At 46.6% G+C, this 72089-nt stretch overlaps 1 protein-coding gene across 1 annotated transcript; it reads left to right on the top strand.

Annotated features, from left to right (window-relative positions):
- The first annotated feature begins 19882 nt into the window (after window positions 1-19882).
- On the top strand, window positions 19883-29935 carry LOC138567803 (high mobility group nucleosome-binding domain-containing protein 5-like). Its single transcript, XM_069646290.1, has 2 exons — window positions 19883-21084; window positions 29785-29935. Exons 1-2 carry the CDS (start codon window positions 19883-19885, stop codon window positions 29933-29935), a joined length of 1353 nt encoding a protein of 450 aa, XP_069502391.1.
- The last annotated feature ends 42154 nt before the right edge of the window (window positions 29936-72089 follow it).

Here is a 72089-nt window from a genome sequence, read left to right as displayed (position 1 = left end):
TACTTCACAGTCTCAACACTTCCCGGCTCCTCCCGGACTTATCTTGGTTCCAGTTACCTTTCCCCGAGGAACCTCTTCACTGGTTTTGCCAGGGGGCGCAGGTTCACTTCTTCTATCACTTTACTTCCAAGATGTACTCCACTCTGCAGCCAACTCTTATGCTTGAAGGTCTCGGCATAGTTGTTGGGCCGCTTGGTCCACCCACGAAAGGGTACACCACCATCTTAGTCTTTCTCCTTCTCACTGCTGTCACCTACGCGGCTTCACGTTAGACTTACGGTTTCAGTGCAATTGTTGGACCTAATGATCCACCCATTACAGGTCATGGCACCACTGTTGCTTCTCTCCACTTTCAGTATGCTGGCCTCACACCGACCTGCAACAAACATTTCAGGCATCCCGCTGCTATGATATGATATGATAAGATATGATATGGCATTTGTAATGCGCCTATACACAAGTGTTTCACCTCTGCTACCACTTTATAGTCCCACAGAGCCCACATTCAGCTTCGCAGGCTCGCTGGAGGTCCTCTTGCTTGCCAGGTTCTCCTCCTCTTTGCAAACCGCGGTCGCTCGGATCCAGCCGGATGGGCCACACTGCAACAAAGATCACTTGCTTCCACTCTCATCATCGGGTGGCAAGAATAATGTCCTTCTTTGCTGTTTAGCTTAAGGAGCGGGGACAGCCCCAGCGTAACATTGGTCCAATTGCTTACAGCTGGTGGAGTGTTCTTCCCGCTTGACTGTTGCATTTTCTGACTTTTCTTCATCTATGTATTTATCTTAATAGATTTGTCAGGAATGTTACAATAACGTATTGTTTCAGACTTCACCATACATCCAGTGAACTGGGGTATTGGTATCGCCCAGAGGTTTGGGAGATAAAGGGGGCGTATCTCAGACTCACGTCCTTATCCCCAGGAAGGGAGTCCTCCCCATGAGATCCTCCCGCATGTTACCACACCCAGGGTGACTACTGGTTAGAGGTCACACCTCCCTGGCCTCATGTAAAGGGGCTCCCCTCTGGGGAGAAGTGACGCCATCCGAAGGATCGTCACACATCCTAAAAGATCAAGGGGAATGCCCTTACCCTCCCTCCTTGAAACAGTAAATACCTCACTCACACAAGACATCTTTCAAAGGACCCTAAAACAGGACTCATCCTCCTTCCTACAAAAGAAACCTTGAACCCTGACAATCTTGTAAGCTACTGTCCGATTTTTAGCCTCCTATTAATTGGGGAAAACCCTTCAGTAGCCAGTTGCCAACCAACTCCATGATTTGATTAACTAACACAGCCTCTTGTGATTAACAATCTAGTTTCGGCACTGAAACTGCCATCATTCAGGTCATACATGATGGTCTTAAAATCAGTCTCTTCTCTCTGCTGGGACAGACCTGACATTTCTTGTTAAGTTGCAATTCAACCATAAGTGATGTGATCACATTTATTTTGGGGTGTTCTTAGGCCATTTATTTTCCCTCGTTTTCCACTGCATTATTGCCCTGGCTGCACCATCTCTTTCATCTACACAGGAAGCTTGTTATCCAAGACCCTGTTAGTGGCTCTACATTCTGAGATCCCCTTTTGGAAGTTTATGTCATGCAAGAGCCCAAGGTACAAGTGGCTTCATTCAAACATCGTCTGAAGCTCCAGAAGAGGCGTAGCTCACTGACACAATCTGGAGAACTTGGAAAGTTTGCAAAAACTGAACGATCCCCTTGTGAGTTGCACAGTGGGGCCTTGAGGGTCCCCGAGACCCATCTGCATTTCCCCTCCACACCTATTCCTGTGGGGGCAGGTATTGGGTACCCATGTTGGTACCACGATATGGGAATATTCTTCTGCGGTGGGCGCTTCTGTGCACAATCACATAGAGCTCCAGCTCTACCCCCAATACCAGGCTGTAAGACAAAATCTGATCGATTGAGAAAAAATCTCAGTACCCATGTTCATTTATCCCATATCCAGCCTGATGTCTACAATAAATACCCTTAACACCTGACTTATTTGGCAGGTGTTCTGTTGGTCCACCACCTTGTCTGTATTCCACTTACTACAGATGACTAACCCATTGCCCCATTATCTACCATTAACTCTTATCGTGGCACCCATGGACAGAGTATGACTGAGGTATCAAAGGTGTTGTATGTGTAAGGGGGTGAGTTCTGCATACATTATTCCATTGCTTTCTTTTGCTTTGCATGATATGATCCAATCACTGTAATGAGAGTAAGGCTTTGCTAGGAACCTATAATATCTTGAACCACAACAATAAGAATGGGTGAGGGTAATTCATGGAAGTGCTACATGATTCGGAAACATATCTTGAGATTCCAATCAATATAAAACAGGCTACCCTGTTGTCTGTCTGTGGGTCAACCACTAACGGGCAGGAAATGCGGATTATCATGGTTGTGTATGGGGCTTTGTTGTGAAGAAAGAATTCATAGGTGCTGTGTTACAAGACTTCTGCCACAAGGTGGTGATGGGGTCAGCAATGGCCATATTGAAAGGCATGGCTTTTTCTGTAGGGGCTCCCTCATCCAAAATGTCAATCAGATCATATCCTGACCGAGTTCTGGCTGGGGCACTGGTACCTAGTGCATCCACTCCCCTGTCCACTGTGGCACGATACTTTGCACATGCTTGACCATAAGCGTGGGCTTGCTGAGTCTCCACATCAGAGGAAGTGTCCAAGCCACTTGCATCTCAATGCCCCCCTGCCACGGCTATCAAATCAGCCACATCTGAGAAAAATATGTGCCTCCATTGCCTAAATTTGCGAGATCAACGTGAAATGGCTCGTGGACATCATTGTCACCGAAAATCAAAGCCATAGTGCCGAAATAAATCAGATCGCCACTGAGGCATGTTCGATCATTCGGACATTGATGCCGACTGATCCACACCAGATGGCACCAGGTGGAGTGTGCTGCTTCGAGGAGTCCCCCGTACCTGCAGCTGCTTTCTTAAACATGACGAGCATTTGCTCTTTAAAAACCTCCCACTCGGTCCTAGATGTAGGCCCTGAAGCCGACTTAACGCGTACGTCAGAGGAACCAGAATCGTACATTTGTCGATGACGCCATTTCTTTTTATAGGAAGAGGATAAAAAGGAATGACTGCGCAAATGTGATCACTTTTTGGTCTCTTTATGGTGCCTAATATCCTTTGCCAGAGTGGGCCCCTCCGTATTGAGCTTTGACGACCAGGCGGTCAAGCAGGCTGGAGACTTTGACGGGGGTGAACCTAATGCGAGTTTCGTATCCCTTTTCGCAGTGATTTCGGGTTCATCTTCATGCAAAAACCGCAGTCCTCATTGACCTGACCGATGCCGAGGGACCACACGTAGACACTGTGTGGGTCTGTAATGGACACCTTGGAATGACAGTACTTGCAGCGTTTGAAGCCTGACACCTTGGGAGTGACATAATGTTGAAACTGCTTTGATTAAGATGAAAATTCGTAGGTTGAAAATAATATTTCTCTGAGAGAAAGTGAGTTGTACCGATGAGTAGCATGCTGAGCGTGAGGAAAAAAGAAACGGAGGAACTGAGGGACAGGGGCATAGTGATGCGGTATATGTAGGGCGACCAACATTAAATCTGGAGTCAAGAGGGATCGACGGGCGAGTCGAGGCGCACTAACGCCCTATGTCGAAAAAAAATTGCGAGCAGCTGACACTGGAATGGATATCTATGTGATGAGGAATCTGCGGGAGAAAAGCAATCCGTTGAAATGTATAAAAATAGAACTGGTTAGCCATACTCGCTCCCTCTCACTCTTTCACTCTGTTCCATGATCTTACTCTCTACTTTTGTCTTTGACCTCTCTCAATTCTTACCCCCAACCCTCCCACCTTCTTTTACTACCCACACTTTCCATTCTCTCTTCCGACTCTCTGCCTTTTCCCTATCTCCTTCCACCTCTTTCCTCCCCTGTCCATTCAATTTTCTCACACTCCTCGCTCTTTCATCTCTCATACTCCCCTTCTTCACCTATGACAGTCTCCACCACTTTATATGCCCCTCTAAAACTCCTGCATATCATTTGCCCTCTCTACCACTCACTACTCCTTCACTCTACCACTCACCTTTCATTTCCACTTCAACCCCTCTACTCCTTCGACATATACACTCTTCACCTACCCCTCTTATACATCCTTCACACCACAACACTACGCTCATCTCACATACACTCACAATAACAGCTCCTTCTGGAGTCACTGGTTACCACTCACACACAGCATGTACGCAAGTCATCCACAGATTATTCAGCGTTTGGTTCAACCTTCTGTGCACCTCGCTGATCAAAAGTTTTTGGGCCATCTAGGAAGGGGCTAGAGCATGGGTGCACAACATACGGCCCCTGGGCCAGTTGCGGACCGCCATGCTCTTTTGTCCGGCCCGCGAGGCAAAAAGACTTTCCTAATGGAGGGCGGCCCACGGCCGCCCTCCATTAGGAAAGTCTTTGTTGTCTTCCGGGCCGGACAAAACACTGGCCCTCATTGGCTCAGCACACACACACACGCACCACGTCGCTCCTACGAGCCACGTAATGCGTGTGTGCTGCACCAATGGAGGGCCAGCACTACGGCTGGCGTGGTCCATAAGGCTTGATGCCGGAAGGCATTTCAGCCTTGGACCACGCCAGCCGTAGTACGAGTCCAGCGTTCCAGCTTACCTGCCGCTTACCTGCCTGCCTTCCAGTACGTCTCCGGTAAGTGGTCTGTTTGTGTTTGTGTGTCGGGTCTGTTTTGCTTTGTTTGTGTGTATGTTGCGAGGGGGGGTCGGATGTGTGTCGGATGTGTGTCAGATGTTTGGATTTTAATGTTTTTTGTGTGTATGTTGAGATGCGGGGGTGGGGGTGTCGGATGTGTGTCGGATGTTTGGATTTTAATGTATTTTGTGTGTATGTTGAGATGCGGGGGTGGGGGGGTGTTGGATGTGTGTCGGATGTTTGGATTTTAATGTTTTTTGTGTGTATGTTGGGGTGGGGGGGTGTTGGAAGTGTGTCGGATGTTTGGATCTGAATGTATTTTGTGTGTATGTTGAGATGTGGGGGTGGGGGGTGTTGGATGTGTGTCGGATGTTTGGATTTGAATGTATTTTGTGTGTATGTTGAGATGCGGGGGTGGGGGGTGTTGGATGTGTGTCGGATGTTTGGATTTGAATGTTTTTTTGTGTGTATGTTGAGATGCGGGGGTGGGGGGGTGTTGGATGTGTGTCGGATGTTTGGATTTTAATGTTTTTTGTGTGTATGTTGGGGTTGGGGGGTGTTGGATGTGTGTTGGATGTTTGGATTTGAATGTATTTTGTGTGTATGTTGAGATGCGGGGGTGGGGGGTGTTGGATGTGTGTCGGATGTTTGGATTGTAATATTTTTTGTGTGTTTGTTGAGATGCGGGGGTGGAGGGGTGTCAGATGTGTATGAATGTTTGGATTTGAATGTTTTGTGTGTGTATGTTCAGATGCAGGGGTGGGGGAATTGTCGGATGTGTATGAATGTTTTGATTTGAATGTTTTTGTGTGCTGAGTTGGGGGGTGGGGGGGTTCGGGTCTGTATGGGTGCATGTTTGTGTGTGTGCTGATTTGGGGTGGGGGGTCGGGTCTGTCTGGGTACATGTTTGTGTGTGTGCTGAGTTGGGGGGTGGAGGTTTGGGTCTGTATGTTTGCATGTTTGAGAGTGTGCTGAGTTGGGGGGTGGGGGTTCGGGTCTGGTTGGGTGCTTGTGTGTGTGTGCTGATTTGGGGGGGTGGGGGTTTGGAGTTGGGGGGCGTGGGGGGGTTCGGGTCTGTATGGGTGCATGTTTGTGTGTGTGCTGAGTTGGGGGGTGGGGGTTCGGGTCTGGTTGGGTGCTTGTGCATGCTGATTTGGGGGTGGGGCTTTGGAGTTGGGGTTCGGGTCTGTATGGGTGCATGTTTGTTTGCGTGCTGAGTTGGGGGGGGGTTCGGGTCTGTGTGTGTGCTGATTTGGGGTGGGGGGTCGGGTCTGTATGGGTGCATGTTTGTGTGTGTGCTGAGTTGGGGGGTGGGGGTTTGGGTCTGTATGTTTGCATGTTTGAGAGTGTGCTGAGTTGGGGGGTGAGGTTCGGGTCTGGTTGGGTGCTTGTGTGTGCTGATTTGGGGGGTGGAGGTTTGGAGTTGGGGGGTAGGGGGTTCGGGTCTGTATGGGGGCATGTTTGTGTGTGTGCTGAGTTGGGGTGGGGGGTTCGGGTCTGTGTGTGTGCTGATTTGGGGTGGGGGGTCGGGTCTGTCTGGGTGCATGTTTGTGTGTGTGCTGAGTTGGGGGGTGGGGGTTTGGGTCTGTATGTTTGCATGTTTGAGAGTGTGCTGAGTTGGGGGGTGGGGGTTCGGGTCTGGTTGGGTGCTTGTGTGTGTGTGCTGATTTGGGGGTGGGGGTTTGGAGTTGGGGGGTGTGGGGGGTTCGGGTCTGTATGGGTGCATGTTTGTGTGTGTGCTGAGTTGGGGGTGGGGGTTTGGGTCTGTATGTTTGCATGTTTGAGAGTGTGCTGAGTTGGGGGGTGGGGGTCCGGGTCTGGTTGGGTGCTTGTGTGTGTGTGCTGATTTGGGGGGTTGGGGGGGTGGGGGGTTCGGGTCTGTATGGGTGCATGTTTGTGTGTGTGCTGAGTTGGGGGGTGGGGGTTCGGGTCTGGTTGGGTGCTTGTGTGTGTGCTGATTTGGGGCGTGGGGGGTTCGGGTCTGTATGGGTGCATGTTTGTGTGTGCTGATTTGGGGGGTGGGGGTTCAGGTCTGGTTGGGTGCTTGTGTGTGCTGATTTGGGGGGTGGGGGGTTCGGGTCTGTATGGGGGCATGTTTGAGAGTGTGCTGAGTTGGGGGGTGGGGGTTCGGGTCTGGTTGGGTGCTTGTGTGTGCTGATTTGGGGGGTGGGGGTTTGGAGTTGGGGGGTGGGGGGTTCGGGTCTGTATGGGTGCATGTTTGTGTGTGTGCTGAGTTGGGGGGTGTGGGTTTGGGTCTGTATGTTTGCATGTTTGAGAGTGTGCTGAGTTGGGGGGTGGGGGTTCGGGTCTGGTTGGGTGCTTGTGCGTGTGTGCTGATTTGGGGGGTGGGGGTTTGGAGTTGGAGGGGTGGGGGGTTCGGGTCTGTATGGGTGCATGTTTGTGTGTGTGCTGAGTTGGGGGGGTGGGGGTTCGGGTCTGGTTTGGTGCTTGTGTGTGTGCTGATTTGGGGGGTGGGGGGTTCGGGTCTGTATGGGTGCATGTTTGTGTGTGTGCTAAGTTGGGGGGTGAGGTGGGCCAGGGTGAATAACATTAGAGACAACTGGCAGCCTTGCCTGGTGCCCTGTAGGATCACACAGGCAAGTGAAATGTGTTTGCCAGTGCGAACCCTGGCCACTGGCCTGATGTATAGCAACTGCACCCAGTGTGTAAATCCCGGGCCAAACCCAAATCGGCATCACCATGTAGCTCTGTTCCCATTTAGTGATGCTCTTTGGCATTCGCTGCAGTCCCCTAAAGATCATACTCCTAGGTCCAGAATTGTCCCTGGACATGGTATGATAGTAACAAATGTTTGCCCCCACCCCCACTTACTATCCCCTCTCCCTCTCCAGCACTATCTGAAATGTCGTCAGGCCTAGTACGATAAAAGCTTGTTTTGTTCTTCTCCGTCCTTTCTCCTCCCCTCTCCCTCACCTTGTGTAATTCTCCGGCTCTACCAGAAATAAACTATCATAGCATATCATTAGAGATGTTGGGCCAGAGTGTCAAGGGTCAGCAGTGGGTGTGGTTATGTGTACATTCCTAAAGCTTTCAAAATCGGCTGCAGCCTTTTCTAGTAAGGTCCTGGATGATGTCTGCTCCTGTAATTTTGCAACTAAACCTCGATCAAGCGTTTGAGACCCATTGAGTGTGGGTAATTGTTACCTTTCTACATCCCCATAAAGCATTGTTCAGGGGGATAGAAGCACAAGCAGAAACTATTTCTCCGGCGCAATATGGTGGAGCTCCTGCCAGTTTTGCCCTGCCCAGGAAGAAACTGAGATCAGTTTCTTTGTATGTTCACTAAAGTAATTGGTCATCCTGTGATAATTCCTTTCAAAAGCTCATAATTTGGCAACAGCTTGTGCTTTGAAATGTTATTTTTTTTTTAAAAAGTATGTCCTCAATTTCCACCTTAATCGCAAACATAGCAGGTTGATATGCTATGCAGCCCGCTATTCCTCAAAGTATCCATCAATAAGTGCATGAAAAGGTATGCGGGCAAGGCTATGTTCTTTATCTGATCTTGTTCTTTTGTCACTTCTAGGATTCTCCAAAAAGTATATAATTTGTATATACTCTAGACTTGGACCGTCGTAGTGGGAGCATAACAGTGGATTTCGTATCTTTATCCAAAGATGTCCCTGCCAATGTTTAGTGAAGTAAAAAAAAGAAAGATTGACCAGGAGCACCGTCAATTTAAGGATGAGTGGACTACGAAGTTTTTTTTCATCGAGTCCAAACCTGATGTGTACTTGTGTCTCATTTGTCTCGAACGCATAGCAGTCCCCAAGGAATATAATATCCGCCGCCATTGTGACTCAAAACATTCACAATATAAGGATTTGCAGGGGGAAGCGAGAATTAAGAAAGCTGGGGAGCTAAAAACACAGCTGGCTAAGCAACAGGGTGTTTTTGCCCAGAAAAAAAAAGAATCTGAATGTGCCACCTTTGCGAGTTATAAGGTTGCTCGGCTTATTGCAAGGTCAGCACGTCCTTTCACAGATGGGGATTTCGTAAAGACTGCCTGATGGAGACTTGCGAGGCAGTGTGTAAAGAAAAAAAAGATGTTTTTACAAATGTTCCCCTTTCACGTATGAGTATCCAGCGGCGTATTGTAGATATGGCTGACAATGGTTACAGCCAACTGAAAATGCAGTGTAAGGATGTCAAGTTCTTTTCAGCTGCCCTTGATGAGAGCACAGATGCAAGTGACACAGCCCAACTCTTAATTTTCATTCGGGGGGTCGATAATCAATGCAAAGTATTTCAGGAACTGGCTTCCCTGGTATCTTTGCATGGCAGGACTACTGGTGCTGACATTTTTAATGCCTTTCAAAAAGTCATTGATGATTTAAATTTGCCCTGGGATGCGTTGGTAGGCGTGACGACTGATGGGGCGCCAGCCATGGTTGGGGAGCAAAATGGGTTTATTGGCTGCTTGAAAAGGCACTTAGGCGAGAAGGCTGTCCATTTAAAAAATTATCACTGCATAATCCAGCAGGAGGCATTATGTGCAAAAAATTTGAAATTCACTCAAGTGATGGACTTTGTTGTGAAAACGGTTAATTTTGTCTGTGCACGCTCTTTAAATCACTGATTGTTTCAGGCGTTTCTAGAAGAGGTAAAGGCGGATTATGGTGATGTCCTATATCACACCGATGTTCGATGGCTTAGTCGTGGCAATGTGCTGAAGCGATTCTTTGCTTTACGGCACGAAATAAAAGCATTCCTTGATGAAAAGGGAATGGACACTTCTGTCATGCTAGATATTGACTGGGTAGCCGACTTTGCTTTTCTGACTGACCTGACAGGCCATTTCAATGATTTAAATTTACAGTTGCAAGGAAGCCAAAATCTCATATCGGATCTGTTTGAGGCAGTTTGTGCCTTTGAAATAAAGTTAAGGCTTCTGACAGCCCAACTGGAGAAAGGGATGCTGGCACACTACCCCGCATGTGCAGAGGTTTGCCCCCATGACATGTATGGAGGGTGGTATCGGCATGTGAAGGTCCTGAAGGAACTGCAAAATGTTTTTGAGAATCGTTTCTTACAATTCAAATCCCAGCGAGCCTCTTTTAAACTTTTTGCAGACCCTTTCTCAGCTGATGTTGACAGTGTGCAACCTGAACTGCAACCTGAACTGCAACTGGAACTGATTGAACTTCAGTGCTGTAGTGCCCTAAAAAATAAGCACAGAGAGATGCCTTTATTAGTATTCTATCAGTCTCTGGACACTGCGCAATTCCCCAATCTGTCACGGGAAGCATTAAAGATGGTTTCTATGTTTGGCAGTACTTACATTTGTGAGCAAGTTTTTTCACAAATGAAACTACATAAATCCAGCCTAAGGACAAGACTAACTGACCAACATCTCCATGCTATCCTGAGAGTAGGAACAACCTCACTGGAGCCCGAGATCCAGAAACTGACAGCTGAGAAACGCTGCAATGTTTCTCACTGATCAACTATGTCTGGTTCACTGTTTCATCCTGAATGATTTGGGGAAATGCATAGTACAACATGTAAGTTTTAAATACAAATAAAACGGTACACCTCCAAAAAGATGTTTTTTCCAACTGCCATAGTGTTTGGTTGGGGGTAAGGGGGCCCTGGGGCATAGTGTTTGCTTGGGGGTCAGGGGGCCATGGGGCATAGTGTTTGCTTGGGTGTGAGGGGGCCATAGGGCATAGTGTTTGGTTGGGGGTGAGGGGGCCATGGGGCATAGTGTTTGCTTGGGTGTGAGGGGGCCATGGGGCATAGTGTTTGGTTGGGGGTGAGGGACATGGGGCATAGTGTTTGGTTGGGGGTGAGGGGGCCATGGGGCATAATGGTTGGTTGGATGTGAGGGGGCCATGGGGCATAATGTTTGGTTGGATGTGAGGGGGCCATGGGGCATAGTGTTTGGTTGTGGGTGAGGGGGGCAAGGGGCATAATGTTTGGTTGGGGGTGAGGGGGCAAGGGCCATAGTGTTTGGTTGGGGGTGAGGGGGGCATGGGGCATAATGTTTGGTTGGATGTGAGGGGGCCATGGGGCATAGTGTTTGGTTGGGGGTGAGGGACATGGGGCATAGTGTTTGGTTGGGGGTGAGGGTGCCATGGGGCATAGTGTTTGGTTGGGGGTGAGGGGGCCATGGGGCATAATGTTTGGTTGGATGTGAGGGGGCCATGGGGCATAGTGTTTGGTTGGGGGTGAGGGACATGGGGCATAGTGTTTGGTTGGGGGTGAGGGACATGGGGCATAGTGTTTGGTTGGGGGTGAGGGTGCCATGGGGCATAATGTTTGGTTGGGGGTGAGGGGGCCATGGGGCATAATGTTTGGTTGGGGGTGAGGGGGGCAAGGGGCATAATGTTTGGTTAGGGGTGAGGGGGGCAAGGGCCATAGTGCTTGGTTGGGGGTGAGGGGGGCAAGGGGCATAGTGTTTGGTTGAGGGTGAGGGGGCCATGGGGCATAGTGTTTGGTTGGGGGTGAGGGACATGGGGCATAATGTTTGGTTGGGGGTGAGGGGGCCATGGGGCATAGTGTTTGGTTGGGGGTGAGGGACATGGGGCATAGTGTTTGGTTGGGGGTGAGGGTGCCATGGGGCATAATGCTTGGTTGGGGGCGAGGGAGCCATGGGGCATAATGTTTGGTTGGGGGTGAGGGGGCCAAGGGGCATAGTGTTTGATTGGGGGTGTGGGACATGGGGCATAGTGTTGCACTCCAAGAGTGAACCCAATAATAAAGCTAAAACAGGCACAGTTGGGAGATGTTCATCTTTGGCTTTTTGAGGAAACCTGACTCAATGAAAGCCATACTCCTCTTGGGCAACCCAAATAGCAAACTGTAGCAGTCCAAAATAACGGCATGTCCAATCTAGGGTCAATAAAATATATATAAGTTAACTAAACATGCGAGATACAATAACTAAATAGAAATAAATTATAACAATGGAAAATGTAAGTTTTAAATACAAATAAAACGGTACACCTCCAAAAAGATGTTTTTTCCAACTGCCATAGTGTTTGGTTGGGGGTAAGGGGGCCCTGGGGCATAGTGTTTGCTTGGGGGTCAGGGGGCCATGGGGCATAGTGTTTGCTTGGGTGTGAGGGGGCCATAGGGCATAGTGTTTGGTTGGGGGTGAGGGGGCCATGGGGCATAGTGTTTGCTTGGGTGTGAGGGGGCCATGGGGCATAGTGTTTGGTTGGGGGTGAGGGACATGGGGCATAGTGTTTGGTTGGGGGTGAGGGGGCCATGGGGCATAATGGTTGGTTGGATGTGAGGGGGCCATGGGGCATAATGTTTGGTTGGATGTGAGGGGGCCATGGGGCATAGTGTTTGGTTGTGGGTGAGGGGGGCAAGGGGCATAATGTTTGGTTGGGGGTGAGGGGGCAAGGGCCATAGTGTTTGGTTGGGGGTGAGGGGGGCATGGGGCATAATGTTTGGTTGGATGTGAGGGGGCCATGGGGCATAGTGTTTGGTTGGGGGTGAGGGACATGGGGCATAGTGTTTGGTTGGGGGTGAGGGTGCCATGGGGCATAGTGTTTGGTTGGGGGTGAGGGGGCCATGGGGCATAATGTTTGGTTGGATGTGAGGGGGCCATGGGGCATAGTGTTTGGTTGGGGGTGAGGGACATGGGGCATAGTGTTTGGTTGGGGGTGAGGGACATGGGGCATAGTGTTTGGTTGGGGGTGAGGGTGCCATGGGGCATAATGTTTGGTTGGGGGTGAGGGGGCCATGGGGCATAATGTTTGGTTGGGGGTGAGGGGGGCAAGGGGCATAATGTTTGGTTAGGGGTGAGGGGGGCAAGGGCCATAGTGCTTGGTTGGGGGTGAGGGGGGCAAGGGGCATAGTGTTTGGTTGAGGGTGAGGGGGCCATGGGGCATAGTGTTTGGTTGGGGGTGAGGGACATGGGGCATAATGTTTGGTTGGGGGTGAGGGGGCCATGGGGCATAGTGTTTGGTTGGGGGTGAGGGACATGGGGCATAGTGTTTGGTTGGGGTGAGGGTGCCATGGGGCATAATGCTTGGTTGGGGGCGAGGGAGCCATGGGGCATAATGTTTGGTTGGGGGTGAGGGGGCCAAGGGGCATAGTGTTTGATTGGGGGTGTGGGACATGGGGCATAGTGTTGCACTCCAAGAGTGAACCCAATAATAAAGCTAAAACAGGCACAGTTGGGAGATGTTCATCTTTGGCTTTTTGAGGAAACCTGACTCAATGAAAGCCATACTCCTCTTGGGCAACCCAAATAGCAAACTGTAGCAGTCCAAAATAACGGCATGTCCAATCTAGGGTCAATAAAATATATATAAGTTAACTAAACATGCGAGATACAATAACTAAATAGAAATAAATTATAACAATGGAAAATGTAAGTTTTAAATACAAATAAAACGGTACACCTTCAAAAAGATGTTTTTTCCAACTGCCATAGTGTTTGGTTGGGGGTAAGGGGGCCCTGGGGCATAGTGTTTGCTTGGGGGTGAGGGGGCCATGGGGCATAGTGTTTGCTTGGGTGTGAGGGGGCCATAGGGCATAGTGTTTGGTTGGGGGTGAGGGGGCCATGGGGCATAGTGTTTGCTTGGGTGTGAGGGGGCCATGGGGCATAGTGTTTGGTTGGGGGTGAGGGACATGGGGCATAGTGTTTGGTTGGGGGTGAGGGGGCCATGGGGCATAATGGTTGGTTGGATGTGAGGGGGCCATGGGGCATAATGTTTGGTTGGATGTGAGGGGGCCATGGGGCATAGTGTTTGGTTGGGGGTGAGGGACATGGGGCATAGTGTTTGGTTGTGGGTGAGGGGGGCAAGGGGCATAATGTTTGGTTGGGGGTGAGGGGGCAAGGGCCATAGTGTTTGGTTGGGGGTGAGGGGGGCATGGGGCGTAATGTTTGGTTGGATGTGAGGGGGCCATGGGGCATAGTGTTTGGTTGGGGGTGAGGGACATGGGGCATAGTGTTTGGTTGGGGGTGAGGGTGCCATGGGGCATAGTGTTTGGTTGGGGGTGAGGGGGCCATGGGGCATAATGTTTGGTTGGATGTGAGGGGGCCATGGGGCATAGTGTTTGGTTGGGGGTGAGGGACATGGGGCATAGTGTTTGGTTGGGGGTGAGGGTGCCATGGGGCATAATGTTTGGTTGGGGGTGAGGGGGCCATGGGGCATAATGTTTGGTTGGGGGTGAGGGGGGCAAGGGGCATAATGTTTGGTTAGGGGTGAGGGGGGCAAGGGCCATAGTGTTTGGTTGGGGGTGAGGGGGGCAAGGGGCATAGTGTTTGGTTGAGGGTGAGGGGGCCATGGGGCATAGTGTTTGGTTGGGGGTGAGGGACATGGGGCATAATGTTTGGTTGGGGGTGAGGGGGCCATGGGGCATAGTGTTTGGTTGGGGGTGAGGGACATGGGGCATAGTGTTTGGTTGGGGTGAGGGTGCCATGGGGCATAATGCTTGGTTGGGGGCGAGGGAGCCATGGGGCATAATGTTTGGTTGGGGGTGAGGGGGCCAAGGAGCATAGTGTTTGGTTGGGGGTGTGGGACATGGGGCATAGTGTTGCACTCCAAGAGTGAACCCAATAATAAAGCTAAAACAGGCACAGTTGGGAGATGTTCATCTTTGGCTTTTTGAGGAAACCTGACTCAATGAAAGCCATACTCCTCTTGGGCAACCCAAATAGCAAACTGTAGCAGTCCAAAATAACGGCATGTCCAATCTAGGGTCAATAAAATATATATAAGTTAACTAAACATGCGAGATACAATAACTAAATAGAAATAAATTATAACAATGGAAAATGTGTAGTACAAAATGTAAGTTTGAAATGCAAATAAAAATCGTTACCCCTCAAAAACATTCTTTTTCCATGTGTTTAGTAGAAATTTGGGGTTTAAAAAGCCTCCTGCCACGCCCCGCCTACCGCCCCACCCACATTTACTTTTCGGCCCACTATAGCCCTCATGTAAGGTACTTTCGGCCCTCTGTCAAAATCAGTTGTGCACCCCTGGGCTAGAGGATGCATATACATCGCTTAAGAGGAACCAGAGTAAATCTAAAATAGGATAACAGCTTGTTACTGTGAATTACCCCATGAAAAACAGGGTATGTGAATTACCATAGGTGTGCTGAGGCCATGAAATCATGCACCCCCACAATGAAAAGGTATGTGGGTGTATCCAGGGGGGAGATAGATGGTGCTGATACATTGGTTGGGACCTGAGTAAATATAAAAACAGGATGACCACTTGTGTTAGTGTGAATTACTGCAAGAGAATTAGGGGATGCAAATTACCATAGGTGCAATCAGGTCATGATATCTTGCATCGCCACAATCAAAAGGGGTGTCCAGGGAGGGGTTAGATGGTGACACTACATTGGTTGGGACCAGATTAAACATAAAACAGGATGACCACTTGTGTTAGTGTGATATATCCCCAGGGAGGCAGGGGATGTGAATTACCATAGTGGCTATCAGGCCATGATATATTGCACTCCCCACAATCAAAAGGTATGGGATGTCCAGGGAGGGGTTAGATGGTGACACTACATTGGTTGGGACGAGATTAAACATAAAACAGGATGAACACTTGTGTTAGTGTGAATTACTGCAAGAGAATTAGGGGATGCAAATTACCATAGGTGCAATCAGGTCATGATATCTTGCACCCCCACAATCAAAAGGTATGGGGTGTCCAGGGAGGGGTTAGATGGTGTCTCTACATTGGTTGGGACCAGATTAAACATAAAACAGATGACCACTTGTGTTAGTGTGAGTTAACCCCAGGGAGGCAGGGGATGCGAATTACCATAGTGGCTATCAGGCCATGATATATTGCACTCCCCACAATCAAAGGTTATGGGGGGACCAGGGAGGGGTTAGATGGTGGCTCTACATTGGTTGGGACCAGATTAAACATAAAATAGGATGACCACTTGTGTTTAGTGTGAGTTAACCCCAGGGAGGTAGGGGATGTGAATTACCATAGGTCCGTTCAGGCCATGGTATCTTGCACCCCCACAATCAAAAGGTATTGGGGTGTTCTGGGAGGGGCTACATGGTGCCCCTACATTGGATAGAACCAGAGTAAACACAAAACATCATGACCACTTGTGTCACTGTAAATTAACCACAGGAAGGCAGGGGATGCAAATTACCATAGGTGTGTTCAAACCATGATATCTTGCACCCCCACAATCAAAAGGCATGGAGATGTCCAGGGAGGGGCTAGATGGTGCCCTTACATTGGGTGGGACCAGAGTAAACATAAAACAGGATGACCACTTGTGTCATTGTGAGATAACCCCAGGGAGACAGGGGATGCGAATTACGCTAGGTGTGTCCAGGCCATGATATCTTGCACCCCCACAATCAAAAGATATTGGGGTCTTCCGGGAGGTGCTACATGGTACCTCTACATTGGATAGGACCAGAGTAAACACAAAACAGCATGACCACTTGTGTCACTGTAAATTAACTACAGGAAGGTAGGGGATGTGAATTACCATAGGTCCGTTCAGGCCATAATATCTTGCACCCCCATAATCAAAAGGTATGGGGGTGTTCCCGGGAGGGGTACATGGTGCTTCTACATTGGCTGGGACCAGATTAAACATAAAACAGCATGACCACTTGTGTTAGTGTGAGTTAACCCCAGGGAGGGAGGGGATGCGAATTGCCATAGGTGCAATCAGGCCATGATATCATGCACCCCCACCATGAAAAGGTATGGGGGTATCCAGGGAGGAGATAAATGGTGCTGATACATTTGTTGGGATTGGAGTAAATATAAAACAGGATGATCACTTGTGCTAGTGTGAATTACTGCAAGAGAATTAGGGGATGCAAATTACCATAGGTGCAATCAGGCCATGATATCTTGCACCTCCCACAATCAAAAGGCATGGCGAGGTCCAGGGAGGGGCTAGATGGTGCCCTCACATTGGTTGGGACCAGAGTAAACATAAAACAGGATGACTTCTTGTGTCATTGTGAGTTAACCCCAGGTAAGCAGGGAATGCGAATTACCATAGGTGCGTTCAGTCCATGATATATTGCACCCCCCACAATTAAAAGTATGGGGGTGTCCAGGGAGGGGTTAGATGGTACCTCTACATTGGTTGGGACCAGATTAAACATAAAACAGGATAACCACTTGTGTTAGTGTGAGTTAACCCCAGTGAGGCAGGGGATGCAAATTACCATAGGTGTAATCAGGCCATGATATCTTGCACCCCCACAATCAAATGGAATGGGGTGTCCCAGGAGGGGCTAGATGGAGTCTCCACATTGGTTGGGACCAGATTAAGCATAAAACAGGATGACCACTTGTGTCCTTGTGAGTTAACCCCAGGGGATGCGAGTTACCGTAGCTGTGTACAGGCCATGATATCTTGCACCCCCACAATCAAAAGGTATGGAGGTATCTAGGGAGGGGCTAGATGGTGCCCTTACATCATTTGGGGCCAGGGTATAAGTACAACATGATCACCACTTGTGTCCGTGTGAGTTAACCCTAGAAAAACAGGGTATGTGAATTGCCATAGGTATGCTCTAGCCATGAAATCATGCACCCCACAATTAAAAGGTGTGGGGGTGTCCAGGGAGGAGCTAGATGGTGCTAATACACTGGTTGGGACCCGAGTAAATATAAAACAGGATGACCACTTGTGTCAGTGTGAATTACCCCATGAGAAATAGGGTTTGCAAATTACTATAGGTGCGATCAGGCCATGCTATCTTGTGCCTCATTACGAGTGTGCCAGTCCAGTAACAACGGACCGGCACACTACGAGTCTGAGGGCTGGTGCCATCCCGCCCGCTAGGGTCAGACCTGGCGGGCGGAATGGTGCCCGCCCACAGACTTTCAGACGTTATTAACGGTGCTGATGCTTCCGTCATCCCCATTCCCATTGAGTCCTATTGGACTCAAATAGGAATGGGATTTACCATTTACCGGCGCCTGACTTCCCAGAACACTGGGGTTGTAATCCCCCAGTGTTTCCGGCAAGCCAGGTGCCACTAAATATTGCACGTCCGGCGGCAACCCGCCTGTAGCACCAGCAGGGTTACTGCCGGACTTGTAATGAGGCCCATTGTGAGATTACATTATTTGCCCAGGATCACACACTTACGCTAAAAAGCGAAGCAGGGATTTTAACCCCCTCTGCAATTTGGGCACGGCCATCTTCTTCCACGCTTTACTTGGAACAAATATTTAAGTTCTGGGTGTCAAGACCTACAATAATACTGTCCTATAGAGTTTACTTGCAAAATCCACAAATTGCACGGTAAAGCATCATGACAACATCAAAATACTTATAGCAGCAGCATGTTGGGCCACAATAATATCAGTGTACCTTTATTTTCCACATCCTGAATGGAAAACTATAAGATGCAAAAGGCAAAATATCTATGTACTCACTTTATTTTCAGCGCTTTAAGACGCACAATAAAAGAGGCTAAAAAACTCACTTTGGTTTGGAGATTTGTCACAAACCTCCTGCGTGTTGTTATACATGGTTTTAAGAACATTCAACTGAGGACATGAAAGCACACTTTAGGTTTTAGGATATCAAGCTATTAGACGTTATGGGTGTGAACACATTTTTAAAGTGTGCTTTATTGTGTTGCTCACTTTAACTGTTACAGATTTGCAAGGTGACTGGTGGTCTTTCAGTTGGAAAGTCACCATTATGAATAAGCAAGCCTCATAAACGTGTTGTTGGGTTTATTACGCAGACTGTGGGCCTCATTACGAGGTGGCTGAATGGGTTTACCGGCGCCGGTAATGGTGCTGGTAAATCCATTCCGCCCTATTACGGGGTTCCCTAGCGGGACCCGCTCAGAACGTCTGGTCAGACCAGACGTCCTTTGCAGGTCCCACTAGGGGACCAGGAAGCTAATAACGGGCACGTTATTAGCTCACTCCCCATTCCCATTGAGCCCTATGGGGGCTCAAATGGGAATGGGGATGGGTTCCTTCAATGAGGAATTACCGGGTCCTGCAAGGTTGGAATGGCCCGGTAATTCCTCATTGAAGGAACTCGGACCCGGATCCGAGTTTGGAGGCAGCCATGGCGCTAATAGCACCATGGCTACCTCCAAACTCGTAATGAGGCCATGTGTGTCTCAGAGGGGCTGTGACACTGTGAAGAAACAAAATGCTTCCCATCTTTCTGATCCTTTTGTTAGCAGCTAACATTTCATTGCATGCCTGCCCTTTTTATGATATTCTGCATCCCCACAGATGACAGGAATAGGCAGGGGCGGAGCTACAAAGACATCACTGGCCAATCACAGGAACGGAGCTGTTGGAGGCGGGCTATGCCGCTGTATTTTCTCATTTTTTTTAATTTTTACGCTGTTTGTATGGCTGTAGCCATCTGTGGGTGGGCGGGGCATCCAAGTGAGCGTGGCTCTGAAGATTGCCGAACACTGCCTCCCACTACAAGCTACCATGGGATGCAGGATACCATACAACACCGGATGCGGACAATGTACCATTTTGAAATCATTCAAGTTTTGGAATCTAAATCGTTCAATGTTTAAAATGCGGTGACTAACTGACTTTTGTTATACAAAAAATCGAAGTCGATATTAAGGTGAGGTCGTAAGAGGAATCCCACATGCCTTCAATTTTTAAAGTGAGAGAAGAACGCGAAAAGGCAAAGTAGCCAGACTCACTATCTGGACACAGGAAGCAAGGGGTTGTGTCCAAGGAACACATCTGCTCCTCTACTAGTTTGAGAATACTTTCGAAACCCCACAGCTGAAGGTCATTTTTGAAACACACAGATATTAAACGGGCATCTTTGCCTTCTTGGTCCACAATTGTTGATATTTATTTTTGCTTTCCTGGCCTTAAAAGCGTCCAAAAATTGCTTTAATTAAAATATGAACAAACTGAATAACGTAATAGACCTGACGCGTCCATGGAAATAGAAGAATGTTTTGTTGCGTTAATCCAGAGTTCTTCTATTGAACAGACAAAGTCGTATGCAAATGAGCCCATTGTGACACCGTCACATTTCCTGCAAGTATTCTCTGGTCCGACTGGAACTGCTCCTTCTAACAGAGATGGGTGGGTGGGTGGGAGGGCTGGGGGAGGGTACAATTTTTTATTTCACACATTCAAGTCTGAAAAATGTCCCCCTGTGGCACACTGAAAAAAACATGCGTTATTAATTCTACCCCATGCCACTACGTTCGTCTCTTAACAAGAAAGAAAAGGGCAAAAAGAAACCGAAAAGGAGTCCAGGACAGAGCAACGCGACAACCCAAGAGGAAACAGGCACCGGATTTAAGAGGGACAAGAGTGGACAACGAAAGCAAGAAAAGAAACACAAGGACTCAAGCAAAAATCCTACAAAGGCTCAGAAAGGGAGACAAGGCATTGCAGACAAAGACTCCCAGGAATATTCAAGAAAGCAGGCGCCGAAAGGTCGAGCGAAAGAGGCACCGATTACTTCCGCGGGAAACTCACAAGGAGAACGAGGAAAAGAGAGACGGTCTACTTCAAGAGACGAGTCACAGGTAGTGCGGAAAACAGAGACAAAAAGAGGCTGCAGAAAAGACAAGCCACGAGTCCAAGGAAAAGGGGAGCAGGATAGTTCACAGGGAGAGTCACTAGAAGAGCTGGGAAACGAGACACAGGATCGTTCAGAAGGAGCGTCAGCAGGAGTGTGGATAAAAGTGACATGGGGAGGTCGAGGTGAAAATACACAGAGAGTTTGCGATAAAGGTGCACAGAATAGTTCAGGAGGAGAATCACTAGAAGAGCAAAGAGAAGAGACACGAGGAAGTTCAGAGAGCAAGTCAGTAGAATGGCAAGGAAAAGAGTCAAGTGATAGTTCAGAAGGAGAGTCACTGGAAGAGCAAAGAAAAAAGCAGACAGGGCGAGGTAAATGTACACTAAGAAGAAGAGATAAAGACACACAGGACAGTTCAGGGGGAGAGTCACAAGGAGAACGAGGGCAAGCGACTCAGGATAGTTCAGGAGGAGAGTTACTGGAGGGTGGAATACAAAATACACAGGATAGTTCAGATGGAGAGTTACTAGAGGGGCGAAGAGAAAAGATATGGGATAGTTCAAGTGAGGAGTCCACAGACGGGCGAGAAGAAGAAGCACCAAGAGATCAAGGAAAGAATACAAAGAAAGGTAAAGAAAAACATATAAAGAAAGATCAAAGAAAAAAAAAGAGCCACGCTGGTCAAAGAAGGGAGGAATGGGGAGGGCGGGGACAAGTAACAGAAGGAGGTAGAGGAAAGGAGACACGAAGTAGTTCAGAAGAAGAGTCACAGGAAGCACCAAGAAAAAAGACACGAGGACGAGCCAAAGAGACAAACTATACTTTAAGAGAGTCACAGAGAGTTCAAGGTGAAGTGGTAAAAAGAAGGTCAGTTGAAGAGCTACAGGACGTCCCAGAAACAGATACCCATAAAATCAAAGACGGTTTTTATGTGCTTTACAAAGCAGTAGGCATATGGTCGTGCACAAGGAGAGACTCAAGAGAATCTAGTAGTAAATACTCAGGTGAGTCAAAGAGGAGATACTCAAAGGTGTCCAGGAGAAACCCCTCAGGGGAATCAAGAAGGAGACACATAAGGGGTTTCATGAGAAAACACTCAGATGGATCCAGTAGGAAACACTCGGGGGAGTCGAGAAGGAGGCCCTCAAAGGGGCCGAAGAGAAACTACCCAAGGAGGTCCTTAAGTAAGCACTCTAGGGGGTCTGGTAGCAAACGTTCAGCACCTTCCAGGCAGAAGAAGCCACACAGAACTGGAAGAAACAACTCTGATCGGTCAAAGAGAAGACACTCGGGGTTCTCTGAAAGAAGAACCTCAAGGGGGATTAGGAGGGGACATTTACAGGAATACCCTGAAAGGCACTCACGGTTGCACAGAAGGAAATACTCTCAGGAGTCAAGCAGGACACATTTAGATCTGTCAAGGAAGAGACATTCACACAGAATTGGCAGAAGTAACTCAGGTGGATCTAGGAGGGAACACTCAGAGGGATCCAGAAAGAGATACTCGGGAAAGACCAGCAGGAGATACTCAGAAGAGCCAAGACTGAGACACTCTGCACTGTCTGCAAGAAAACACTCGGGTGTGTCCAGGAGAAAACACTCAGGGGAGCCTAGAAAGGGACACTTAGGCCCATCTACAGTGAGAGAGTCAGGAGAATCTAGGAGGAGACCGTCAGGAAAACACAGGTGCAGGAAATCAAGGAGGTTCAGTAGTAGACATTGAACTGGTCCCAGCACAAGTAGCATGCAATTAGGAGATTCCAAAAGAGGATGATACTAAGGCAGATCCAGGGGGAGATTGAAATAGAAATATGGAGGATTCAAGGCTTTCATGGGAGTTTGAGAGCTACACAATATATCAGAAAGTGGGGCAACACAACCCAAATATCAGACATATCGAGGAACACGGCGGAGAGTTACATGGACTCGATTAGAAGTTCTGACACACAAAATGCAAGAAGAACCAGACAAAAGAGGTTGGACCATTACAGATGAGCAAGGTGTCCATGGCATTGAGGCATGAGGAGTTGAGGAGAGGCACACTAAGGACCAGAAATACATATGTAAAAAGTTAATCAATAAGCATGAATCAGAAGGGTTTACAAGAAATACAAAGGAACCCAAAGAAAATGGCAGGGATTTTACCGGGAATCATGTGAGGGATATTTATGGAACCAGAACGAGGTATCTGGACAGCAATAGCTACAGATGGGTATGCCCATGTGTTGTGAGCCAGAGGAGGTTTTCACTGAGAGTTTCCGTGGACCAGAAAGAGACTGTAGTAGGACTATGAAGAGACATGCATTATAGTGTTACAGGATCAAGTGACCGTACATAGCGGCCAAGATATACGTTTCATGGGAGGTCAGGTAGGAGTAAGACAAAAAGAGGAATAGTGTGAAAGACACAGGAAGATGTAGGGAAAGAGAAAGAGGTTCAGAGGCGACCAAGATGAAATGACATTATCAAGAATGGGGAGAGACTTCACCTGAAAGGAATGCTCCTCGAGGGGGCTTCATCAAGGTTACAGGTGGTGCTGCTCTTCTTGGCACCGGCATGGTGGGCTATCTGGTCTGTATGGTTGGTTGGTGAGGTACGCTCCTGAAAAGGTGGCTTCAAGCTTCCACGTTTTACCCCAGCATGGACTACCTCACAGTGGAGCAGTGGCTAACCATCTCACACACTCCAGTGCCTCTCTGTGCTCTGTCAGAAGGTTTCACAGAAGCCCCCTATGGACGTAGGGTACAGAAAGGGAAATCAGCCACTAGAGGAACGGGCAAAGACAATCAAGGAAAAGGAGTCAAAGAAAGAAGGAATCTCCATGGAAACCAGTGTCCCAGGACAGATTACAAGACATAGGGTATGCACCGCAAAGATTTTAACTGGAGCAAATCAGAGATGCCCTTCAGCATTTACGATTTGCGCCTGCTACCCTATACCCGATTCACAAGGCTTTAAACTGGAGAAAATATGAAGATTCTTGGAGCATCTCGAGATGCCCTTTGGCAAGTCTTTGAGAATTGCATTTGAACACGAGCATCTCAGAGAGATATGCTCCAGCTTTCGTCTTTGTGGAGCAGGTGTAAGGTAGCAGGTGCACATCGGAAATGCTAACAGCCATCTCTGATTTGCTCCAGTGCAAATCTTTGAGAATCAGGCCCATTGTGTTCAGATGGTACCCAAGTACCGGAAATACAGACCCAGCTGAGCTGACTGGCTCATTACCACTCTAACACGAGGAGCAGAGAGTCTGAAGAGGTCATGAAAAAAATCTGGAACACATTGGCAGAGGATCAAGAGTGGAAAAAGACATCAAAACACTGACTGCTACATCAAACTCCACCATTGTCCTATGGACCTTTAGCTTTTGAGCTTTTGAGGAATGATGCATGGGAATTGGTTGGATATTGACATTTACTGAAACAGGCTGCCATTCATTCTGGCACTCTGTTCCTCTCTGTTCCTCGAGAGCTCAGGTTGCTGTCTCCTGATGACAGTGTAATAAGAGAAAGCCTACACCCCACACCCCTTAAAAGTCTCTCCCCAAAAAATGCATGTATTTTCAGAGAGATACCTTGATCCAAACAGACAGTATGTTTGCTCTGGCATGTGCTGAACACCACCTCAAAGTAAATTGAAGGAAACACACCTGCTTCCAATGAAGTAACTTTATGCCCTTGCTGATGTGGGCTTACCAGGGTGCCTAGAGCCCCCCTAAACTAAACGTCCAGAGTTGATCACCTACTACCCAGTCCTCCTCAGAAACCTCAGAACTCTTCTAGTAGCTCTCCCCTGTTTTGCAGCCATTGCATCCTCTTCTTCACAGTACCAGAGAGACCTGGATACCGCTGTCCATCCTGCATTGGACTCTGCTCAACATCACCACAGAGAGTGACACTTGGATTTCACCTCTGTCGTTTCTTGGCAGCCTCCTGATCGCCACAGAAGGTAAAAGAAAGGCTTATTTATCTGTCTAGTATTACCCATAACATGTTGTGCTTGATCTTGGCATGGAATATGTTTGCATGTGTCCCATTCAGGTACAGATAGATATGTGGAATAACGTCTGAATTTGCAGACAGAGGCATTTAGGCTGTAATCTAAAATAGGTATGGGGTGGACTGTGCAATGAATATTGGGGAGAGTTCCAAGGCATGATATTGGTCCTATTCCATGCTTTGAGCAATGAAGGTTAGCTTTTTCCAACTCGAGGTTTAACGTTGTGCAGAAGTTTTCCAGTCACAGGTCTTTTACCAGTCCATTAGTGGACTCTCAGAGATTACCTCCTCAAAGTTAATTGTTAATTTGTTTGGTATATAGATTTGAATTTGAACCTTTTCGTGGATTTTTCCAAAGCTGCATGTTGGCCCATGAACTCACTTCCTTATTGAGTGATCCCCCCCAACTTCAACTTAGAGATTGGCAGATCCTTTAGCTAACGGGCTCAGCGCTTTGTCCTTTGAGGGGCTCGGATGTTGATGGCAACCACCCAGGTTCATACAAGGGTGGGAAGAACTGTGTGGTTTTGCCGTGGGTGTGGCTCCACCCTGGGTGATCCAGAGAATCAGTATGTGGTGGTGCTCCAGGAACTGGATCTGGATTTCTTGTCCTATTTTAAGGAATTGCCTTTGCAATCCCATCAACAGTGATCTCATGGAGTATCTGTTGCTGAGTGGGTTGGTTGGAGCAACGCCAAGCCCACATAGAGCGATGTCACCTACACCAACATAAAGGGGCTACAGGCACCAGACCATCCTGCACAAGAATGCTTGGGCAAAGCAGCGAGGCATCCAGTGCCTACGTTGCTGTGGCTGTGTCTTCGTATGCTTTGAAGAAACAGGGATAATTGCCGTCAGTGCACACAAACAGATCGAGGCATATGAGCATTACAATTTAAGAAAAGAAACATATTTGTGAATCTGTCGAACGTGGTGCCTTCCAAGCAATATCCCATAAAAAAACGAACCCTAATGTTGCACAGGCTTAGGGTCAGTTTGTTTGACTTGGCAATGGAATCAGAGAGTGGGAGAGAGAGAGCTGCATGCTTCACAAAAGCCAACCTTAAAGCCAATAGGGGGTCAAATAACCGAGCTAGAATTCTGCTGACATATGCAAGCAAGCACCATACACAAACTAGCTGTTCTTCTCATTGTTTGTGATACTCAAGCAAAACAAAAAAGGTGATGGCTGGAAGGTTGTGAATTAATCATAACCGCAGGCACTGCTCTGGATAACCCTCCAGACCATCGTTTTTCAGCCTGCCAAGCCATTACAGAAGGGGAAAAACCATATGCAAATCAGGCTTGGTTCTACCCCGAAAGGGGAAGTCTAGCCCGAACTGCTAGGTCACATCCCTTCTGCACAAGATCACAAGCCTCCGCAGACATGTTTCAGCCTTGTTGGGCGCCATCAGTGAGGAGTAGCTTGGGTCTCTAGGCCCGGCAGACTCGGGACCCACGTCTGGGCATACCCGTCCCACTCAGGGTGACTTTAGCAAAACAAAAAGGTGATGGCTGGAAAGTTTTTAATTAATCATAACCACGGGCACAGGTCTGGGCAACCCTCCAGACTATCGTTTTTCAGCCAGCCAAGCCATTACAGAAGGGGAAAAACCATATGCAAATCAGGCTTGGTCATACTCAGCACACCTTTTGGACATGGTTATGACTTTACCTGTCTTAGTTTTTTCCAGTGACCATGAGTTGAGTGGTAGCTTTTGCGCGAATGACCATGGCAGATGTGTGATACTCTAATAGGAAATGGTGCTCAGCTCTTTAGGGTGGAGGGATTGCAATCGTGGGTGTAAGCAGAGCAGGAACATGCTAGTCTGCACTTTCAAGTTATTCCAGGAGCACCTGGGCCCAAGGGAGAGATGTATGTTTTGAATGTCCCACCCAATGTAAGTCCCGTCTTCTTGTGTGTGGGGTGGTGCCTCACTGGAACAACAGCTATACCTGCAAATAATGTATGTCCACTTATTAAGCACCGAACTGGACATATATAATAACTGGTCTACAATATACATCATGGCTGCAGGTAGGCAACCATACTATAAGCTACCTTATGTTATGTTATGGGCACTTAAAAAGCACACCTGTGCCATTTACATTTATTTATTGTGCATTTGTTTACTCCCTTTAAGTCCTCCTACCCACTTAATTCTTGCTCTAATCAGAATGAGAAACAAGTAGTATTTGAAGGTGAACATTAGCAGTCTACGAAAAGGTTACTTCTGTTCTAGTATAGATACGAAAGACATTTTATCAATAGCATTCAGGTAGTAATATAGCCTGTAGTATTAATGCAGGAACGTATGTAAAAGGTACATGTAACCCAGAATTGACAGAGACTCACATTAGCTTCCTCACAGAATGCAAAAGTGCTCAAGCATGGATAGGGGAGACCAATTGGCAGGAAGGAGAAAGCTACACATACCATAGCATGGATAGTGGATGCAGATTAGAAGCTTCCAGGAAGGTGTCTTTATCCAGGCAGAGATTAGAAGTGGGATATGGTTTTCAAATAGTGCTGCCATTATACATCAAAGGAACAAATGCCTGTGGTGTGCAATATATCAATGCTCACTATTATAATGGAAGCAACAATATAGCCAGTAAAACCATGAGTGAAGCTTTTTTGAAGATCATACCCTGAGAAGGATATCACTCTGAAGGGCTGACACTTTTTAAAGGTTTAGGGACTGACAATTTTCAGAGGTTAGGCAATACAAGATTAAATGAGATGCCCGTGATCACACATTGGTTAAGGGGTGAAGCTGGGATGTGTGCCAACTCTGCAATTTCTGCATTCAAGCACTTTCTTTTCCAGTTCTTACCATGAACTAAAATAATATCATTTTATAAAACAGGCTTGCAAAGTACACACATTACATTACAAAACTAGCCAATTTTTTAAAATAAAATGTTATAGAAGGGTGTTATGCAAAATGGGAAGGATTCTAGCTTCATTCTCTCCATCATCAAGGGAAGTATATAAGTACCAGCATACCAAATCGATGTGATTTAACAGATTTAATCTGGGTTTGTCTTTTGTATTTTAAAGCTTTAAATACTTCCAAAACACTGGCTTGTGAAATTGTCATTTATAAACGTGCAGAAAAACCTTTGACTTTTACAAAAAAAAACCAAACCGTTTTTTGAGCAGACCTTAAAATATGCTTGCCCGAGGCCTACAACATCTGGTCCACTCTCTCTTCTGTCTACCACCTCTTCCACGCAAGTGGCCAACATGAGAAGAAAGATCAAGGAATGGGCTAAACAATGCCACCGGTATGCAAGAAGGCAAACCTCACAGAAGACAGCATAATGATTTAATAGATATTAGATGATTTGACCAGGATCACTGTATCGTCTGCTGGCAAAGCCAGGATACAAGAGTGAATGCTTTGGTTCCACAGTCTTGAATTTGGATACTTATTCACCTCTTGGACTAACAGCTTATGCTCATCATTGGAGGTGTTAGCCTAGGTTTTACAACACCCCATCTGAACAAACCAATTTCTAGACCCTCATCACATGTTAGTTTGTATAGCAACACCTATCTGGTTCAGGTACATTGCTAATAATAGCACCTTTTGTGCTGCAAAGCCAAGTACATATGCAGGCAGGTTTATACACTTCAGTCATAGGAAAGACTCAGCCAGCCTTGCTGGAATGTGCCATTCTAATCTTGCATATAAACACATGCCTCTGCAATGAGCGCTTAACACCCTGAGCTAACTTCTGAAATAATAATATGCATTTCAACGTTGGCTATTGCACATGATCAACATTCCCACAGGAAGAAAGGAAGGATCCGCATGAATTTTCCGTCACGGAAAAGTCAGCAACAGAAAAGTTTGCATGAAAAATGTACGAACCACAAAAGGTTTGTACATTTCCCATGCGAACATACATTAAAAACCCCTACAAACCCATACTCCTACCCCCACGCACAACACACCCACAAAACACCCCCAGCCACACCCCCAAAACATCCCCACCCACACCGCCAACATACCCCCACCCTACATACCTTTGAAGACATGATGAGTCCCTGCGGCGCCAGTTCCCTTTCACTTCCGTGATCAGGAACCGGCGCTGCAGGGTCCTTTTCTTTTTTCTTCTTTTTTTTCCGGGCAGCTGAAGGGGTTTCCCCCACAAACCCCGTTCACTATACTGCAAAGTATAGTGAGCAGGGTGTTGCGGGGGACTCCTGCGCAGCCCCCGTTTTTTTTCATTTTTTTTTCTCTGGTGTGCTGCGGGGGTGTCCCCCCGCAACACCCCGCTCACTATACTGTATAGCATAGTGAGTGGGGTATTGCGGGTGACACCCCTGCACCCCCAAGTCCGACCCCACCAAAACACCTAAACACATACCGTGAAATGTTCGAACATTTGGTAGTTAGAACTTTTCGTGGTGTGTGTTTTAGGTCTTTTGGTGGGGTCGGACTTTTAAAGTCGGTAATTTCATACCGGATGGAATGCTACAGGAGTTGGGTAGTAGTGAGCACACTGACTATGTATACCGCAGTGAATACAGACAGCATTACATGTTGAATTGATAAAGGAAGAACAACCGACAGTTAATAAGTTTAGAGCCTAAGCAGCAGTGTGCTGTTTAAGTCTGGTGGGAAATGGAATCTTACTTATTTAGATCAGGCAGCGTTGTGGGGCCCCTCGAAGTTGGGGGCCATGGGCATGTGTCCCTTTTGCCCTCACATAAAAACGGGGAGGGAACATGGCAACAAAGGCAAAAGAATAAACAGATGATGGGGAAAAAGGGACGGTCATACTAGGCCTTGTGAGCATTCAGAACGTGCACATAGGGAGAGAAGAGGGACGGGGAAGGGGGTAAGTGCTAGGAGTTCCACAGAGGGAAGTGCCAAGCAGTCGGTTGTGTGCAAGAGTAAGTGCCTGGCAAAGATTGCTAGATGCAGAGTGATCACCTGCCATTAGTAAGTGCAGGCCTGTGAAACACTAGCTAGTGGGTGCCAGAAAGGCAAGTGCTGGGATGGTGAGGAAGGCTGAAGGCGATTGGGGGGGAAGGCCGGGCCCAGAAGGACACATAAGGTCCCAGGCCACCAATCTCAGCGACTGTGGGGTATTAGCACGGGAGTGACCTTGTGGTGCTGTAGATTTCAATTTAAGAAGCATTGCAGTGTGACCGCCTGTAACCTTACATCACTCCCCCCGCCCTATCCCTAGTGGTAACCTACCTGGGATGATACAGTGTAACCAACCCTAGGGCCACATTCCAGCATTCGATAACCCGGGTGTATTTGTACTGCTTTCTCGGGTTGGCAAAATCTCGCTCTAACAAAATTCTAGTTCCCTAACCGTGGTCACCTCTGCCCTCACATTGCACCTTATGCTCCTCGGAACGCCAGGCAGGTGTGCCAGGATTACTTCTGGGGAAGCAGGCGTTTTACCCAGAGCAGGGTCCCCACCTGACTCCGTTCTAACTGAGCAGGTAGGCGCTTCAGCTAATGTAATTTGGCAGGACACCAGCTCCGGTAACATGACATCACTAACACTTAATGTAAGTAACTTTATTAACTATTTCCAGGTATAAATATACCAGTAACTTGTATAGAGAAAACACACCGATGGCCATCAACCAGGCAACTGAATTAACCATCACCTGTGGAACACTACAGCCAGAACATTTTACACCACAACACATGGCACCAGCAGCACCTATTCTCAGAGACACTTGACAACAGATTACCACTCAGACCGGCACACTCACACCAGGTATGACAGTGTCTCCCACAATTCTCTCCCTGAAAGGAATAAAACACATCACAAAACACAGACTCTCTCGCTTCTCCCCTGAAAGGGACATAACACACATGGCCACGCACAGACTCACGTCTCCCCACAGATAACCACACAAGGGAAAGACACCTATAGCCACCAAACTGTGGCAATTGGGGCATCATTCCCCAAGGTGACATCTGTCAAAACACAAACGTGTAAAGAAATACACATATTTCACCAGCACGGCAGAGACATCCCCTTTCCCCTCAGGGCCATCTATCACTCTACAGCACCACAAGCCCCAAACCACAGACTAAGCTCGCTGAGAGCCATAGTAGAAGTACAACACATATCTACCACCTATGAGTAGAACCCGGCTATACACACAAGCTACTCACATATACCCAGTAATGAGTAGAACAAAGAGGACATACCACTCTTTGCACCGACAACATGGCAGAATCAACATACCACTTAGATGCACTTCGACGGACCATCCATAGAAAAGACACACGAAAACATGGAGGGGTCTGGGGGCACAACTTCCATACTACATGGGATGGAGACTAACAATATGCAGGCCTTTCCAGCGCTTCAATGCAGACACACACATGTGCTCAAATCCCTGCATGCACCAAACACTCTAATGTACCCATATACTGACATGCATAATCGCATGTGAACAAGACCACCACACATTTATAACAAGACAACCACTCACTTGACTCCTCAGCATGTACACAAGGACATTGAAGTAATATGCCTCCAGTCTACATATGTTTTGTAACCTAAGGGATAGCCTGTGGTCGGGCAGGACGTTAAGGCTGAAATGATATTTAGTACAGGGGGGTGGTCCTGACCTCAAACATTTAAACTACAATGATTTGCTGTAGAAACAATTATAACACATCTCCATATTAAGTAAAATACATCTTCATAAGTATGCATCATAGGAGGGAAACGTACAAATCCAAATTCTGGAAAAACTGGAAAACCAGTTATTGAAACCTTTATTTTTTTTAGGTCGTATATTTCAGCATGGGTAATTCAATTTTGCTAGCTGAAAGACTTACATATAAAAGATAAGCAATAAACATAGTCACCTGCTTGCTGAGTTTTGTAAAGCAAGGACACAAATGTTTTAACACAGAAGCCACAAAATGCTGCCTGTTATACTTAAAGTCGTACAAAAATCTAAAGTGACTTTTTATAGGCATTCTGCCAACATTTCAAAAAAGAACACATTCGTAAGATAAGTATAGTGTGTTGTCTCCACAATACTATATTGTTACTCTGTTGTGTTGCCTGTGTGTTGTGTTCCAAAATATTACTTCACATTTGTCAACACTTTTGCAACCAGTACTTCGTACAATGCAATGTTTACTTCAAGAGACCTAAAAATAGGTTCTGCTAAGAGGCAACGTCAACACTGAAGGTGGTAAGGATGATGTAGGTCATGGGTCTCTAGGATGTAGGTTCAAGACACGATGACGTGGGACGTTTCGGCTGTGAAAGGATGGCAGCCTTCTTCTGGGGCCAGGAAAAGCAGGTCTCCCTATGATTAAAATACAATATATAAGATATTGTTGGATGTTCCAGAACATGGACCATGTATGCAAATGTTAAAAACGCCTGTGAGAGGCTGCAGACTGGGGAAAGCCCTCCGTCCCCAAGCACTGACCTTGCATTCAGAGGTTTTTAGGTGTATGAGCTGATAGTAGCAGTGCTCATGGTGACAGGATGGTTGCCTGCTAGCTGAGGGATGCTGGGTAAACACTGTGGAGCGACCTGAAAAAGACATATGTGGTGGATTAAGGCACATGTGGCTGGGGAGCCTATAAGTTGCTGACATGATGTAAAAGTAACAAGAAGAGGAAGGTACCTGTTAGACTGGGTACCGCTGGTCGAGGTGCTTCGTGAGTCCCTCGGTGTGAAAGGAGTCTTGGTGGCAGGAGAAAAGTTCCTGTATGTAAGGTCTGGGAGGTCAGAAGATCGAAGCTGCTGGGCGGGGGTTGGGGGGAGAGACAAAAGAACCAAAACAGGGAAATGAAGAGACCGTAACAGCCTGTCAGTGAATGGTGCAGGCTGTGAGGTGAGGCCCTGAATGGGAGGCTGGTGCCCTATGTCCCTATGTCGGGTAGAACTCACCTAAAGGCATGGATCTGTTGGCCTGCGGCGGATTCGCACAGAAGCGGCGTTCGCGTTCACAGGAGAAGGAGCTGTGCGAGCAATATGAAGTGCGCATTCTGGTCGAGTGAGCGTCTCTCCCTCGCGCATGCACAAGGGCGCAGCAGTCTGGTCTCCATGGAGACATGGACGCGAAAGGACGCCTCGTTTTGAATTCGACAGTTGGTGTTGTGGATACACCTAGGTTCAGTGGGCAGGCCGTCTGGGTGAGTTGGATGTCGGTGCTCATGTATGTGAAGGAAAGAAATAACTGTAAACCGAAGGACATAGCATGATATGCAAATTGTGGAATGAAGCTGCTGAGCAGTCGAAGGCTGGGTGCTACGTTGCACTGGGTGTAGCACCGTCTGGTCGGGTAATCAGAGTAACCAGGCTGTGGGGGGTCAGAATGTCCCTAAAAAGAAAAGATAGAAAGAATACCAGCGAGTGAGGTGCATAGTGGCTGGGAGAGAGTGCAGAGAGTGCAGCTGGTTACAGATATTCAACTTTATTAACTATTTCCAGGTATAAAGATACCAGTAACTTGTATAGAGAAAACACACCGATGGCCATCACCCAGGCAACTGAATTAACCATCACCTGTGGAACACTACAGCCAGAACATTCTACATACACCACAACACATGGCACCAGCAGCACCTATTCTCAGACACACTTGACAACAGAATACCACTCAGACCGGCACACTTACACCAGGTATGACAATGACTCCCACACTTCTCTCCCTGAAAGGAATAAAACACATCACAACACACAGACTCTCTCGCTTCTCCCCTGAAAGGGACATACCACACATGGCCACGCACTGACTCACGTCTCCCCACAGATTACCACACAAGGGAAAGACACTTATAGCCACCAAACTGTGGCAATTGGGGCATCATTCCCCAAGGTGACATCTGTCAAAACACACAAGTGTAAAGAAATACACATATTTCACCAGCACGGCAGAGACATCCTCTTTCCCCTCAGGGCCATCTATCACTGTACATCACCACAAGCCCCAAACCACAGACTAAGCTCGCTGAGAGCCATAGTAGAAGTACAACACATATCTACCACCTATGAGTAGAACCCGGCTATACACACAAGCTACTCACATATACCCAGTAATGAGTAGAACAAAGAGGACATACCACTCTTTGCACCGACAACATGGCAGAATCAACATACCACTTAGATGCACTTCGACGGACCATCCATAGAAAAGACACACGAGAACATGGAGGGGTCTGGGGGCAACAACTTCCATACTACATGGGATGGAGACTAACAATATGCAGGCCTTTCCAGCGCTTCAATGCAGACACACACATGTGCCCAAATCCCTGCATGCACCAAACACTCTAATGTACCCATATACTGACATGCATAATCGCATGTGAACAAGACCACCACACATTTATAACAAGACAACCACTCACTTGACTCCTCAGCATGTACACAAGGACATTGAAGTAATATGCCTCCAGTCTACATATGGCCCAGACTCCAAGTAGGTAAAGTAAGTTCTGCTTTATTGCTTAGGTCCTATAATCTGCAATGGCACACCACAGCAAGATCATTGATAGCAAGAACATTAGTACACCACACCCTCACCATCTCTCCTTGCAACTGCCTGGACCAACCGCACAACTCAGAACCCCAGAATCGGAACCCTCTCACAGCCACAACAACATTCCACGTATGACATCACACCAGGTCCATAGCACAGGACCAAGTCACCAACACCTAGGACCAGGTCACTACACAAATCTAGCACCATCAACATTTATACATGGAATTATAGCACCAGTCTTGATGCATGCAGTAACCACACCAGTGTGCCTATACATAACAGCGTGCGAACGAGACCACCACAGACTTGTAACAACACATCCACACATGATATATGCCTTATCAGCATGTACCCAAAGAACAGTTGCACCTGCACCTATATCCCAAAACAATGGGATGCACAATGACAACCCCCCCTCCACCCAATTCGTCTTAAACAATAACAACATGCCATACCCTGGTTAAGCTAAAGCATTCACTAAAAGCACAGTAATGTCAACCTCCACCCACAGATACAAATGCAACAACTACTACCTCACAAGACTGTGAGACACTAGCTGCATCACCATTTCTATAATCAGTTGCAGATATCCTCCCATACGCGACAAAGCAGTAACATGTAATCAAAATCTACTCAACAGTAATCTACATGAGGCCACCAAATTCCACACCTCACAAACACACCATACAGCCTTGCACCACACTGCCCATGCCTTACATGATAACCTAACATGAATGAAAACACTATGCTTTGTTTACACCTTGCAACCTTAACTCTAGCAACAAGTTCATGGGTACAAGATCCAACTCTTGAATGGCCGGCCATCCTAAGGGCATGGCAGTAAGATGGTAGAGCGGTTTCACAGACAAGGAATCTTCCAAGGGAGCTGCTAATGGGATCTTGCTCCCAAGATGACCCAAAGTCTACCTCACAGAGATTGCATAACACCCTGCTGCGGGAATCCTCCACGGTGCACGAGAAACTGTCAATGCTCTGCACGCTTTTGACCGGTGCCGCGTCATATCTCGTGTAATTTCCTTTGATCTTCTCTGGTAACCAATGCTTCATGCCACTCAGCACTATGTTCTCAACATGCCAACCAACCCTCCCCCCCACCTTGTGCTGCACATGACCAGCCCAGTAAAATCACATGCTCAGCAAGGGGTTGCAGCGGAGGCAGCAGTTCCACAGGCAGTCAAAGCACCATAAAGCCCACCTCTGCTCCAACCAATAGGAACAGGGGTGGAGCCAGCCTAAAAAATGTTGGGGCAAGGGGATGCTGGAGGACAGTTTTAAAAAGCAAGTCACGGGCGGGGCCATGAGTGACACAATATCCCATGCCCTCAAAGTTCCATAATGCCCGCTTTCAGTTGTGCTTCTGCTTTGTGATCTTTGTCCTTGCTAACGTTCGGCATACAGAAGATGCTGCTCTGCTCTCAACAGTCCTGAAACAAATGGTGGACAAGACGAAAACAAAGGAGTCAGTGCTGATATGCGCATTGTGCTGGGAATCAAATAGGGTGCCCTCTCGAGGTGATCTGAGGGGACTGAAGGTCCCAGCATACCATACAAACCCGTATCCGTGATGCATTAGGAACTGGATGCTTTGCCTACAGGATACACATAGATAGTTGCAGCAGATGCATTACCCCATTGTGCTGTCGACCCCTGCCGCTTTCTCTGAGAGCAGGAGGCTGGAGGTTGCATATCTATTACGCCTTCCTTTGACACATTAGATACATCATTCACCCTAATTCAGGCATATTTAGTCTCATAAAGAGATGATAATCATCGGTAGGTGTGAGCCATGTAAAAGCTCAGCACAGCCGCGTCATCGTGGGAGCAATATTCATAAGGACAGGATAGGCTTCTCTCCTTGGTCACCATACATCTGCTGCGGCTGCCTGCTAATGAATGTTTAAGCTTAAACACTCTGCTCGCGCAGGTGATAGATTTGACAGGCCCTTCTTGTGGCAGCCCTTTACCATCAGCACCATGGGCTCAGCACCAAGGCAGAGAGCTGCTTTCCCCTTCCTCAATTGTGGAGGGCTTAAACCCTCCCAAACCAGTGGTCGACTCACCCATTGCATGGACGATGAGAAAACAGTTCTGCAGCAACCTTGCCCTAGGTGGTCAGCTTGTCTAAGGGGACGTGTGTTCAAAAACTTTAGCTGTTCCCTCCACCACAGCACTCTCCTGCCACGAATTCTGTTGTGTATGTCACACCATGTTGCAGTATAGGCCCCCCTTAAGGGAGCACACGTGCTGAGAGGAAGAGGAGGAACGGAGGAAGTAAATGTTGGCTAGAAATAAAGTTTGTGAAACGCCAGTCACACGTCTCTGTGTCCTTCTTTCCCCTGAGGCCTGTTACAGGGTGCCAACAACTGGCTAACGAAGGAGACGGAGCAAGACAACTCATCGCCAACTTTGTTAGTACCCCATATCCTTGATGCATTCATTGACGAGAGGTAATTAACACTTAAAGGCGTAGTTTGGCTTTAGAGCATACATCGATTGTTCTTAAAAAATAATTCTGATGCAATTTACCTGAGTTTTTCACACTTTAACACATGCGGAAATGACAGTTCAGGTAACGCGATCTTGTGCTAATCCTATCTGTTGATCCATTGCCCTAAGTTTAGGTGCCCTCATGGCACTAATTCAGATCACCCGCCCCTAACGCTGACATCACTACATACTCACCATTTTAATTACGTTAGTGGGCAGCGTAGCCAAACGTACCCTGTCATCACCAATCTCATAACGTTATCTAATGCAGAACAAGGAACATAAACACACATCCACAACAGATGCAAAACTATAAAAACAGTTTATTCTTAAGAAAACAGCAATAGTTGGGAGCATAACAAGTACTTTGACATAATGCTGAAAAGAGGTGATTAAGTCCACAAAAACTGGGTAACTTTTTCCAATAGAGGTTATAGCTAGAAAACATTGCATGGTTCTCATTTTTTGTTTATCAGTGAATGGGGATCTTATAATGCTGATTTCGTTCATCGATCGATTAATCCCAGTCTTTGTATTCTTCAGAGAAAGTTATTATCTTCCATCACCTGTTTATCATCGATGCACATGGCGTTCCATTACAGAGAAGAAATTAGTTGTTTGCATTTCAAATGCAACACTTTCTTATCTGCACGTTTTCAGAACCTATTGTCATACGCCCGTTATATCGGCGCATATGGGATCAGTGGAAGTGATTCCACCATTGATTTGTGCCGCCACGTTCTCTATGTTCAACAACAGCGGTCTAGTCATTCCCAAGATGGCTGCCGCAGAGAAAACATAACTAGCATTCTCCTGCAGCCGATCGCGTTGCAACTGCCTTGGATACTCTCCTTTGTTGCCGTGCTCGATTACTTCCCTAGGCTTTTGTAAGCCCTCACTCCTTGGTCTCCTCTGACCCCAGGCACCTCTTGTCTCAGTGCCTTTCATTTTGGTTTCCCCTTTTTTCTAGGGTTCTTTCCCTTTTGATAGCTTCCGCTGGTGTCCCCCTTCTCAGTCTTACTTTTCCTCCTGTCGGGGGCACCGCCCTTTCTCTCCTTCCAGTCTCCAGTCTCCCTCAGCGCTCTCATACTGCTGTGGCTTTCTTCTTCCTGACTCTGGCCATTTCTGCTCCCCCCTCGCCTCTCCAGCAGTGAACTCCTTCCGCATCTGACACTCATTTGGAATCACGGGACCTTTCCATTTGGATCCCCACATTGTCTCTACACGTCAGAAGTGCTCAAAGTTAATCACCTCCCGGAAGAACATCTATTACTCAACAGACAAACTCTCAAGAGGGGGGTTTGCCACTTAAAGGCTTTTTCCCCATTCTGGCTGTTGCAGGACCGGGCCACTGGTCTTTTGGTTCTTAAACCGACCAGAGTGGCGTTGTCCCGCGGCTGGCCTAATCTTCATAAAAAGAAAACTGAATTCAAACCAAAAGGAAGAAAGAAACCACCTGTCAAGGAAGATTCCAGTTCAGATGAGGATTGGGACTTGACCTCTGAGCATAACAGTGATACCAAAACCTATAGGCTGCCATGTTGCTCCTTATTAATGCAACTGCAAAAGGACAGATTGGTGTCTGGCCATTGTCCCAGATAAACGTTATCACAGATGATTTGTTGATAATTATTGTCCAAATTTTGGTTGAAGAAGCCATAGACCGGTAAACTGTACCCATAACAGGCGCACACCGGTATGATATAGCTATGTAAAATCGAGAATGCAAAAATATATTTCAGTACCCAATTTATAATTGTATATGCACAGAACATTTTTATGTTGAATATCAATTTAAGTTACAATTAGCAGCGTGGCTTGGACAGCCATGGTGTAGGACGCGCGTCCTGAGGAGCTCTGGAGGATCCGACAATGATCCGTTAAAACTACGCTGAAAAACTGCCTCAAGATTCTTAATAATAACGCTACTGCTGTCGGAACGTGTGCTCCGTGCACAGCGCGACAATCAAGGTATCCGGCTGCTGCTATCCACAAGTATTTATTACGAGTTGCGCCCGAGTGATACATTGTATCAAAGATGGCTGCCAACAAAGGAAGAAGAGTGAGGACCACCGAAGCGGCCCCGTAGAGTTTGCAGGAGATTGCGGATGGCAGCGAGCACTGGGCAGCACACGATCAGCTGTCCCAGTGACTGTGAGCGGGCTGCTGGCATGCAGGTGGAGGCTGAGGCCCCCGCGACGGTACGCTGCAGGCGGCCTTGGAAGGCTGTTGGCCCGTGACGCGGACCGAACTGTATAAGGTGGGAGCCCGGGAGCGGAGGGAGCGCGCAGCGGGGAGAGCTGGCGCGCGGGGCTGTACTGCCCCCGCCCGTGTGCAGCGGGGCCTTGGCTTCGTGTGCGCGAGTGGGGCGACGGAGGAAGGATCAGAGATCCGGGCAGCAAGTTAGAGGGCCCCCGTCTGCGCGAGGACCCGCGGCAGGCGGCTGGGGGGATTTCCTGGCCCACTTCGCCTGCTGCATGTCGACGGGCCCGAAACTACGGACTCATATCTCAATATAACTGGCAGGAGTGGCGCTTGCAGCACGACGGTGAATACATGCATATTTAATGAGGCGGATGCCTAGCAGCAGTGATTGTGGAACTCACTATAGAGGCTTTGAACAGGCTCTGCTGGAAGTGACCAGTAGGCCCAGAAGAGGCTCGAGGGCTGCTACCACGGGAAGCAAGGCTCGCACTGCGGGTCCAGCTGGCTGCGAACACAAGCGGTGGGTGCTGAGCACAAAGAGTTTGGAGGTCAAGTGACCACACCAGCATAGTGTGGCCCCCAGGATGCAGTGTGATGCCTGATGAGTAGGAGGACAGAACTTGGGGCTTCACACATAGAAGCTTACGCTGAGGCACCTCTGGGTCGCTCACCTCAGACCCGGGGGGGTGCGCTGGCGCAGAGCTCATGCAGATAGGCGAGGTCGTCCATCTAAGGCCAACTGGCCCCTGGGGCAGGAGAAAGACTGCGAGATGTCGGGGCGAGGGACCGTGGCCAAAAACAAGAACAAGCAACCCACGTTGGAGACATTCGCCAAAGGGCAACAATCTCCGGCGGCCGCAATGCCCAAAGGCTTAACAGCGCCAGGGGAGAGTGTCGAAGTCACTGACAATCATCAAGTACTGGCGGCCATAACGAAGCTGCGAGACTCATGGGGGACAGCTATGTCGGACCTGCGCACTTCCCTGATAGCTAAAATAGACGCGGTGGGTGTGGAGGTTACCCTGTTGAGGCAAGATGTCAGGGGGCTGGCGGAGAGGACGAGCAACTTGGAAAGTGCGGTTAAAACCAATACCGACACCAGCACTAGCAATGCGAAGGAGATCCACATACTCAAGCAGCAGGTAGCTAACCTGGAGACTCGAGCGGAGGAGGCGGAAGGAAGGGCGAGAAGGAACAACATTCGTGTGGTGGGACTGCCAGAGGGAGAGGAAGGACACGACCCGGCGGACTACATTGAGAATCTACTCTTGCAGGAAATAGGGGCCGAGAAACTCTTGCAGGGATTTGTAGTAGAGCGCGCACACAGAGCCCTTATGAGGAAGCCCAGGCCCGGGGCCCCTCCCCGACCGATTATTGCCAAAATTCTGAATTAGAGAGATCGCGAGAAAATACTGGAGTTTTTTTGAAAAGGAGGGACAATTGAGAGGGTCTCGAGCACGGTAACAGCGCATCCTGACTATACGATGCTGGTCCAAAGACAGCGGTACAATTATGTGCCGATCAAAAGGAGGCTACGAGCGGCTGGCGTAAAATACATGCTTCTGTACCCTGCTAGATTGAAGGTGATGCACAAGGGTAAAATGTATTTTTTTGATTCGCCTGAAGAAGCTACAGCATGGCTGGACCTGCAGGGCTGCCCAGAACAAGACGCGGAGAAGACACAAGAAGGGCATGATAATTGACTGGTACATTGTGTGCATGCTTATTAGGCGCAGCGCGAGCACAGCAGTAATGCATAACTGTAGTTTGACACTGCTGGATGCGCCTATGTGTTGTCAACACTTTATCAAGATGCCTCTAGCTGGAATGAACCTTGAGGGCAAAAATATGGCAATAAGTAGGAACGTGTAAACTGCGCAGCTGGGCGTAGCAAAACTGAAGCGAACAGGAGCGGCAGGGGGAGCACACTACCACCAGATTTACAGTATTAGTTAGGTCATCAATAGTGTGGTGACACCCTGCTGGGGTCTTAGCCTGGGGTTCCAGGGGAGGTCCAAACGTGGGGGAGCCTGAGATCCAGGGATGGAGCTGGGCATTTCTTGGGGTAGGATGGGGAAGGGGGAGGGAAGGGGTTGTGTGCAGTGGTTTGTTGAGGGGCAGGGGGAATGGGAAGGGTGGGGGGGATTGGAGTGGGGAGTTTGGGGTGTTTATGGTTAAAGGGAGTTGGGATTGGAGAACAAGCCTATGTAGAAGAGTATGGACCTTAGAGTGGGACTGTGCCTGTGGGAGGTGGAATGGCACTTAGAGAAGCCATGGGTGACCTTACAATTATAACATGGAATGTAAGGGGGCTAAATAACTACTTGAAAAGAAATAAGGTCATGCTCTACCTGCGTAGGCAAAAAGTAGACATTGCACTGTTATAGGAGACTCACCTGACGCGCGAGAAAGCGGATACGATTGCTAGGAAATGGAAGGGAGTGATGGTGAGCTCATCATATTCTGCTTATGCTAGGGGAGTGCTCATTTGGGTGGCGCCGCATGTCCCATTCCAACGGTTACAGGAGGTTGCGGAAGCAGATGGGAGGATGGTTATTCTGAGGGGGCTGGTGGAAAATAGAGAAATAAGCATACTAAATACACACGCCCCAAACCAGAACACAGCGGCATACATCAGGACGTTGTGTACTAACATGAGCAAGTGCGTGGGCAGCGCTGTGATTTGGGGGGGATCTCAACTGCGTCCTTGACCCAAGGGTAGATAGTTCGGATGGGAAGATGGACAGACCTGTCCCGGCGGCCAAAGCACTACAGACATTGTTGAATGATTTTGGGCTAGCGGACGCATGGAGAAAGTGTCACCCCCGGGAGAGGCAATATTCACATTATTTTGCCCCACAGCAGCTTCACACGAGGCTGGATTATTTCTTTACTACGTCTGAAGTGTTAGCGGAGTTGGTACAAATAGAATACAAAACAAGGGTTCTTTCGGACCACTCACCCCTGATTCTCAACTGGCGATATAGCCCTCTGAGAGCGAGGATTCCGACATGGCGCCTGCGAGCGGAGGCACTGAGAGATCCCCTCTTTAGAGAAGATATAAGGGAGGAGATTGTGAATTTCTTTGAGGAAAATACAGGTAGCGTGGATTCAGCGGGAACACTGTGGGAGGCCTTTAAAGTGGTGATAAGAGGGGCAGCCATTGCAAAATCCAAGGGACTACAAGGCGGCATTTTGGCTGACCTACGGGAGACGGAGGAGAAACTAGAGGAGCTTTTAAGGGGGGGAAGATGATACTAATGAGAAATCGGAGTTGATACTTACGTTGCAGCAGAAATGTGCGCAGCACTGGGGCAGATTGTGTAACTTGAACTATAAAAAATATGTAGAGAGGCAGCACGCGGGGGGGGATAAACCAGGTCGACTCTTGGCATGGTTATATAAGAGCGAAGACCCCAGAGTTAGGACCATTACAAGAGAGGATGGTAGTGTAGAGGATACTCAAGATGACGTCAACCAAGAGTTTGTAGATTACTATAAGATATTATATGCAGACCATGGGGAAAGCTGCCGAGACTTGATAATGGAAACACTGGAGGATATTGGGCTGCCCAGGATAAGTGAGGAGGAAAGAGAAGAGCTAGATGCACCAATCACCTTGGAGGAACTGGGGGAGGTGGTGCGACAACTACCTACTAGCAAGACTTCAGGGACGGATGGACTCCCGAGCGAATTTTATAAAGTATACGCGGCTGAGATCCTCCACCGGCTGTTGGAAACGTTGAATGAAGCGTTTGAGGTAGGAAGCCTGCAGAAGTCATTGAGAGAAGCGATTATAATACCGCTACCCAAACCCAATAAGCCTGGGCACAGCTGTAGCTCATACCGCCCCTTGTCGATGCTGAACCAAGATAGTAAACTACTGACGGCTGTGTTGGCAAATAGATTAAAAAGGGTAATTAGCTGATTAATACATCCTGATCAGACGGGATATGTCCCAAGCAGAAATATTTCTAATAATCACAGGCGACTCCGGCGAATTATTGAAGATAGTAACGAACATGCAGGTGAAATGGCCATAGTGTCCTTAGACGCAATAAAGGCCTTTGATTCGGTCAAGTGGCCTTGGTTGATGGCTGCCCTAGAAGGGTATGGGTTAGGGCCTGGATATGTACGGTGGGCGCAGATACTGTATAAGGAGCCGCTGCCCAGGGTTAAGACAGGATCAGTGATATCGGAAAGGTGGCAACTCTGCCGGGGTTTCAGGCAGGGTTGTCCGTGGTCTCCAATGCTCTATATACTGGCCCTGGAACCTCTAGCGATATATCTGAGACAACAATATGATACAATAGGCATTGAGGTGAAAGGGGAAAAACATCTGATTTCTCTATATGCAGATGATATGTTGCTGTACTTGAGGTACCCGGAAGAAAATCTCCAACATATTCTGGAGGTAATGGATAGATATGCGGGTCTTTCTGGTATTGCGGTGAACCCCCAGAAGTCAAGCATGTTCCCGTTGGGCAGGTATACAGGGATTCCGGTGGAGAGGTTACCTGTATTGTTGGTGCCATGGGCGGTTGGTACGTTCCGGTACTTAGGGATAGACATTTACCACACGGTGGAAGAAGAGCATAGGCATAACACGGAGGTGGCTTTAAAAAATTTTTAAAATTGCATGCGGTTCTGGGTGAGGTTGCCCTTAGCCATAATGGGGAGGGGAGCGATGCTCAAGATGGTGGTTCTGCCTAGGCTCCTGCATTATTTTGCGAACATACCATATCTGATACCTAAGAAGTTCTTCACCAAGCTGCACGGTATGTGTAGGGACTTTCTGTGGCATGGCACGCGGAACAGAGTGGCATTATGGAAGTTACAGAACTTCCATGAAAGAGGGGGGATAAAATTGCCCAACTACGAGGTGTATTATTTGGCAAGCCAATTGCAGTATGTCGCCAAATGGCTTTCTGATGAAGAGACCTCTGAAACCAGGTTGTTTGGGCAAGACTGCACACCCTTTTGTTTGAAAGAAATGATGTGGGTACCCAGGGCAGAACTGAAAGGGCGTCCCATGATGATGTTGTTGGGGTGGAAGATGTGGCGCAGAGCGTGCAAGATGTTGGAGAATTCGACTCCATGCTCGCCGCAGATACCATTGGTTACATTAACGGGGACGGATGCACAGCTAAGGAGGATAATCAGGAACCACTGGGAGCCGGTAGGGCTAGCAACCTTGGGAGATATTTGGGAAGAAGGCTCCATTATTGCCTTTGAGGAGTTGCGGTATGTGTCCGGGCTGCACCCGGGTCAATATATTACATACTACAGACTGGTGCAAAGGATTAGGGGAATGTGGCCAGAAACCGTGCTAGAGGGAGAGCCAGATGCCATAGTAGATATGATCTACGACATAGCGGAAGGGGGGCATGAAATATCTAGATTATACGAGATGTTGATGCTCAAAGTGGGGAAAGAGATTTCCCAACTGAGATTGGATTGGGAAACGGAAGTGGGGACCCCGATGGAGGACAGGATGTGGGAACGGGTGCAAAGGTATCATAAGGAGGTGTCCAGAAATGCTAGGTTGAAACAGATACAACTGTATATCATGCATAGGGCATATATGACACCTCAGAGGATATGGAGGTTTGCGAATGTAGGACGGCAGGCATGCACCCAGTGTGACGAGGAGAATGCGGGCATGGTACATATGTTCTGGTCGTGCCCGGTCATTGCGCGCTTTTGGAGGGAGGTGGAACATGAACTGGCCGAGAAGGAGGTCAAGATCGTAGTGGACACGGTGTGGGCTTGTTTGTTAGGGGGGTTCCCAAGATCTAAAAAACTAAAACATGTGAGCAAACTGAAAGACTTGGCATATGTGTTGGCAAAAAGAAGAATAGCCATGGGATGGAAGACATGTCATAGACCGAGGGTGGAGGTGTGGTGGAAAGACTTGCAGAAATGGGCGGAGGCAGAAACCATGGTGTGGCAAGAAGCAAGTAGTGCTGGGGGATTGGAGGGAACAGAGTCCCTGCTGGCCTGGAAATCGCTAATAGCAGAACTGTTTGGGTCGATTCCGGATCCAGATGAACCCACAGAGGGGGAGAAACTGCCACAGGGCGCAGTTACGGAATGTGAAGATGGTTAGGCTCGGACGGAGGGGAGGGGCAGGGGGAGCAGTGAATTGAAGTAAAATGTATAATGGATCTGATGATATACGCACTGCCTGTTTGGTTTGTATTGTTTTGTTGGATTTAATAAAAAACTTTTTAAAAAAATAAAAAGTTACAATTAGCACATATAATCTCTATTATTTGCGTCCAATTGAACATTCATCCCTCATGTTAATCATGTAGCATACAGACCACTTGGCATCCTCATTAATATAAATATTATTTAAAACTTTGCTTACATTGTGTCTTATGTTTCCATTCTCCCTATATGACAGATGACGAACCGCTTTGAAAGACAGATCTCAGTAATGGAAAGGTAACATTCCTATGTAAGCTTTCGATATAGTGAATCATATCATCTCCTTGTCGATATTTGACACATTTTGGCCTTCAAATTGTTAGTGTGGTAGATTCAAAGACATAAAACAATGCGCCCCTTCATCCAGCATTAACAGCATGTCAGATAGTTTTGTTTTGGGGACGCATACCACAAAAATGAACAATATTAACAGCAAGCTCTGCAGTGAAAAACAACTAAATAGCTCAAGTATCCCAAATATGAAAATATTTACTTCCATTGCAACTGTATCAATGCACCTGGTCCCACAACATTTTCATATTCTTTCAAAGATGACCCTACGCAAGGTGCAGACAGGCTCAGATTTCCATATACTTCAATAATGCAATGCCCAAACATTTATTTTTATAGTTTGGGCGGTTTTTCTGGCCAAAGTGGGCGACTTTTTTTCTGAAATGAAGTGAATTTGAATACAAAAGTGGTGGGTTAATATATATAGAGACTGCACGGACGGACCGAGAAGGGGGGGAAGAGAAATTTTGCACCAGGCTAGGTGGACTGTTGCAGCAAGGGCAATATGTGCAATGAGCAACAATAAAAAGAGTAAAAATGTACATCACTAAAGTTCCAGCATGCCTCGAATGTGTGCAGTTTTGAAAGGCTTACTGGCTTCTGTGTATATCTATTCCAGCAATCATATTGATTTCTTCATTGATGCATGCACACCTGGTTGTACCCCACATGTGGGCCTCCACAGTAAAATGTAAATGTGCAAAGGCCACAGGTGCATGTTCATAGTGCACATTGGCAAGACACATCCCTTTGCTCGTTATTTCAATGTTGGCGAACACTGTGGCATATAAACATTTGGATTATTGCTATCGGCAGTCACTTATCATGGTTACTACTTTCCAGCGAGTTTAGGCTTCATTTATTTTCTTTATTTATTGGCTATTTGTAAAGCACCTAAACAAAAAATGTTGTTTCAAGTTCCTCAAGACAAAAGGGGGGGAGGGGGCAGGGAAGAAACAAAACCTTTAACGGTCCTACTATGCCGTGTGTCATTCATCTTATGCAAGAGCAGTAACAAGAAGTGCAGGGGGAAGGAGTGGGGAGGGGGAGGTGTAGATTGGGGCAGAAGGGAAAATGCTATGGTGAGAGGAAGGTGCGGGGCAAGAGGAGGTATACAAGTGCGGGGGGAAGAAGAGGGCCAATGGGGTTAGGCAAATGCTAAAGGGAGACCAGGTGGGCAAGTGCCAGGGGAAGCAGGGAGTGAGCACCACATGCAAAGTGCAAGGACGAGGGTAGACCAATCTCAGTAGGGATGCACATCCCACCAGGCTTGTTAGGGGAAAGGGTCCTGGGAAAGGCAAGTGCAGGTTGGGGTGGGGGTAGGAAGACAGGGTGCTGAGGTATGCTGAGCACAGAGGTCCTGGTACCCTGTGGAGCTCAAAAGGGACCAGGCAGCCAGTCAATGCAACAGAGGGGGGGCATTAGGATGGGGTGAAAAGAGAGAAGTTGGGTCTTGAGAATCTTCCAAAACATAAGGAGATCAGGAAGAAGCCTGATAGGGCCAGGGAGGCCATTACAGAGGGATGCTCCTGCCGAGGAAAGAAATCTACCTCACACTCTCTGCTTGGAATAGCGTCTGATCTGCAGAGAATTGCAGCTAGATGACCGAATGGCTCTAAGAGCGAGGTATTTAGGGAACAAGTTAGATGTAGTGGAGTCTCTGGACCCAGAAAGCTTTGTGGATGATGCAGAGGGCCTTGAACTTGATCACTGCAGCCAACAGGAGCCAGTGAAAATATTTCTAGGCTTGAGAGATGTGGTCCATGGGGTTGAGACCAAGGTCAAAGATAAGTCTTGCAGTCCTATTCTGGATTAGTTGAAAGGGCCAAAGGGAGGATTGGCGCAGATTGAGGAAGGGGCTGTTGCAGTAGTCCAGCCTGGAGAGCACCAGAATTCTGGAGGCATTGAGTTTCTGTATGTCTGCAGCTACAATTTTCTGCTTAGATTCTTCAACTATTGTGAGTTTATTACAAACAGAGCTTGGAATTAGGATTGGATAAGCAGAAATGACAAGCAGTGCCTGGGTATCCAGCAGTAACCGGTCACCAGGAGCTACCACTAGGGAACAAGGAGCAAGTTTATAGCATTACATTACTTGGCCTGGGGAGCCAAAAGCTGTTCCTGGTAACTTTTGGTTTTAAACTCACCAGTTTCTTCTACATTTGATTTGATTTGAGCCCCATACTTGCAATAATCACACTGACATTTGGTGTTGTAATATAAATCAATTATATTGATGGTAATAAATACAAAAATCTAAGAAAAATTGAAATTGTAAGACCTATCTAGTGACAGAAACAGTAATTAAATTAAAAACAATGATTTAACAATTACATCTCAAGTGACATACTATTCCATTTATTGTACAATGAAAACAGTTTCCAAACACTGTGCAAAAGCTTGAAATGGACTTTGTTAAACATTGTGAAGAGAGTCACACATCATTTTAATCTTGAAGTCAACCTTTCAACAAGTTCAATTTTGGGAGGGCAAACCTCTTTTGCAATGTTTCGTGGCATAGACTGGGCCGTGGAATCAAAATCTGGATCAATTCCAATTGTTTGCTTGGCCAGCACATTCAATTTCTGATCTTTAACAAATTCAAAATCCATCTGTTGGAAGATTTACTTTGCCACCCACAGTTTGCTTCTTTTAGTAAACTCCTTGTTGTAAGAAGGCATCCCAAACATTCCTGTAGTTTTTTGCTTGCTCTCTTCCAATGTTCACATTTTGTGCAAGTACAGCCAGTCTTGTTCTGTCCTCCATACCGTCTATGCCAAAATGCAACCTTTTAGGCCTGTATTTTAGGCACATATTATGGAACACCTCCAAATCTCCAGTGTGGCAGAACTCAGAGAGCCCCTCATTTCTCTTGAAAGCGTTTTGCTATACACAATATTCTCAAGTGTTGTGTGAGGAGGGGAGCCTGGAACCAACCACCTTTTCTTATGCTCCTGCTCCTTGCTCAATGGTCCACATTCGTGTAAATGTTCATTTTCTTCCCAAAAGTGTATGTTAGAACAACGGTACATCAATGAACACCATTTTTCAAGCAGAATATCTACAGATCCATCACAAGTTTTTGAGCTCCACCAAAGACAGTTGCTGATAGACTGTGACCAATGTCAAATATTTTTTGTAGCTTTTTCTTTCCAGCAGCTGTAATTATTTTTGATGCGTCATACATCATATTGAAGTCTGGGAACTGCTCTTGCATGGCCTTGGCTATTGAAACGTGCCTGTCAGTGGCTATCAGGTCTATTTGTATTTCTCGGGATTGCAGAAGTTGAATGGATTTAATGAAACCATATTTTTCCATTAAAAGACAAACAGGATTTCTTTACACTATGGAATGACTATGAAGAAACAAATACTACACGGAAGCACAGACACTAGATCAGGGCACCTCCGATCAGGGCGACTGCCTTGCGAGGAGCTTGCCTTCTTCAGATGAAATATATCAGCGCAAGAATATTTAACAATACTTTTACAGAATGAGGATAATAGGGATAAGATAGAGAGTTCAGGCAATTCAAAAATATTTCTAACAATGCAGTTCTGACTATAAGATAGGATAGATTTGGATAGGGATTACTATGGACAGTACATAGGCTAGTGACAATACCTTTACACCCCAAGCACCCTACTACAGATTAACCGGATGCGTTCACCTCAGATTCCCCTTACATGTGGCACGCGTCTGGGCTGGCCCCTTTCCCCACTCTTGTTTGCCCTGGCTATGGAACCACTAGCCCAACATATTCGGCATAACAGTTTGGGTTGATTAGTGGGGGTACAATCTCAGCTATCCTCGCACAAAGTTTCTCTTTACGCTGATGGCGTGCTTCTCACTTTCTCTGATGTCCAGCCTTCCCTCAAGGCGGCCCTGCAGGAACTCAAGGCCTATGATGGCGTTGCTGGCTTTGAAATAAACTATGGGAAGTCGGTGGCCCTGGGGGGGGATTGACCCCCCCCTAGACATCTTTGCCCTCCAACCCATATGCCCGATCCATTGGGACTCCTCCTCAATTGAATATTTAGGGGGCCGGTTTACGGCTTCGCCGGCGGACCTCTATGCGGCCAACTCCCCTTCCCCCCTTTCGAGCAGTTCCAAAAAGACCTAGATAGTTGGGCAAAACAAGAAATATCCCTAATGGGCCGAATCACAGTGGTAAAGATGAATTCGCTCCCCCGCCTACTGTATAACTGTACCTCTCTCCCAGTGGCCATCCCTAAAACGGAAACAGACCAACTCCAACAGAAAGTTCTGGGATCCATTTTGTGGAGCGAAAGGGCTAGAATTCCAAAGAGAGTTATGATGGGAGGTGCATGCTTGGAGGGACTAGGGATCCCCAATCTGCGTAAGTATACTGAGGCTGCTCAACTCACATCTAATGACATGGAACTCGGAAGCACCACCTCCGAAATTGATTGAGATCGAGCAAGCACAGTGCTCCCTCTGTCTCTGCTTCCTACCATTAATCCCGCACATGCTACGTAAGCAATGGCCACTTCTCCTTGCCTCAACTAAGGTCACTCTGAAGACCTGGGACGAAGCTCTGAAAGGTAAGAAAATTCTGAGAGGCATAGGTCCTCTCTCCCTGATTTTTGACAACCCATCTTTTACCCCGGGGAAATAGCACCAACTTGTTACACTTTGCGCCCAAAAAGTTATTTTGGCACTGGAGGAGTTATAGGAGTCGCAGAATCAAAAAGGACAGAGGTCAAGGCCCCACCTCTCTCATATGGATAAGTAAGCAATCCTTTTAAGAAATGATTCCGCGCCACACCAACCTAGTGTACTTTAAATTACGTACTTTTTTTAATCATAGCACAGAAAAAAGGTTTTTTGTCAAGTTTAGAGCCCATAGGTGACACGTGTTTCGGCATAAACAGTATTACCGTTTTCAAACCAGGGTGTAAAGGAGGAAACAGACAGCCAGGGATATGAAACTAAAAAACTAAAACAGCCTTTATTCAGGAAAAAAGGAAATGATAATATAGCTCCGGGTTCCAATATAGCTTTCTTCTTCTGTCTGTAATAAGGATGCGCCTTGGAAAAGTGACAGCTAGTCTTCATAGGCCCAGAGCGTCTCGGGTGCAGCTCTCTCTCTCTCTTCTCCGATACTCTGCAAGAGAACGGAAAAGACACACACAGTCCGTTCTTCGTTTCACCCTTATATAGGGGCTGAAGTCGGCTGGACCAATCAGGAAGACTATGTTCTGTTTCTCTATAAATATCTCCATAAGCCCCACCCCCTTTCTCTTTGATCGAACGTTGCCACACTGTCTCACCCGTCAATGCCAGAAAACCGTGGGGAACCCCGTCTCCAAGCAAGCCGGCTCCGCCAAGGCTCCCGTAGCGCTGCAGCTCTCCCAAGGAAGGTAAATGATAGGTGGGAAACTGGGAAAAAGTTACTGTTTCGTAAATGTCTGTTGTGTTTTCCTGCTGTGTAGGAAGGCAAACCGCATGGTATGCAGCTGGAGGGGACGCAGGTGTTCGTACGGCACTGTTAACCTTGGTCCTGTCTTCCCGTTTGTCAGCAACGATGTTCAAGGGATGTGTAGAAAACAGGGGAGCGGCTACTGCCGGGGCACTCTCATTCAGGTCTCCTGTGACCTCGGTTCCAGGTGTCTCGCTGTAGTCAGCCGCATGTTGGTTAGTCCCAGCAAGCCAGAGACATCGTTGTTTTTCCCACTCTCGGTGTTTCGCACTGAGCGGGCACTCCGATGGTTTCCCTTCGCTACTGCGGTGTTCCAACTTCGGCAGCCCCTCCGTCTGTCCTTTTTCCTTGCACTTCTCCATGTTCACTTCTTTCCGTTCACACAGGGCTTATTTGGTAACAAATTGTTTGCACATTAGTACTGTTACACATACAATACATAGACAGGAAAGTACATAAGAACAAATTATTTTTTGTCACAATCAGACAGCGAAGAAGTTGGACAGAGAGAAAGGAGGGGGGAATGGGGATGGATTATATAGGAGAAAAGAAAAAGAACATACATTTCAATTAGCAGTGTTATCAACCACAAATTAGAAAAATGGTCATAGTTTTCACATAATGAAAATACAAACCACAAACTTTATCCTAATAGAAACAAAGAAAAACGCTTGATGAACGTAGTGATTGTGTTACATGATCACCCCTAGAATACACTTATGCCATTTAAGAATTGATAAATACGCTAAATGGATGATCAATCAATTAAAGATGTTGACACAGATAAGAATAGAAATAGAATGGATACAGTGAAACAAAATACGAATGTTATTGTGCAAACAGGTCTCAGAAATGTTATTGGTGTATGTAAAATGTTGAAAAGCCATTACCTGTATCTGTAGGCGGGAACATTGTGATTATGAACCATAGCGATTATCTACAGATGGCATATCAACACATGTCAATGCCTAATTGTTATGAAATTCTTTTGACCCTACTTCAACCATCATCTCTGAATTGGATAACATGGTCTCAAATTGGCATAGACAAGGATTGATTACTGATGATGAGGAAAAGTTCCTATTTATCAAGCATCCAAGGGTGCCCACAATATATTTCTCACCCAAGGTCCACAAACTGTTCAATATGATCCCTGAAGGCAGACCGATTGTGAGCAGTAATGAATGGGCAACAGAAAATATATTAGCCTATATTAATACTCTTCTGAGACTAGAAGTACCCAAATTGAAAGCGTACCTCAAGGATAGTACCCATACAATCCAAACACTGCAACGAGTAGTTTGGCAACCTGATTTTCTCCTTGCAACCATGGATGTGCGTGCTCTCTACACGTCAATTAAACATGCATCAGGTACTCAGACACTTGATTATGTGTTCCGAAATTCCAGTGCTTCCCATTATCACCAGGTTCACATGCTCAAAGAAATGCTTCATGCGACATTGGAATTCAACATCTTCATGTTTGACGAAAAGTTCTATCATCAATGCCAAGGTGTGGTGATGGGGGTTAAATATGTCCCCGCACTTGCTAATCTGTTCATGGGGATGCTAGAGGACAAAATAATTTATACAGATACCTTGTATACCGAGCATGTGATCTTATGGGCTCAGTATATTGACGAATTGCTGTTGATCTGGAGAGGGGAACTTAAAGTATTCCAGGAATTCAATAATCTATTGAATCAGAATGCATTTGGAATTGAATTTACATCTCATGCAAGTAAAAAGCCAATTGATTTTTTGGATCTCACAATTTACATCAAGAATATTTACCAAAATCTTTCGAAAACCTACCAAGGTAAATTCAACTTTATTTCCCACCAGCTGTCACCAACAACGTGTCAAAAACAACATACCAGTAGGCGAATTCATTCGTGCTCGCAGGAACTGTGCAGAACAAACTCAATTTGACCAAGAATGCAACTTACTTTCCTCACGTTTTAAAGCAAGAGGTTATCGTCCTCAATACATTACCCAAGCATGAGCTAAAGCTTCATCACTATCACAATCACAAACACTAATCCATCAACAAACTGAAAATGCTAAACAGCTGGAAGAAGTGTGCTTTATTACAACGTACTGTCATGACCATTCTGCTATTAGAGGAATTTTGAAACGTAATTGGCATATTTTGCAACTTGATCCCCATATATCGGAATTCATTCCAAAAGAACCACACATTATTTTCAAAAAGGCTCCGACTCTCAAGCACCAACTGAGCCCTTCGTTTCTCCCTTCAGACTACAACAAACAACAAACTACATGGCTCAACAAGGATAATTATGGATTTCCAAATGTGGCACCTGCTCTATGTGTCAGTATGCGCCTTTGAAAACCGCTGTCTGTCAGGACAAATTTGGCAATGAGACTAAAATCAAGCAAAATATAAACTGTAGAACAAAATGTGTGGTATACACCATAATTTGCGTCTGTAAATCCATTTACATCGGGAGCACGATCCGTGAACTTCAGACCCGGATCCGTGAACATCTCTCAGGAATTGGCAGCCAAAATACAATGTTACCACTAGCAAACCATTGGCAACAGGCACACCAATTGGACGAAAAGAGAGACATTCGGTTCATTGGTCTGCAAAATGTTAAGCTTGGCAAAAGAGGTGGCAACCTTGAAACCATTCTACGTCAAGCAGAAGCCCACCTGATTTGCCATTTGAGAACTCTTAAACAAGTTCTTAACACAGATAGTGAGATGTATTGTTTTCTTTGAAGTATGAGTTTTTGCCTAAGTATCTTTACGCCTATTAATTAGACTTTGCCTTTTTGCTGTTTGAACCATTACAACATGTCTTTAATCCTCAGTACTGCAATGTTGCTTTCGCTTAACTCTTACTTAGACCTGACCCCCAGGTACCTGCGTAGTCTTCACTCTATCCAATTTGGACTGCTTGACCCATCCCAACTGCAGAATTAGTTAACAATTTTGCCTGTGCAATCGGAATTTTGATGCCTTCTCACTGTATGTTTGTTCCCAGAACTTTAGAAATACGGCCTGGTATTTTTCGGAAATTCACTTTATGTAATTAGTCAGCGCTATGGTTTAGCGCATATATATATACTTTGCTGCAAAATATATATTGTCAGTGAGGCACACTTTTACAGTTCAATACGTGCTAATCCATGCAAAGTTGACTTTACGCTATTTATTTCTTTGGTGTTTGGCATCATATGCGTGTTCTCATACCCCGTTCTTTGCGATTTTGTGGTTATGTCCCAAAATCGGGAACACTGCACGAGCACGCTATGTTGTTTTAATATTGTACGTTAACGTGAGTATTGTCCGTATATTCCAATTTAATCATCGTTTTACTTTTGAGACTATTTAAACACTTGACATTCAGTGTAAACCATGTGGGACTGCGAGTGTTGCTACGGCAACTCCTTACAACAACTTATTCAGCACTCTCTAACATGGCACCCAAACTAGAAACCGACGATGGTCTTTTCTGGTTGGCTGGACGACCAGGATCAACACTACTTAACTATCATTGAAAAGCCGGCGTCCCGCCGAGATGGTCCGCAGCTGACGAGCTGTTCGGACATATATTGTCAGGTACGGGTGACTCACACTGTGTTCTTTACTATGTGCTATGTTTATTCAGGGGAACCAGAACGTGCATTCTGTCACTAGAATCCATTTTGATCTGTCCACACTTAACGCGTGATACTAGTAATCGTATTCTTTGATGTTCTGTATTTTTTGTACTAGCCGCTGCACATGATGCCGTCACTTCTCCCATGCATCGATCGGCACGCATATTTTAATACACAGCATCATGCGCTCCATAATTCTAAGGCATTCTGTAGAAGTATATGATCACGTGCACACACGCGTGTTGCACACATGTGACTGTCCAACTAAAACGAGTTTTCTTATACTTATTTTCCACAGCGGGATTAAACCCGAATACTACTCGTATTTCCATTGTGTTATAATTGCTTGGCCTACAGATATAGGTAATGGCTTTTCAACATTTTACATACCCCAATAACATTTCTGAGACCTGTTTGCACGATAACATTCGTATTGTGTTTCACCGTATCCATTCTATTTCTATTCTTATCCGTAGCAACATCTTTAATTCATTGATCATCCATTTAGCGTATTTATCAATTCTTAAATGGCATAAGTGTATTCTAGGAGTGATCATGTAACACAATCACTACGTTCATCGAGCATTTTTCTTTGTTTCTATTAGGATAAAGTTTGTGGTTTGTATTTTCATTATGTGAAAACTATGACCATTTCTCTAATGTGTGGTTGATAACACTGCTAATTGAAATGTATGTTTTTTTTCTTTTCTCCTATGTAATCCATCCCCATTACCCCCTCCTTTCTCTCTGTCCAACTTCTTTGCTGTCTGATTGTGACAAACATGTATTTGTTCCTATGTACTTTCCCATCTATGTATTGTATGTGTAACAGTACTAATGTGCAAACAATTAGTTTAACAATTTGTTACCAAAAAAGACAGTACTGTTTATGCCGAAACACGTGTCACCTATGGGCTCTAAACTTGACAATAAACCTTTTTTCTGTGCTATGATTTAAAAAAGTATGTAATTTCAAGTACACTACGTTGGTGTGGCGTGGAATCATTTCTTAGAAGGATTGCTTACTTATCCATCTTTTACCCCGGGTATGTCCCTGGGTGCTTTTGGTAACTGGAAAACAACTGGAGGGGAGACTGCAAACTCTTGCCCAATTATATGTGGGGTTTCTGCTTCCTGTTTGAGAACGCAAGAAAGAATTCCACCTATTAGAGACGGACAGATTCCCCTACCTCCAGCTGAGGCACTGGATTACACACCCCAAGACCAAACTACTACTGTTATGACCGCTCCTTGGTCATAGGGTTCACTCATCAAGGACACTCAGGATACTCAGGCCAGGTACTCTTAGTGGTTACTTTATTATCTTCTTAGTTACAGGATCAGATGTAATCAAGTCATTGAGATATCAAGAGGATAAGGGAAAGGAGCCCACTGGCTCCCACCACCCAGGCTCACATTTTGTAACTGTCTGGGTTAGAACCAATTCAACTCCAAACATTCTAACCCCACACTCCACACTCACAGCCTACATTCTGATGATGACATCAATCCTGGCACAGCACAGATGCAAGCATAAGAGCCAATCCTAACAACTACCCCCCGATCCAGATCCACCATTTCCAGGCATCCATTCCCCCCACCTGTTGGCGAAACCGTGGGGAACATGGGTCATATTTCCACATGTGTTGGAGCTGCCTTCGAGTCCAATCATTCTGGGCATTTATTGCGGGGGCGATAGAAGACATAACGAGAACAAACTCCCGCTCTGCCCCAGTACCATGTTACTGGGGGCCCCAGTGGAGGCGGTGTATCCTAAGTCGGGGGTGCGTGCTAAACTACTAACACAGCTGCTATTGGTGGTGCACATCACCATCGCCCGAAGCTGGAACACCCCGGAGTGCCTGAACACGATCCTATGGTGGGGAAAGATCGGGGATGTGATGGTGTCGGAGAAAGTGATAGTGGCAAGGGAAGGGAAGCTTCTCCAATTCCACGCAATTTGGTCTCCACTCATACACTACGACTACAAATACCTTAACTTATAAAACCCGCCTGGCACGGCTATACTTGGATCGGGGAGGGAGGGAGAGTTGACCAGAAGGGGCCTAAAAGCCCTGTCAAGAAAGCATTAAGTAGTAGAGGGGGGTCGGACAGGGATTGCAGAATTGCCTTATCCATGTTGTAACTGCTTTATGATGCTAGACTGTTGTATTTTGCTGCAATCGTTTAATAATAAAAATATGTTTTTAAAAAAAAGGGTACAAAAATTGCTATTCAATCCTAAATCTACAGATGGGAGCAAGCTACGACCATCAAATAATAATAACACAGTCTTAGTAGTGTATTGTCAAAATAAAAGGACCTATACTAATAAACCTATTGCCAATCCTTACCTCTAAGTACAAATAGTGTGGGAAACAATGTTCCAAAAAAAGAAAGAAGTGTTCACAAAATGATGTGTTAGGGTGTTCAGGCCGTTGGCCTCCCTTGCTCCATGTTTTCAGCCTGGGGCAAGGTGGTACACTCAAGCTTAGTATAGTCTCTGGTTTCTCTAGCACGAGGATACAGTTCAATTATTAGCATCAGTGCCTTCTGTGCCCAAGTCTCTTTGCCTTTCAAAGTCTCTTCATTCACAGGGCCCGATGCGACAAACAAACGATAAGTTATTTTCCTCTTTCAGATTTTCACAAGTACTCAATTTCTTAGGCGATTCCCTATTCACCTCGTATCCCCCTCAGCCGGGCTCAGATCCTCTCAATATAATGTTCGTAAATTATTTATGCATCCAATTTCTCATAGGACATTCTTTCTCGGGAGACTCACGGTTCACCCCAGATGCCCCTTCGCCATGCTCAGATCTCAGATCCCTCTCAGTTGAGCTCAGATCTTGGATCCCCTCAGTCAGTCTCAGATCCCTTTCAATGGAATAGGATGAATTGTCCGTATAAAAATTACCGACCCCACCAAAAGACCTAAAACACACACCACGTAAAGTTCTAACTACCAAAAGTTCGAAATTTTCATGGTATGTGTTTAGGTATTTTGGTGGGGTCGATATGATATATATTTTTTAAAGGCTGCAGGGTTTTGGGGGGTTGTCCCCCGCAACACCACGTTCACTATACTACACTGTATAGTGAGCAGGGGTTGCGGGGGACACCCTCAAGCTATCCCAAAAGAACATAAAAAAATAAATAAATACATCTTATAAATGGGGGCTGCGGGGGTGTCCACCGCAGCATCCCCCTCACTATACTACCCAGTATAGTGAGCAGGGGTTGCGATGGGAAACCCTTGCATGTTCGCATGGGAAATGTACAAACATTTTGTGTTTGTGCATTTCCCATGCAAACATTTCCATCGCGGGAAATGCAGCTGTGGTAATATCACGTAGATCCCTTTCAACACAATGTTCAATTAGTCTCACTGCGCCAGGCTCAAACTAATTCTGATTTCCAATATAACTTTACACAAACTTGCTTTTACCAAAAGCTTTTAGCTGATCTCCCGCCGCCAGTCTCGGACCAACTTCATATACTTATTCATCAACTATCGAAGTCTTTCGAATGTGCACAAGGTTTTGCTTGACCCATTGCAGGGCCACTTTGATTTCATAATTCTGCATCACTCTTCACATTTGCCACCTTTCAGCTGGATACCTAACAGAGACTTTCGAATAAGCAACCATGTGGTGCCGGACCACTCTGTATACGATATCGTACTTTGGCTTCAAAGTTCAATCACTCATCTGTTGTTTAACTGCTTTTGCGTTGCTTGCCACATATGCTTCATACACTGTTCTCTTCAGTTTTCACTATACAGTGTTGTGGCTTGCAACCTTGGTTTCAACACAGACCGGTCTGGTATCAGTCTCCCCAACTCACCGGCTGTGCTGAGTACACTGGTGCTGCTTTGTTGTAGGAGCCAAGGACAGTATCACAGTGGCAAATGATTCTCTGCGTCTTGACTATCGACGCGGGAGAGCCCCGGGAACCTGCGACACACAATGCAGGATTCTTCATCCTTGATTCCTGGTCTTACATTTCCTATTCTCGAAGGTTCATGAAAGTAACGTCTTTCATTGAAAAGGTCAAGGGCACTTCCCTCCTTGCAATCCTCTTCGGTTTTGCCATCTTTTACCATGTATTAAACTGCCATCTTGGAACTGCTGCTTCCTTGTGTGCTTTGCCTTGCTCAGAGTGTGCTTTCATGCTGTTTCACCTAGGGGTTTGCGTGCCCCTCATGCTGGTCATCGTCTCTTTCCTTCTCGGCACCTGGCTGCTCTTGTGTGGCAGCGCTGGAAGTTGCCATGGAGACGTACACAAGCTCTGGTCTCCACAATGCAGACGCGTACCTCGTGTCACGTGATTAATCACCTGATCTCTCCCGCGATGCGGGTTCACAGACTCTGCCTTCCACCTTACCCATAAAACAGACGTCCTCCTGTTCGGCGCTACTTTTAATTGTAGAGTTACTCTATCCCGTTGAACTTGTATTGTATTCTGACTACGGCTACGTTCGAACGGATTTTCCTTTGCTCGTTCCCTTGGATTCACACCGACTGACCATTGACAACCCGAAAACGTTTCACGGACTTCTTCTGCCTTACGTTGTGCTTTAATCAGACCAACTGTTACCAACCGTCGCCTGTTTTTGGAGTCCCTTCATCTTCACGTTGCCTGCTCTATTCTGCTGCTCACAGCTACACAGTTACGCTTGGTAAGCCTTTTGCAACTCCTGTCTGTGTTATTGTTGTGCTTTGTATAAACGTACAGACTCAACAGCCTCATAACGCAAGTACTACACAGGGGTACACGTACCTTTGTAAACACATGCATTCCACCATTGTTCCTCTCTGAGCCATATCTACAACTTCATCAATAGACTCACTTATCAAGTTCATCAGGACCACACCACGTGCACTCACGAATGCTTTGCAGACAAGTGCACCACCCTGTAACTAGCGAGCCCCTCGTTCCACCCGGGGAGACTCCCTGTACTAACTTCCTGTTTGTTATTTTTTCCCGTTGTTGTTTTCTGAACTATTGACTTACCTGTGAGACTTACCATCAAAATCTGTTCTTTTCCCAAATTGGTAAGCTGAATCCTTCATGTCATATCTTGAGTTATTCTAGGCACTAGCTTCTAGGTTTCAGGAGGGTGACCTTTTTTCTTGTTTACCATAGGCCCAGACCTCACAAGTCTTTGACACCTACAGTACCAGGTATTACAGGGACACCTTCTATATATCTATATCTGTTCCACTCAAGCCTTGAACTAATCTGTTTCTTGTACTTTCTTACAACTTGGGTGTGGCAGTGCGTGTGTTCCCAGCTCGTTTAGGTTATCAACACCTCTGTCTGTCTAGCCATTTAACAGCAGAGGGGTGTATCATAGAGAGGACGTCCCTCAAGTTGTGGAGGCCCTGGTTCTCACTGAACTCCCGGCTGACAAGTGGTTATCTCATTTCGCTTTGCTGGTCGCTGGACTCGAGGTCTTCCAACCTACACCCCGGCCAGCTCGGTGGTGGGGAAGTGTAATGGAAGTCAGGTGTGTGTAATGGTCAGCAGTAATTGCCTGACCCTGCCTGACCATTATATTGGTACATGTCAGGTATAAGGCTCATGTGTTAGTCTGTGAGGAAATGTACTTTGTAGGATGGGGTAAAGGTGTTACAGGGAAGGGGAACTGGATCCAAAAGCGATGGCTGTGTCCTGGCCACTTGGATGACAGATCCCCGGGGACTAGCCAGTGAGACGCCTTCAGGTTTCTCAGAGTGCCCTTCTTGGTTTGCCATCTTTCTTCCTTCGTTCAGCTGCCATCGGGAAAGTACTGTTCCTTTGTGTGCTTTGCCTCGCTCAGAGTGTGCTCTCATGCTCTGCCTTTTATTCGTGTGGGGAAAATTAATGGAAGTCAGGTGTGAGTAATTACCATTAATTTTCTGACATTTCCTGACCATATTAGTGGGACATGTCAGGTACAATGCTCAGTGTGAGTCTGTTTTCTCCCTTCTCAGGCTGTCTTTGGGAAAGTGTTCGTGTAGGGAAAGGGGAAGGGGTAGAGTTTCTAGATATCCTATTGGGTAGGATTGGATAAAAGTGTTACCGGGAGGGGGATACCGCATCTCACCATCAGGTGTCCCACTCCCCAAAGACCCCTCACCCAGGTGATCCTCCTGCACTGGTCTACCCCCAGGGTCTGGATCCAAAGGCGATGGCCGCGCCCTGGACAACTGAGAGAGACACCCAGGGACTAGCGGGTGAGTCACCTTCTGGTTTTTCACATACCCTTCCACATGCAATGTAGCCACATCTGTTTCACAGGGAAACCGGGAAAGGAAACCGACGTTCCCCTGTTCTTTACCTTTCTCGTGTTCCACAGTGAAACAGTAAGGTTGCAGGTCTAAGAACCATCACATGACTCGAGAGTTAGAGTCCTTTCGTTGACTTATCCATACTAAAGGTGAGTGGTCTGTGACCAGTGTGAACTGAACTTTCTTCCTAGAAGATAGTATCTTAGATGGATGATTGCCCATTTGATGGCAATGGCCTCTAATTCCAACACAGAGTAGTTCTTCTTCCATGGGAAACGTTTTCGACTAGTGAATAGGGTAGGGTGTTCTAATCCATCACTAATTTGTGATAAAACTGCTCCTAACCGTGTGAGCGAGGCATCAGTTTGGAACACAAATTCCTTTGAAAAATCTACTACCTTTAGGATTGGGTTGTGACCAAAGGTTTGTTTTAAGTTGTTGTAACATGCATCATCCTCATCACTCCAATGAATCTTGTGGAGTTCAGCGTTCTTTAATTTTTCCATCAACCTAGCTGTTCTATCTGAGAAATTCTGGATAAACTTACAGTAATAACCAATCAATCCCAGGAATCCCCTAAGGTCTCTCTTGGTCTTAGGCATGGAGACGGCCAGGACGGCTTTCACTTTTTCTCGTTGGGGCTGGACACTGGTGTTCCCTACAAAGAAGCAGAGGTATTTCAAGGCGTATTGAGCAAGCTTACATTTGGATGGATTGGCAGTTAAGCTGGCTTCTCTAATGGTCCTCATAATAGTAGAAAGATATAAAAGATGGTCTTCCCAAGTCTTATTATGAATGTGTATGTCGTCAATATTGGTCCCACAGAAATCGGAGTAGGGCTGTGATATACGGTCCATAAACTGTTGGAAAGTGGCTGGGGCCCCATGCAGGCCAAAAGGGAGGACTTTGAACTGGAATAGTCCCAGGGGCATTGGGAAAACTACCTTTTCCTTATCAGGTCCATGTACAGGGACCTGCCAATATCCCTTAGTTAAGTCTAGGGTTGATAGGAATGTGGCAGTTCAGAGTTTATCTATTAGCCCATTGATGCGTGGCATAGGATAGGCATAGAAGGTGGAGATGGCATTACCTGCCTGAAGTCTATGCAAAACCTTCAAGAATGATCAGGTTTAGTTACCAACACAATAGGGGAGGACCATGGGCTTGAAGAGGGCTCGATAATGTTCTCCTTCAGCATTTTTTTCACTTCCTCAACCACTATTTGTTTTCGGGCTTCTGGGAGTCTATAGTGTTTTAAATGCACCACTTTTCCCTTTGGAGTTCTGATATAATGTTAAGTACCATATAAACTCCCTGGTTTCTCGCAGAATACATAGGGTAATGCCATAACCCTGTCTGTTAAATCTTCTTGCTTTTCTCTAGATAGTGTAAGGGAGGAAGGGTCCTTTGGACCCCCCTACATTCCGCGCAAGGTGTACGTTATTCTCATCGAATGGTTGGAGACGTTCCCTTGCCTGAGCCCCGGTGATGGGTGTGAGGAAGCCATTGAATGACACCTATCCAATGCACCTCACACAACCCCAGAGACTCCATTTTGCATAAGTCACAACTCCATCTTTTGAATAGGCCGCTCGTGAAACTCTCAGAGGCAAGCCTGCACCACTCCTTTGTCCAGCAGCGCGCACAGCCAGCCCGGCAACCCCCACCTCCTCCCTACTGTCTGCAATGTGGCTATCCTGTTCTCACGGAAGCTTGGGCACAAATTGTTGCAAACTGACACTGTATCTCTCCTTTTCCGCGGAGATCACTGCCCTGTGTGTGACCGGGCCGGAGCCTGGCTCTTGAAAACCATTTGTCTCCACAAACCTGCCCCTGCTCCGACAACCCCCACCCCTAAGAGTTACTGTCTGCATGAACCTCAAGCCCCTCATATCTTTGATGTAGCAGTGGTGGGAACCCCTGCCCATGGGCCACCCTCGATTGCCCCATATAACTAATCCTGAGCAAACATATATTCTCCATGTACTAACAAGTTCCGTCACCGTTGTTTGATCCTTGAAGCGCCAGATAAATATGCCTTAGAATAACACATCAAGATAAGGCACCTGGACCACCGCACCTCTGTCCCACTATGGTCCAGGTTAAGAATGTGCACCTTTTGCTACAATTTATAGATGACAATGTTTTATGATGAGGTTCATGTATCGTATTAAATCTTGCATGCCCATGATTACGATGAAGCTTAGTTATAATTATAACTGTGTGGACACGGCTTGGCCCTTCACCCCTCCTCGATGAGCTCAGCTGCCCCGCATTCAACAAGAAGCAACAAGTTCAGCATCAGCCAATCAAGCAGCACTACAACTATAGATTGTATACTGTCTTGTTCAACAAAACAAATTAAATGTAATCATGTAACCCTTATAGCACACGCATAGATGATGTGTTTTTGACTTATAATGTGATGTTTCTGTATTATTTGCAGAGCGTTCTCGGAGCAGCAGAGTCCTCTGCATGCCTCATCTTATTTTTACATAAAGATATCTTTGACTCACTCTCAATCTCTCCTGGTCTGATTCCCTACTGGGGTGTGTCCATCAGTGTCTATTCAAAATGGATGTTTAATTGTAAGTTTTGGGGAATTACCACTTTCATGTGATACGAGAAGTCCCTGGCCACAGCGGCGAGATCCGGGGCACCCCAAACAAGGCTGCCCACCTACGGTAACTGGTAACCTTAAAAATGCATACGCTTCTGAGAAGGTTCCATGGGTCCCGTCTTTGCGAATACCCAGCTCTGCCGCTCGCCGCAGCCGGGTTTGGCTCTTGATTGGGGACGCACCCTGATTGCGGATAGACCTTACACGGAGGCCCTCGGATCAATACAGACACGTGAGTATCGATTGCAAGGGAATCTAAAGGAAGGGTAAAGGGAAGGGGAATGGAGTCAGATTGAAAGACAAAAAGGGATATTTTTGGTGGGTTTGGAACACGCATATTTGAGGTAATTGGGACTGAGAATTTCTTCGTTGTCTATTCTTTCCTGCATATAGCCATTAGGATGTTAAATTAAGTGATGAAGTAAAAGGGGATATGGGAACCTAGCTCTGAAAGCGGGTGGAATGCAGCGCCGCATAGTACTATCTCGACTAGTACATGAGTTTAAATAGTGAAAAAATAAACAATTGGCAGTCTTGTATAAGGAGAAGACTCGGAAAACATTAGTTGTTCTAGGAGAGAAACCGTGGGTTCAGGGCAGGGGGGTAGTAGGTGAACAGGAAGGAAGGGTTCATGTTTTATGTTATCTGGTGTAAGTAGAGTACGTCAATGTGTCACGTTCAATGTTACATGGCTGATGTCTTGTCATTTTACTGCGGGTAAAAATGTTCGGTATTGCAAATTGTTTGAAATACTAAGATACAGTCAAAATGTTGTATTGAAAGGTTACAAAAAGGTTTTTTGTGGTGAACATAGTGTAACAGGGCACTATAAGAACTCTTTTTCTTAGACATACCTCCATGCACGCACCCAATAGCGAAGAGAAAATACATGATGGGGGCAGACAAACCATTCATGCACATATGCCAACACCTTCCATTGTATAGCGAGAAAATAAAAAAGTATCATGAGCAATGGCTAACGGAATTAAAGGGGGACGGAACATCCCAAATATGGCCAGAAGGAGGGCCCTTTTACAAGACAGTATTGGGCATAGTAGCAACATGATTAAATACAAGGGTAAGCAGCTCCAAAATAAGGGAGAGGTGCTAGACTTGTGGAGGATGTTTGAGGAAGTGCCACACGTTAAAAGCAAAGCTAGAGAACAGCAGCCCAAGTAACAATGGCCGAAGAGGGGGGAGAGGAGAAAGAGTAGGGCAAAGAACCCAAAAATCTGTACCCATTAACCAAGCCCGCCGAGGGATACAGTGAACCCATATATGTGTCCATGCCAAGTGCTCTCCTCACACCGGCAGCAGCACCTCCTACCTCTTACGATTCTAAAGGTTTATACGGGCCAACGTGTGCACCCCCAGTGAATTTAGGGCACCTAACGCAAGACTTGGAAACTCAGATAACTATGACCCAGGCTGAACTAAACCGGCTAAGAGCAATATGTGAAAGAAGCCAACTCTTGCCCAGGGCGAGCAAACACAGGCACCCCCAACACGAAATACCCCAGCAGGTACAGCGGAAGACGAATGGAAGTCAGAGGACTTCCTATTCCGCATTGATAACACCCCTGTTAAGGTAATACGGGTAGGGCGGGGAGAAGAGCAGGTGAGTACGGGACAAGGAAGTGTGACGTCAGATAGGGAAGAAGAATGCTGGAGTGATCTAGATGAGTACGAGGAATGGGCCAGAGCAGGTGGAGCATCATTACACAGGAGGACATTACTGAGTGATGAAGGGGAAGAGGAAGGGTGGCATCCTGGGAGGTTAAGAAATAGAATTGGGAGAATGGCCTTAGCAAAGAAAAAAGGGATGAAGGTGAGTAAAGGAAAAGGGAAGTCGAATGTACAAATGCCACTAATACACAAGGGGGCGGGGAGGCCTCACTATGTTCCTTGGGCACAGATGGATAAGGCAAACCTACTGAAAACGTTTTCCCCCACTTTCAGGGGGGGCGAGCAAATGGATATATGCATTTGAGAAAAATACAGCGGGTGTTCCATTGGCAATTGGTGACGTCAAAAGTTTGTTGGTGTCCACAGTGGGTGACCAGGCTAACAAAGTGTGGGTGAAGGCCAGGTTCCCAGGGGTGACATTGGATTGTGACCACCATAATGGGGCATCATTTAACAATTTAAGGGCACAGGTGTGGAATGCACTGAGGAACACCTTCCCAGACATGCCCAAATTACAATCAGTGATGCAATGAAATATGGGGGATGACGAGGATGCTGCGACTTACATTCTTCGGGTGCAGGATATGTGGAGGGCAGAGACGGGCTTGGGACCAATCTACCTCCCTCTTTTACTTCATAATTAGGAGGGGCCTCCCGAAGGAAGTACAGAAGGCACTTGATAACATTGCAGGGATAGAAGCCAACAGCTGGCCAGAAATACAGAGCAATATAGTACATCACTGTAGGAGGATCAAAGAAAGGGAGAAAGAAATCCCACAGAAAAGGTTGCGGCAGTAGCAGTCACCCTAACCACAGTTCGGCAGGGAGATGGGGAGGAGGGGCCAATAGCAATACAAGCAAGAATGCCAGCCACCTGGGCAGCAAGCAGACAAGAGCAATGGGCTGAAGAGGAGCAAAATGGAGGGCCCCAATGGCAAGGAAGGACCGGAAGAGGAGGAAGAGTTGGGTACTGAGGATAAAGAGGAGGGTATGGAGGACAAGGACCCCAAGGGTGAGGGCAAGGAATGGGTTGGTTATGCGGCAGATGGGGCCACTTTGCAAGGGAATGTCGCACCTGTCCCATGGCATACTATCAGAATGAACAGCAGTACCGTCATCCCCACACAGGCAGCCCCTATGTCCTACCTATGGGTGTTACAGACAAGAAGAACAAAGTGACACCCATTACACACAAGAGCAGAGAGCACCACCCCAAGGCACACAGCAGCGTTTAACACGACAGAACCACATGATAAAAACACGCAGCAATCCATTTGTTACTACGGTGAATAGCGCGCCAGTGCCGTAAAGAGGAGTGGCTGTGGTGGGAGACAGTTTTTTCAACCAACCAGAGACAACTAGACATCCAGAATAGGACAGCCGACAGAGAGCACTTGCGTGTCCAATCCTATCGACAACCCTACGTCCAGATGAGGAACCACTGGTGGGGGCGGAGATAGGAAGCAAGCAGTTCATCTTCATGGTGGATTCAGGGGTGGAAAAATCGTGTCTAATGGAAGGCCGGTTTCTGCTGTCAGACCGGAAGTTGGAGACGCAAGGAGTTTCTGGGGTGGTCATCGCGGTTCCCTATACTAAAGATTTGGACATAACAGTGGGGGGGGGAATGGTGCGAACACCCCTATTGTATCACAAAGCCTTGCCAATAAATTTGCTGGGGAGGGACCTTCTCAGCAAGCTTAACATGACCATCTCCTTTACAGAAAGAGGAATAGTGTGTTCGACACCAGGTATATGTGCCATGAGAGCAATGCTACTAATTAACACTATTGCAAACGAGATAAGTGTTTGGGGAGCACCCATCGACACAGACATGTTCATACAAGGCATACAAGTGCTGGCAAGAGCAATGCCTGAAATAACACAACAGGAATGGAGAGTGCCTTCCGACATTGTGTTTTGCCCCGTGGCTACCCCCGAGGGAGTGCCAGGGTCGATACTGTCCCTAGATTTGCAGGGTGTGCAAGTATCAGCACAGCAAATAGCGGTGATAGGGTTGGACAGGCATGGGTGTGAGTGGAGAACAGTGCTGTGCATAGAACCCAATATGGCGCCACATGACCTATCAGATGAGGAGCTAGACACTGACAGTGACACTGATGGGGAAATAATAATGGAAATTTGTATTCCTTGCGACATAATGATTCAACACAGACAAGTGACAAATCCCCTCATGGCTATTGTCAGTGCGCCCCCAGCATTTTTCGAAGAAGACATGCAGCAGGTACCAGCCACATTATGGATGACCAACCCCCATGACGTAGGGCTCCTGCAGTAAGTAACCCCCATTAAGATAAAGCTCAAACCTGGTGCAGTGTTGCCCCGAGTAAAACAATACCCCCTGTCTAGAGAAGCAGAAGAAGGGATAAAAGAGACCATACAACCCCTACTAAAACAAGGGATAATTGTACCCTCAAATTCACCTTATAATACGGCAATTTACCCAATTAAAAAAGTGAAGGGCGGGGCTTGGAGGATGATACAGGACTTAAGCCCACTTAATGACATCATACAAAAATAATTTCCACTTGTCCCAAACCCCGCATCAATTTTGTGCAGTATACCAAAATCGGCAACTTGTTTCACAGTGGTAGACTTGAAAACATATTTTTCTCAGTACCACTGGACCCAAAATCACAGTACTTGACTGCATTCACCCTGGGGGGAAAAAGATATGAGCATTGCAGGCTGCCCCAGGGGTATTGTGAAAGTACAAGCATTTTCAATAGGATACTACATGAGGACCTTGGCAACATTGATATTAAGAGTACAATAATACAATATGTAGATGACCTCTTGCTATGCAGCGAAAATTAACAACAGTGCATGACAGACTCAATCACATTGCTAAATTTACTGGCCCAGAACGGGTACAAGGTGGACACACAAAAATGACAGTACTGCCTAACAGAAGTAATGTATTTGGGACAGGTGATATCGAAAGATGGTAAACAAATACTCCCAGACAGGGCAGGAGCAGTATGCGCAACAACTAAACCCCACACAGTAAAGGACAAGCAAATGTTTCTCGGCATATGCAATTATTGCCGGGCATGGATACTAGATTACGTAGCATACACCAGAACCTTGTTACAAGCACTGAAGGAGGCACAGAGAGAGAACTCAATGATCGCGTGGACCACAGAAATGAACACAGCTTTTAACACATTGAAATATCTCATTTCCACAGTGCCAGTCCTAGCAACCCCTGATTATGACCGCAAGTTCTTCCTATTTTCACACTGTGATGGAACACTCATGACAGCAGTATTGACACAGAAAACGTCTCTAGGACACAAGCCCCTAGCTTACTACAGTGGTACACTCGATGCTGTAATGCAAGGACACTTTGCATGCGAACAAGCTCTTGCATCCGCCACCTTCCCCATGGGATGTTCAATTATGTTATTTGTTAAGCACTCCTTGTTTGCCATTCTTGAGAGATCCAAATCTACGATGACGGCGCAAAGGGCCACAGCCTACGGAATAATACTGTCAAGCTCTAATATACACATAGTATGTTGCAAAACGGTAAACCCAGCAACATTTATCGCTGAAGCATGCACAGTGGAGGACATGCAAAACCATGATTGTGCCACATATAAGGAGGAAGGTGACGACATACCTAAAGCAAATGAAAATGACCTATAGGAAGGGGAAGTGTATTTTGTAGATGGGTCAGCGTCCATTTGCCCAGAGACAGGGGAGGAGCATGTCGGAGCAGCAGTAGTGCGGTTGGAAGACAGGGAATTTGAGACAATTGTACAGAAAAGGTTACCAATGCATTTTTCAGCTAAGGCAGCGGAATCAGTGGCATTGATTGAGGCACTTCACGCAGCAAAGGGATGCGCAGCAAAAATTTACTCAGATTCAGCATACATGACCACAACGGTACATGGAGGGCTGTTAAGGTGGGGGAGGAGAGGTTTCAGACGAGCAGATGGGTCCCCAGTGCAACATGCATAATTTCTAAAGGAACTAATAGAAGCATTAGCAGAACCCTCTGTAGTGGCCCTAGTGAAGTGCCACGCACACACTAATAACAATGACGCAATCTCATTGGGAAACGTGGCAGCGGATGCCGCCACGAATGAAGCAGCAAACTTTGATTAACACTTAAAAGGAGAGTTTTTACTAACAATAAATGTGGAAGAGGAAAGGGAAGTAGGGTATAACTCGATGCCAATATCACTGAAAATTGACTTGCAAAAAAGGGCACCGACCGAGGAGCAAGAAATATAGATTAAAAGAGGTTGCACACAGTCAGCTACAGACGTTCTCTGGTGCACAGGTAAAGCAGTAATGCACCTAGAACTGTTACAAATAGCATTCCAAAAACTACACTTCCCAGCTCATACTGCAAAACAAGACATAGCTGCAGACATACAAGAAGACTGGTTTGTTCTGGGATCACAGGAGCATGTGGCAAAATTAACAATAGAATGCACAATGTGTCAAACAGATAATTCAGGAATGACTCTAAGCACGTTGAGAGGGACCCTGCCCCGCCCCATCAGACCTTTCCGTGAACTGCATATTGATTATGCAGACATGGGAGAGAGGTGCAATGGAGCAAGATATCTCATTGTGGTGGTCTGCCCTTTTTCACGCTGGGTGGAGGCAGGGCCCTGCACCTACCCAGATGGGAAATGTGTGGCAATATTTTCTGTAAGAGAGGTATTCCCATGATGGGGTATATGTGATGTCATACGTTCTGACAACAGAACAGACTTTGTAAACGACTTATTTAAGACAGTAACATCTCTATTGGGCATGAAACACAAATTATGTTAAATTTATCGACTGCAAGTGAACGGAATGGTGGAAAAAATAAACATCCTTCTCAAAAGCAGACTGTCAAAAATGTGCCACACCTTAAAGAAAAACTGGGCGTACTGTTTACCCCTGGCATTATTCCAATTGAGAACACAGCCAAGCAAAGACCACCACTTGTCCCCACACGAGATAGTGACAGGGAGACGCTTGCACATTCCAATATCCCCAATTAGGAGAGCCTCGGATGCACACAAAGCAGCCACAGTATTAGGCGAGGAGTTCCAGGAATATTTGACACAATTGACGAAAGCAGTAAGGAGCATAGCAAAACAAATTGCACCACCATTTACACAGGAAAATGAAACTGACACAGCCACAGTTGCAGCAGACATCCCCAATACCCAACTAATGCCGGGGGAAATGGTGTACGTGCGAAGTTTCGTACAAAGATGGAATGCCCCAAGATTTCATGGCCCGTACGAAGTACTATATTGCACACCAACTGCAGTGAAGGTTAAGGCCTGAAGTATTGGATACATCTCTCAGACATACGAAAAGCACATGATAGTGTAATAACTCAAGGAAAGAAGCAGGATGAGCCAGAAATGGCTGCACCCTGAGGTCACTGAGTGCACCCAAAAGAAATGTGATGCTGGTTAAATGTAACAAAAGACAAAAAGGGATAGGAAATGGCAAACAGAGAAATAATTAATAAGATTACAAGTACTGTAAAGTGGACATGTATAGAAGTATATATAACGATTATTTCTTACTGTCTCTCCCTCCCGCTCCCTCACTGTCTATCTACTTTTCCCTTTTTCCCAGTTGGTACTGAGCTCTGTCATGTAAAGTATGAAAAGTAAGTAATAAGACGAATGTGTACTTAACCCATTATATCGCACTCTGTGGGTACAAACATGGCTAAAACGAGGACCCTCAATGCAAACGACACATCTGTAGATAGCAATAGGTGAGCTATTAGTGCAACTAGAGCCTACTCTTATGTGTGTGGCTTATGTTTGGTTGCTGGGTGTTCTCAACAATGTTGTTATGCCTTGGACTTTATTGGGCAATTTCTTTTATTTCTATCGGCATAAAAGAAGGGGGGGAGTGAAAATGATACAAGAAGGTACCCACCTAGTGTGGGATGGTTTTAAACTAATGTGGGCCCGCAATGTGTCCACAAACCTTACTACCATACATAAGAACAAAACTATCAGGCTCCCGCTAGTTGAATATTCAGTAATTGACACTCCTGATCATGAATTTAATGTGTACGATATGAACAATCCTAACCCCGATGCTTTGATGTTGCCATATGTTAATGTCTATACAGCCTCACAATCTACCACAAGTGGCAGTTATATGTATGATGAAACTCACCTCCACCCTATTACCTGACACAATGTATTGGTAGCTGAGTCATGAAAAGAGTGTAAAGATGGGGACTGGGATATTCTCCATTTGTTATCAAAAGTTACTAAAAGCCCAAACTGGTCTTGGGGGGAACAGGAGATGGAAAAGGGGGGTGAGGCAGAAAAGGTATGACGCATATCATGGCCTGGGTTTAGATGTAGTAGAAGACCCACGCCATCCAGATCAATCAAACAAATGGTACTCAGACATGAGCACCATGGCAAAAGAAGCAACTAATGAGAGTTGCTATGTGTGCTCTTTGATACCCCATGCCTCGGGGACACCCAAAGTTGTATTACCACAAGAAGCGCCTATTGCTGAGGCTCAGTGTCTTATTCTTGCACTGTGTAGAATTAGAAGCACCTACCAAGCGCACACTGTCTCATTACAACTGCTGCAAAATGTAAAAACCTGCCACAGCAAGGCACAAGGAGTAATCTGTGTAAAGGAGCCATTTTTTGTTATCAAAGGGACAATGTTCACAGACAACAGGTGGCAAGAGGAACAAGTGATGTGCAAAGCAGAAGCCTTGCGAGGATCGTCGGATGAAAAATTTCAATGGATCAAAGAAACATGCACTCCAATCTGGTCTCAGCACATCGCCAAACTAACGTGGGTAACAGCTCTTGAAAAGCCAATCAAGATCCAACGTGAAATACAATATGAACTTTGCTTTCATGGTGAAGGGAAGGTGCCCCTGGGTGCAAACAAAAATTGCAACCAGACACTCATTTTGCCTGACATGAAGAAAAGAACAGTAGCTTTAATGGACACTTACTGGGTGTGTGGAAAGCAGGCGTACTTGCACCTCCCGCTGTTGTGGAGAGGTACCTTTGACTTGGCCATGCTGCACTCGGCCCTAATGGTAATTCCTGAAAGCCATATCCAAGGGGAGAGGGTGCCGGCCGAGATGTCCCAGGCACCCAAGGCAGCCCAGTCAACAACCGAAGAACCCCCTACGTATGATGTGCTATCGGAGGAGCAGCTAAAAGACAGGGTGTCGTGAAAACGGAGGGCATCAAATTACATCTCCACAGAATCCTCAGAACTCTTGGTGCAAGTCCCTCACAAGTTTAAACTTTTCAACTTGGCAGAGACATGTTTAGCATCACTCATACCAAGCATCCAGGCTCGAGCAAATGCCAAATGGCTGCAAATTGTTCGCTGGGAACTAATCCAGTTGGCCAATGACACTGAAGAAGGGTTCAACGTCATCAAAGTGGAACTCAGCATCCTGCGGTTGATGACAATGTAGAACAGGTACGTGCTGGACCTGCTCACAG

The sequence above is a fragment of the Ambystoma mexicanum genome, chromosome 2p, assembly GCF_040938575.1.
Source record: "Ambystoma mexicanum isolate Mex_15411 chromosome 2p, UKY_AmexF1_1, whole genome shotgun sequence".
NCBI lineage: Eukaryota > Metazoa > Chordata > Amphibia > Caudata > Ambystomatidae > Ambystoma > Ambystoma mexicanum.
The sequence above is the reverse complement of the archived record's forward strand: the minus strand, read 5'-3'. Positions and strand labels throughout refer to the sequence as shown.

Excerpts from the sequence above, each read along its gene's own strand:
- LOC138567803 (XM_069646290.1), top strand. The coding sequence starts at position 19,883 with ATGCCACTACGTTCGTCTCTTAACAAGAAAGAAAAGGGCAAAAAGAAA. Across the intron at positions 21,085-29,784 it reads GGTGAAGTGGTAAAAAGAAG|GTATAAATATACCAGTAACT; the intron begins GTCAGTTGAAGA and ends AACTATTTCCAG.